The following is a 72,089-nucleotide window of genomic DNA, read 5'->3' as shown; positions in this document are numbered from 1 at the left end:
ACATTAATGACTAATGAAATTATCTCAGGGAAGCCAAATCTGCAGAATTCTTCTTTCTTTAAAATAATTTTTTTCTCTCTTTTCACAGTCCCATTCTCTTTACCTCACAAGTGTCTCGTTTTTTTTTCCATAGAATTTATTGTCAGATGTTAACCTTTTTAAATTTATTTTTGTGTTCAAAGTGTAATGTTTCTTTCAAATAGAGTATAGTATCTATTAGGCAAATATATGTATTATTCTGTCATGTTTTTTTAAGATTCTAGAAACTTCTGCTAAAGAAGTAATTATAATGTAAATGGATTGATGACATTTTAGATATCTTCATGATTTTTTGGAATATAAAAGTTTTATAATATTAATAATTGCATGACAGTAATGCCTAATATTTACTGATTATTTAACTACATGAAAACCATATATGGCAATCATATATTATGCATTGACCAATTTAATCCCCAACAAAGGTATTTGTGCACAAGTTGAAATTTAGTAAATTATGATATTTCTCAGACTCACCCAACAGGTAATAGAGCTGATGTGGGGACCCATGTATCTTAAACCCCAAGGCTCTTAATCACTTTGCTACACTTTTACAATTTATCTTTATATGTACCAAGGTGAAAAGTTTGTAACTTTTTGTATTAGTTTCCTGGGGCTATCATAACAGAATATTACAAGCTAGGTTGGCTTAAATCAAAGGAAATATATTGTTTTACAGTACTGGAGGCTAGAAGTTTGAAATCCAGTATCTGTACAGGTGATTTCCTCTGAAAACTGAGGAAGAACCCATTCTAGCATGCTAGCTTTCTGCTCCTAGTTCCTGGGGATGATCAGCAAGTCTTTCCATTCTTTTTGATACATTCACCACTCCAATATCAGTTTCTACCTTCACCTGGCATTTCCTTATGTCGCTGTGTCATCAATTGTAACACCAGTTATATTAGATTGGATCCCATCATAACTTATCTTAATCTGATTAATTCATCAAAGATACTATGTCCAAATAAGTTTGCATTCTCAGGAATTGGGATAGGTATCTTTTCATTTGCTTTTTGGGAGGGTGGTGGGGTGTGGGGGTGGGGGTGGCGGCACTGTGTCCAGGAGTGGGAAGCACAATTCAAAACACACAGCACTTTCCAAACTATAAATTGTACCCATGATATCACTTATTCTATTGTTTCAAAAGGTGAAAGAAACCAATTGTGTGAACCACATCACGTTAGTATCTCTAGCACCTTGGTTAAGGTACAGCTGGCATCTTTAAATGATGGTTCATCCAAATGCAAGGACAGTAAATGTCATCCAGGGTGGAGAAACATTAGCTTGCTGAAAGTGTATATATAGAGACAATACATCACACCAGGGGGTGTGATGGATGGTATACACTGTCTGTATTTGACTATCTTGCATGAACCTGACCTTCCAACCTTCAAGGCCAGGGTTCCTAATTGTGTATCTCAAACCCTTAGGTTTTCACCAAGTAACTGCCAGGGTAGGGCTAGCCCTGAGCCCAATGAAATCAAGTAACTCCAGTTATCTCTTATACATTAATTCCCAGGTGAATTTTGTTTTATGGAAATGTTCCAAATGCAAAATAATTTAGAAAACACTTGCTCTACGAGAATGTCATGGTAAACAGTGGTAACTGTTTTAGTCAGCTTTTTTGGCTCTGACCAAATGAACAGAGAAGAACAACATAGAGGAGGAAATGTATACTTGGTGCTCATATTTCACAAGTCTCAGTTCATAAATGGCCAAATCCATTGTGTTGGGCCCAGATGATGTAATACATAAAGGTGGAGGAGGCTCAAGACATGGTGAAAAGGAAGCAGAGAGAGAGATCTGTTCACCAGTGACTTATCTCCTTCAGCCACATTCTTCCTGCTTTAGTTACCACCCAGTTAATCCCTTTGAGAGTATCAATCCACTCTTATAATCTAATTAGTGCACCTCTGAACTTTCTTGCATTGTTTCATACATGAGCTTTTGTGGGATACCTGACTTCTAAACCACAACAGTAACTCAGTTATTTTTTTTGTGTGTGTGCCCATGTTGTAAGGACTGGATGTATAATATTAAAAAAAAATTGTATGTGAAAATTTCTTTCTTAAAAGAAAGAAAACCTCTTTCTTAAACATGTAGTGGCTCAAAACATGGCTATTGCATTGAACATGAACTCTTTACTGGAGCACATCAGTGTAACCTCTGGCACTTGGTAATTGTTCTGATAAGTACCTTCTTCTTTACTCACATAAAAAAAAGTTGCAGTTTATGTAGAAATTCATTAGTTCATTTTTTTAATTTCTTCATGGGTTTGTTGACCTTCCTTTTCTTTTTCAAAGTAAAACCCAAAGGGATATTTTTTACATCTTGAGATTTTGTTGAACATCACAGTGATCCCCTCTGCTGATAACATGAAGTTAATGGAATGTGGTGAGAAGGAACTAATGCATACTCTAAATGCCTAATAATATACACATTCCAGAACACTTGAAACAAAATACTTGAGGTTTTAGAGTGAGGTTTTATAGAATCATAATATTTCAGAATATGACAAAGCATTGTTTCTAAAAAAAAATATTATTAAGTTTTTTCTCTTTCCCTTCTACCAGTAATGAAAAGTACTAATACCTGGATTTGGGAAGGAGTAAACACCACATCTAGTGACTGTTCTCATCCCTTCTTTGTGACTTAGATGACTACCTGTTTCAAGTACAGACTGTAGTGAAAGTTCCTGTGCTGATTAGGCTGTCACATATCAGAGACAATAGATAAGTATCTCACAGAGTCTATGACAAGTCCTAATAGAAGAACTGAAATAAGGACCTTTTCAGTTCTGGAGCAAAGTTATGCTTCTACAATGTAAACTATTCACCATTTGAGCAGCAACTCCCAATATGTCACCATTCCTTAGAGAAGACTAAACACATGAAAATAAAACACCAAGTAAGTGTGAGAGCTCAAAGTCCCACTGAGTCATAGGGTACAAGAGCAATACATTGTAGTATGGATTCATGACTGGGCCTAAGAGAATCTAAAACATACAAGTAAATAACACATACAGTGGTTTAGACTGCAATGGTAGTATATGCCTCTCATTCAGCTCACATCAGTGACTTGCCAGAAGTCCCTGTGAATAAATAATGAAGAAAGAAAAACAAACATAAAACTAAGATGTAGTACATAATATCAACTTCAATTGTGATGGTCATAAATATAGTAATGCTGCCACACTATAGCCCTCTCATGGTATCCCTAAGAGGTAAGTGAAAGGAAATCCTCCCAGAATGCAGAGGGAACACTTGGCTACTGCTAGAGTTTGGATAGAAAATTTGCCTCCTGAAAAATAATATTAATTATAATGATAAATAAAACTCCATGTGTCGATGACTTGGTCAAGCGTCTATAGTCTATAGCACAATTGTCAGGTGATGCCAGCTTTAGGAAGTGGGGCGTAGGAAGTTAGGGCACTGCCTTTGAAAAGACTGTTTGAATGTTGGTCTTTTCTCTTCCTTTCTCCCTTTGCTTCCTGGCCACTCTAAGGGGAATAGGCCTCTTACGCCCCATGCCCTCATCTGATATACAGGGCCAAAGTGACAGGGCCATATCACCATGGACATAAACCTTTAAAACCATGAGGCAGAAAAAAAAACCTCTCCTTCTTTTGAGTCAGTTTTCTCAGGTACTTTGTCACATTAGTGGAAACCTGACTAACATCTTTACCTGCTTTATATGTATGGAAAAACAAACAAGAGTTCAGATATTTAAAAATTCTAGAAAATGGCAAGTGGCTTATTTGATTTGTGTTCAAGAAACTGGAAAAAGCAAGACTAGAAAATTTGAGGTAAGACAGTCTGAGGAAGAAGTAAGTGAGTAAATATGCCTGGGCATAAAGCACACAGAGATTAAAACAGCAAAAAATACTCATCAGATCTCAACTACCAAATTAAGTGGACAGAATGACCCATTCTGAGATATGGCCTAGGGAATGAAATAGGTACAATGACATGAAGAGACAGAAAAGGGCCAAGCAATATAGGATATAACTACCAAAGATAATCCAGCTATCTCACTGTAAGTCCCCAACCTCTTAGCAGAAAATAGACATTAAACACCTTGCATGGCATCACTCTGAAAGGTGACCCTGTAGCCACTTGAGGTTTACTACACTGGATCCCTTTCATGAGGTGGGATCAGTGATTCCTGTGGCATTTGCATTGGTTCCTATTCTGGATGTGGGTTTCATTTCCCTTTGTGCATGCCTTACAGCAGCAACACCATTTGAAGGTTTCTGCAATACTTTACCTATTGGAAAGTTATCCTGCACATAATTTCCTTGGTTCCTGGGGCTGTTTTATAACAAAGTTCTTCCCATATTGCCTGCCACCAAGAAGAGGATGGTCCTATCAGGCATGGTGGCACACATTTATAATCCTAGCAGTTCAGAAGGCTGAGAAAGGAAGATCACAAGTTCAAGGGAAGCCTCAGAATCTTAGCAAGGCCTTATGCAATTCAGTGAGACCCGTCTCTAAATAAATAAATAAATAAATAAATAAAACAAAGGAGCTGGGGGGTGTAGCTCAGTGGTAAAGTGTCTCTAGTTAAATCTCCAGTATCAATAAAGAAAGAGGGGGTGGGGGAGAGAAAGAAAGTGGTCCTCAGAGAAAAAGGTGGTATTTTATAGGAATAAGTCTATATTAGATGTCTCCTCAGTGACAATAAACTATGTGATTGGGCACTGTCCTTCAAAGTGTAGAGAATAAGTTTTTAAATCAACTGCCAGAGAATATACAAGATATGGGTGGAGTGCTACTCCCCTTCATTATCTTTCCTATTCACCTGTTTGTAAAATCCCAACTCTTTTTTTTTCTTTTAAAGGGAGAGAGAGAGAGAGAGAGAGAGAGAGAGAGAGAGAGAGAGAAAAGTTTTTTTATGTTTATTTTTTAGTCTTTGGTGGACACAACATCCTTGTTTGTACATGGTGCTGAGGATCGAACCCAGGCCGCACGCATGCCAGGCGAGCGCACTACTGCTTGAGCCACATCCCCAGCCCAAATCTCAACTCTTTTAGAAGTTTCACAGTTAGATTCTTTTGGAAACACTGTAAGATGCCATTAAATTTGAAATGCCTGCTAGTTATTTTGGCACTTTTGGGGGCAGCAGAACAGCAGAAAACAAAGAAAGAATACTGTATGTGTAGGGGTAATTAGCCCTTAATACCATAGAATGTTATCAGTACCTATTAGGTGCAGTGAAAAAATAATTTAAAGGATCATAACCTGACCAATTCTCCCTTGATGGACCTAGTCTACATCCTAGTGTTGAATAACCAACACTAAGCAGGTGCTGACAAGGCAAGAGGAAAATCTACACAGGAGTGGGGGACAAGAAGATGGGAATATTAACAACTGCCTCAGATTAGCTTCATTGGTGGGGACTCTAGCTTTCCCAATCATCTTTTTGTACTAATTTGCATAGATAAAAGTTCAAAAGCTCAATATCAGGGTGGGATTGTGGCTCAGTGGTAGAGTACTTGCCTCACATGTGTGGAACATTGGTTTTGATCCTCAATACCACATAAAAATAATACATTTTAAAAAATAAAGGTATTGTGTCCATCTACAACTAAACACATAAATAATTTTTTTAAATATCACTATTATGTTGAAAGAGAGGCTGTCACTCACTGGTTGGAGAATAAGTGATGCAATCACCAGACCCACAAAAGCAAAACATTATTTCTAGGTAATGTTGGGATGCCAATTGGCATACTTTCATCTTTTTCTCTTCAGTAAGCAGCAAATATTTCCACACTGGCCGCAAAGCTTTTGACAATCTGAGGCAATACTGTAATTCTTGCTCTCTTTCTGGGTGATTCTCCGAGGAGGCTTTGTTATGAGATATCAGTGGAGACATATACACAAGCTTATGAAAACTGAAATTATAGAGAAGTTAATTTGAATTGAGCCATCACTGGCCAATGGGAAATGATTGTTGGTATATGAATTTCCCCCTCTGGTTGTGCCCATATGTCAGTTCTGAGGCATGAGTCATAAGTCTTCTCAGAACATCTTTCAGGATCAAACACCAGTTGCAAACTTAATAACTCATCCTTTTATTGGATTTCCCCTGTTTCTCATTTACTTCCTCCTATCCAACTTTCCTGCTCCCAGAGGTAATTTGCCAATTAAACCACCCACTCCAAAGCATTTGTTTCAAGTTTTTGTTTCTGGGAAACATAAACCTGACATAGCTCAGTCTATTAATATATTTTCATAAGAAAAAAATTAATCCACTATTCAGGAGGGGAGAACATAGGTAATTCCCATCATGGAAGAGTTTGTTCAATTAAAAGTACATGGAAATACTGATATCCACCAATATCTTTGAATATGCCTTTTTTTGAAAATACAACCTTTACAGATATAATTAAGTTAGGGATCTCAAGGTAGTATCATTAGATTAAGTTTGGACTCTATATCCAAAGAATGGTATTATTATTAGAGAAAGGAGATATTTGAGACACAGACACAGAGAAGAGTCCTAAGGGAAACAAACATGGAAGAAGGCCATGGGTAGGCAGAGACAGAAATTACAGAAATACATTGATGAACTAAGAAGTATTAAGGATGTCCAGCAGCCACTAGAACTAGGTTCTCCCTGAGAGCATTTAAAAAAAGGAACTTTGGCAACACTTAGATTTTATATTTCTAGGCTTTAGAGTTATCAAAGCATAAATGTATATTGTTTTAAGCCACAAAGTTTATAGTATTTGCTCTGGCTGTCCTAGGAAACTAATGTACTTACCAAATCCAAACACATATTCAGTTCCCATTATTTTGAGATATCAATGTTAAACATTGATTTGGTGACATAATTGAGAGCTATGCATACAAATGATGTAAAATATTAGATATTCTGTCATGTAGTATTTAAATGGTATTATTTATGAGGCCAGAAGGTGCTAATGGCTGTGAGAAGAAGTAAGTCCAATCTCAAAAAACTTAAGCCAAAAGGGAAGCAACAAGCCAAATATTTAGGATTGATTTTTAACACTAATTTTCTTCAACCAAACCCTGGATAGGTAGAGTTTGTGATTAAAGACCCAAACAATGCCTCCTTCTCGTCTCCTGAAACTAAAAGTTATGCATTTACTAGTCCAGAAGAGGAAGACGAGGGTGAGAAGGACTGGCACTTTCTTTTTGTGGATGCTTGGGATCAAACCAAAGTCTTTGAATGGTAGAGAGAGAGAGACCAAGAACTTTGTCTGAAAATAGAAGCTCTGCCTGATGCTGTATTCCCTGTAGACACAGAAAGTAGAAATTTAGAAACAGTCTTTGAGTTTCTTAAGATTTACTAAGCGTATCGGATAGTACAAAGGGTCAATTAGTGTCTCCAGCTTTGACAACTCCTTTTCTGAGTAATGGAATATTAGAAAAAGGCCACAAAAATAAATCTTCCACTCAGGGAACAGGAGCAGTATGAAGAAAGCAGAAGAATATGTCTGCTTCCCTACATATAAATAGCATCAAGTGCCTTGACACAGCATTATTCTATATATTTGGCGAGTTTCCTCTTGATCTGTATGCATTTTGTCTATGCTCAAGTTCATCTTACCTCAAATATCTGGCAGTCTTGTAAGCTCAAAATTGTGTCTCAAATTATTTATTAAATGATCAGTAATGGAGGTAAAAGGATTTCTAGCTGAGGATAGTAAATTGGCCCACTAAATCATCTATATACATTCCTTGTTTCACAAGTATTGATAATTAAACAAGATCTTCCCAGCTTTACAAAGAAAAACACATAATCATCATTCCTGTGACCACTACCTATTGCAATGAAGAATGTATAGTTTCCATTATCTACAACAGAAATATTTAGCCTTCTTAAAAATCGTTTAAACTTAAGACAGTTTTATCTGTAGAACTCTTTAACTGGATTGTATTCAAATTTTACTTGGAACAAATATAAATCTATACAAAGTCAAATAAAGTTGAATGGGACAACTCCTAAGTGTCACAACTTAAAATCTTGTGCATATAGAACATTAGGGTGTTTTGACCCAAGTAAATAGAACCAACTAGGTCTTGGATATTTCCCATTCAGGTGGGGGTTCCACTACAGAGTTTATTTATGACAGCTGTCAGAACTGTTTGACTGCACTGCAGTGAGAGGCAATGGCGATCATATGAAAAAATCAGTCTTGTATGCTAGAGAATAATAATGGAAGAAGAATGCCTTAGATCAGAGAGTAAGACCCAGGAAGAATATATGAATCAAATTAATGAAAAAGATCAAAAATGGGTGTGTGATGCCAGAAAAGTCATCTCTGGTCATGTGAACACTTTCGTGTTCTTTATTTTTTATACATTTGTAGCCCTTGCTGCAAGGAGAATTTGAATCTTCAGATTGCATATTAGTCTGTGTTGTGCAGTTCACAAGTTATATGACTTTGGGTAATTCATGTCACCTTGATGAGCTCAGATTTCCACACTTTAAGCTGAGCATTAAAGTATGACCTATGTTAGAGTGTAGTTGTGAAGATTAAATCATGTATGCAAAATTATCCATGAGCAGAAAAGTATCAGGCTCCTCTAATTCACAATATTTTTTCTACTTCTGAGGATAGTTGGAGGTTGTCATGGCAGGAAATGCATGATGAGGATAGAAAAGGTCACCTTTTCTATGCCCTTTTGTCAACATTATTCATTTTCTTCCCAGCTGGAAGATACAATACCATTCAACGGTGCATGGTTCCATACCTCAATAAAAACCCCAAAGAAAATGAGCTTAATGTATGCTTCAGCATGTGCTGGAAAATAAATGGAATGTGACAAAGAAAATGCCAGTTCTGTCTGGCTACCAGTGCAATCAGAATAAGACACTGATGCTGGTAAATGAGGCCAACTGAAGGGTTAACATGAAGACAGCCCCGGTAATTGGGAACTTCAGTAGGACTACTTTCAGCCCATGCTCTGGAGATTCACAAAAGTACTGAAGAAGATGGGAAAGATATTCAAAAGTCAGCCCAGGGAAAACATTATTTTTTCTCTATAGCCAAGCAGCATTGGCTCTAAAGATTGTTAGTCTCTGCTGACATTTGAATTGAATATTACATGCTTTACATAAAGAATATATTACTCAAGAATCTGAACCAAGAGAACTTACAGGACACACACAGACATATACTAAAGTGGAGATTTATCATAGGAATTGACTGACATCATCATGGATGCTGATGTCTCATAATCTGCACAATAAAGACCTAAGAAAGTTGGTGACATGTTTCAGTAGGTTCCTTTGAGAACCCAGAGTGCTGATGTCCACGGATAGAAGAAGATGAATATTTCATCTCTAGGAGAAGCAGATTTGCTTTTACAGGGCTGGGGATGTGGCTCAAGTGGTAGTGCGTTCGCCTGGCATGCGTGCAGCCCGGGTTGGATCCTCAGCACCACATACAAAGATCCTGTGTCCGCCGATAACTAAAAAATAAATATTAAAATTCTCTCTCCTCTCTCTCTCTCTCCCTCCCTCACTCTCTCTAAAAAAAAAAAAAGATTTGCTTTTACAGTATTAGATTCTGCACTGCACAGCTGCAATGATGAAGGTCACCTTGGTCTACCAAATCAAATGTTGATCTCTTATACTCTTATGGAAACTTTCTTCCTTTCCTTTCCCTTCCCTATCCTTCTCTCAATATTTCTCTCTCTCTCTCTCTCTCTCTCTCTCTCTCTCCCTCCCTCCCTTTCCCCCTCTATCCCTCTCCCTCTCGTTCTCCCTATCCTTCTCTCTCTCTCTCTCTCTCTCTCTCTCTCTCTCTCTCTCTCTCTCTCACACACACACACACACACACACACACACATACACACACAAATAATGTTTTGCTCTTCAGTGGAAATATTTTTTTTATTGTTCATTCATCAATTCATTAAACATATTGAGTATTTATTCTCTGTGCCATGCACAGGAGCAGAATTTTCAGCATATGCTACTAGTTTAAATTTCACATTATGTTTAACAGGTACATTATTCCTATTTTACATTTGAGTAGCTTGATGTGGAACACTGGGATGGCAGACAGAGCTGTGATTTAAATTCATTTCTTTTTCCATTTTGGGATCAAATTGCCTTTTCCTTACTGCCTGTAATGCACCTTCTTAATTTGTTACCATGAATTGAATTGAACATTTAAAAATAAATTTTAATGATTTTAATAGCCTTCTAAAATCAGACATCTTGATGTGGTGATGACATATATCTGTTTTTCAGAGCCTGCATGAGGAAAATGGTAATGATAAATTCTGTCTTCCCACTTGTGCCCTCTAGGACTATTTCACTAGATTGTATATTTGCTATGACATTTTCTGCCATGTGGCAGATAATCACTAACTTCTCTTAACTCATATCTTCCCATTAAACCATAGCTTTTTTCCAGAAATTTCTACCAAAATTACTGTGTAATCTTGCAAAAGGTTTCCATGCTCAGTCCAGACATATAGAAAAAGAATTTCTCAGGTTAGACCAGTGAAGCTGTATTTTCAACAAGAAGTTCCATTCGATTTGCCAAATTCTTAGGTTTGAGAACCACTGTCCTAGATAATACTTGCCATGGTTTCAATGTCCCCTCCAACTCATGTTGGAAACCAGTAGCTGCTCAACTCAAGAAGCTGAAGTCTCAGAACAAGAGGGATCATGGATGCAGCCCCAGTTCAGCAGTGAAGGATTGAAAACTCCCTGGAAAGTCCCAGGGCAGAGTCCACTTTAGAAGAGTGAAGTAGAGGGAGTGTGATGTCCTCAGGTGATCATAGCAGCAATCAAGCACACACTGAAGGAGAATGGAGATTGCATTTGCCTCTGGTTCCTTGTTCTTCCATTTTTTTTCCCCCATCGGAGCCTCCAATCTATTGGACTGTGCTGCCCACACTTAGGGTGGGTCTCCACTACAGTTCACTGTCTCTAATCATTCCTGGTTAAACACCCTCACTGAGACATCCAGAACCGTCTTAGTCTTAGGTGTCTCTTAATCCAATCCAATCCAATCAAGTTGACAATTCAGATTAACCATTGCAGAAGAAAAATCCCTCTGAGAAGAAGCTATGGGGGCACCCTGCTACGGCAGTAGGACCTAGGGAACTATTTTCCCCTATTCAGCTACCCAGGCACTCAGAGATCACTGCAGATAAGGTCCAAAGAGGTCTGACTACTGTTTGTGATGGCAACAGAACTTCCCATCATCCACATGGTACAGGTTCTGCAAGAATGAAGAATGCTAGGATGAGAGAATAAGGGAACCTTCTCCAAGATTTCAAAAGATGGTATTTAAGACCAGTAGAAATGCAGCAAGGTCACAATTCCATCAGGATGCCTACCAGAGTGTGACGTGTGAAGCTGTGAAGGTGAATTCAAAGCCTGAATAGAGGTCCTAGTGATTAACACATGCCAGTAATGTGGACAGTCTGCCAAAGAAAGATACTTGCTGTTCCTTCTTTCTATGCCCCAATTTCTGCCTTTTGTAAAGGGAATATTAATTCTGTGACACTTTATGTTGGATATTTGTAACTTGCTTTTGATCTTCATAGGGGCCTACAGACAAGTTTTCCTTGAGTTTCAGATGATTCTTTGGTTTGTACCTTTGATCAGTGATCAAATTGCTAAGACCATTGAACTTTTTTTTTTTTTTAAGATGGACTAAATGCATTGTGAGATGGGCATGAACTTTTGTGGTCAATGGTGGAATATTATGGTTTGGATATAAGAACTCACTCAAAAACTCCTGTGTTAATGTGGGCATACTCAGAGGTAAAGTATTTTGATTATGAGAGCCATAACCTAATCAGCCCATCATAAATGAACAGACTGAGTGGTAACTGTAGGCAAATGGGGTGTGACTAGAGGAGCTAGTTCACGAGAAGGATTTATCATTCCAGTGATCCTTTCCCATCTCTCTCTGCTATCTGCAATGAGATGTGAAATTTTCCTCCAGTGGGGCCTTTGGTCATGATGGTCTGCTTCATCTGGGACCAAGAGAAATGGAAGTAACTTGGCAAGGACTGAATCTTGGAAACTGTAAACCCCAAACAAATTTTTCTTCTTTTAAGTTGTTCGTGTCAGGTATTTTGGTCACAGCAATGGAAGTTTACTAACACACCATTATAATTGGGGCAGATGGGCTGGGGATGTGGCTCAAGTGGTAATGCGCTTGCCTGGCATGCACAGGGCGCTGGGTTCGATCCTCTGCACCACATACAAATAAGATAAAGATGTTGTGTCCACTGAAAACTGAAAAATAAATATTAAAAATTCTCTCTCTCTCTCTTACCTCTCTCTCTCTTTAAAAAAAAATTAATTGGAGCAGACTCTAACAAAAGCATGTTTTACCTCATTCTTTCCCTAGCAAGAGTGATCAGATGCTTTTCTGCCTTCTGCCATTAGACAAAACAGCATAAAGTCCCTTGACAGATGCATGAGCCATGGTGTTAAATTTCCCAGGTCCAGAACCATGAGTCAAATACTTTCCGTTGTTCAGAAACCTTGTCTGAAGTATTCTATTACAGCATCAGAAAATGGACTAAGATAACCCTTTCCACACAGCTCACCCACTCTGGTTGGTGAGAGTATGGCCCTCTCTTATAAAGTGTGATTCAGCTAATAACACCTGACATTCCTGTCTGGGTACAGCACTGTGCCAAGAAGCCTTCCACCTTTAGCACCTCACATGAGGTCATGTTGTACGGAAGCCATCGAACCAGTTCATTTTCAGTGCAAGCTACTATTTCACCCAGATCTCTACTCTTAGGCTGAGGTCAGCTTCCACTGACATTGGGAGTTCTGATATTTTTCCTATCAGAATCTCAGTCAGTGTTGTGATCTCCACTTCTCCCCAAAATACTCACTCTGGTGCTATGATCCCAGTGCCAGCCCCTACTTGTCTCTGGTTGACCTCACACTTTCAGTTATACTTAAGAATTCTATCTCTTTATCTTGACTCAGGGGCTGAAACTATAGCTATAAAATAGTTCTTTACTTAGTTAATGATGACTTCACGCTTTGCAAGAGTCAGGGCTAATAATGCACCACTGGATGTGGTTCCCCTAATGACCCAGCTAATAGGAGAAAATGTGAACTGAAATCAGTGATTGAGTTGAACTGCGCTTATTATGGTTTCTGAATTTTATATTTCAATGGCATACTGATACTCCATAGGGAGGGGAAATGTGCTTGGTTATCCTTTTGAAACACGGGGTGTAAGTCCCAAAAAGTTTATTTTCACTGACTAAAGAAGGTATAATCACATACTATTAAAATATTTAGTATTGCTAGAATTTTAAAAATTGATGTGAAGTTTAACCCAAATTTCTTTATTATTATATTTTTTAAAGGTATGACTTTAATTCTCTCTTTGCATACTTGAAATTGTAGAACAGTATTCTAAGCAATGGGATAATTGAGAGTAAGTCAGTGTGTCAGAAGCAACCTATACTGCCAAGTCCTTGTCAGAGATTCAGGGTGACAAAACATGCCCCTCCAACTCCCAAGGTTGGAGGGCTAGTTTTGCTCATCTAGTTTTGTTTTGATTTCTACTTTGTCCTCAACAGAAACAGCAAGACTAGTAAAATGTGTCTTGCAGAAATGAAGTGGTCAGTGTTGACTCTTTGCTACTTTTAAAAGACAGGAAAACATCTTTTGTATGTCTTTCTCTCGTGTTAATAGAATGTGTCAATACAACATAATAGAATGGAACATTATGAGGAAAGTTGTTTGAATCTTGAATAAAAGGATTAAACTCTGTGTTCCTCTCTCATTTCACACAATGATTTCTCAATTTTAACTGCTCTTACTTCTCTATGTTTCCCCACCTCATTGAGTAGTTATGAGTTCTAAAACTTCTTGAGTCAACACAGCCCTTCTCTTCTCCTGGGTGTCTATTTTCCAACTACAATTAGATGAGGTTAATACTTTTTAAAATATTGTTGGGAAGAGCCTGTTTTTTTCTTTGTTTAAACCCCCATCTATCATGGATGAAAACTTTCACAAAACAGAATTAGAATGGACAATCAGAAGTACCAGAAATATATTAGGTTTTTGGTTATCATTGCAATAGGAAATTGTTATAAAATTTTCAAAATGTTTGATCTCAATGTCTGCATTAGTCTGTGAATGGAATCAAGGTTTTCAAGTCATATTATCTGAGGTATGTAATGGATTAGGAAATCTCCCTTTCCATTGTGACATGCCAAGCGTTATTTTTTTAGATACCTCTTTCCCGTTTTCTATAAACATCTTTTTTTTTCTGTAGCTCACATAGTAACTCACATAGAATGAATCATATATTAAATGTTTATAGAAATATAGTTCTGAAGAAGTAACTATGTGAAATATTTCCAGAAATATCTAATCAAAATATCTGGTTCTAAGGAATGAAGGGGGATATTTGTAAAGTTCCAGCACACAGTGTGGGCTCAATAAATGCTAGCTTCCTTCTCTCCTACATCCTTGTCATAGACAAAGGCCAATGACCTCTTTCTTATCCTCTGCCTTTTCCACCAGTTTTATGAACAAATTCTACTTGGTATTTCTCTGAGCTCCACAACAATTTTAGGAATGTGATCAGGTACAACAATACCAGTTGAGGGTGTATGGCCTGTTTAGAAGATTATCCTTCCCAGGATGATACATATTTATTGCATTCTCAACTACAGATGCCTTGTGAGGTACAGTATGGCTTTTTCACTGATATGGGTGAATACTTGAGCGAGTGTCTTTCCTAGGAAACCTAATCTGCCTGTCACTCAGGATCTAAAACTGGTGGTGTTCGTCCCCTTGGGGTGTGCTTTTCCTCCCCACTGGCTCGTGTCCTATGAGGCAGCATATGTATGGAACCAAATTGACACTTCCAATCTGAATATTTGCTATGTAAAGAGGAACACATGTGTAGACATACTTGTAAAAACATGAGTCACAACTGATCTTAATTTTGACTGACAAAGAGTGACAAATGTTAGAATACACAGTGCATTCTGTACACAAAAGGTAACTGTAGGCAGAAAAAATCAATGTTATTAAAAGCTTGCCTGAAGATTGCAAATTAGTAAAGATATTTTAATATGAGAAGGAATATATGTGGGACATATCTCTCTAAATCTACAAAATATGTAATAAAAATAAAAATGATATGGTTAAACTTTGGACTTTTTTTATATTCAGGTCTGAATTCTTGATCAGGGCTGACTGGTAGGGTGTTCTGAAAGGTTACTTTGTTCAATGAAGGACTCAATTTCTTGATCCTTTGTTAATAATAATGTGAACATAAGTAGTACATGATATATTTGGAATGTAAACTTTATAACCTGCTTAGTAGAAAATTTCAGCATGTTTTAAACAGTAATTATTATAGAGCAGGATTAATTAATCAAGGGATGAAGTAAAAATGACAGAGTGCAGAAGTTAAATTGAATGGTTATTTTTCAAGATTTAGACAATATACAAAGACTTTTCTATTACCACTGCTCTTTAGTCCATACTGAGAGAGCCTGTTAAAACAAAGAAGAATGAAGAAGTGTGTGACCCTACTTCAGGTCTGATTTCTCCAGGTCTGCTGTTACTATGGAATGGATAAAAGCCTTTATGAAAATCCAGTATAACATGACCTTACCAGGTGTGTTTTGTTTCCAAAAATAAAATAAGGAGTATAAGCCATTAAAGAAGGCCAGCTTTGGTTTAATTTCATAACATCCCCCCATGAGATATAGTGTCTGAAAGTGAAATGCCTGCCATGGATTTACCATCTGGCCTGCATCTGTGATGTAAGAAGTGGAAGCCAACTGTATTCACACTGTCTGCTTGAGAGAATGACTCAGGTTGATTGTCAGTCCCTAATGAGCTAAGACTGAGAGTCAGAGATCAATCCTTGAGTTGGTCTTTAGAAATGACTTGGCCAAGATTATTTGTTTTATTTTTCTTCAATTTATGTCTAAGTAGGAGATTTGTGGCAGCAATTACATAAGGCTTAGTCATTATTATGCTTTGGATGTGTGGTGTTCTCCAAAAGCTCACACATAAGACAATGCAAAAAAGTTCAGAGAATTAATGATTGAGTTGTGAGAGCCTTAATCCAATCAGTGAATAAATCCCCTGGTGGGATTAACTGAGTGGTAACTGGAGGAGGTGGAACATTGCTGGTGTGGTTTGGGGGTACATATTTGTATCTGGTGAGTGAAATACATCTCTGCTTTTTGATCATCATGCGAGCTGCTTCCCTCTGCAATACTCTTCCACCATGATGTTCTGACTCACCAAAGACCTTGAGGAATAGAGCTGGCCTTCTATTGACTAAGACCTCTGCAACAGGGAGCCCTCAAATAAAGTTATCCTGCTCTATAATTGTTCTGGTCTGGTCTTTCAGTTACAGAGACATAAAAGCTGACTAAAGCAGAAATTTGTATCAAGAAGTGGGTCCTTGCTGTGGCTAACCTGAACATGGGGTTCAGAATCTTTTAGAGTATTTTGGAATTGGTTGGAGGAATTTTGAGAGTTTAGCAGAACAAGCTGTACATGTTTTAGATTGTTGTAAGCAGAACTTAATGACCAATTCTTGTCAGAGCTCAGAAGATCAGAATGGCAATAGGACCATGGACAAAGGAGACAGGGCTCAAGAGGGTTCAGTTTGGAGTAGAAGTCATTCGTGTTATGTTCTAGCTGAGAAGCTGTCTGCATTTTGCCCATATCCTGAGACTTTCTCTGAGGCTGATTTTAAAAGTGAGGGACTTCTTAATCTGGTGCAAGAAACTTCTAGACAGCACAGCATTCATGTAGTGGTATGGATATTGCTGAAGACTTTTAGCCAAATGTATTGTGATAATCAGAAACGGAAAGCAGAGCAGAAAGATTTGAAAAACTTCAACTTAAAAAGGCAGGAGTAAAACTGGGCTTAAGGAAGTTTTAGTTGTTAAAGACATTAGGGCCACTAAATAAATCCTGAAGACTTTGCCTAGAGAAGGTAAGAAAGATGGCTTGAGGGCATCTCCTGAGCTGGCAAAACCACACCCATCCCAGCCTCAATGGAGTAAAAGTAAAAATTCTCTTGAGAACAGACCAGTGGGGAATCCTTGCACAAGGGGCCAGGAAAGTTTTTCCAACATGCTCAGCCACCTAGACACTCAGTGTCTTCATGTTTGTCCAGCTGTATTTTAATCTTGATTTGGTGAAGCAGACCAGCTACTCCCACAAAAGAGATCCTCTACCATATTTATAATATATAAGCTTTTCCAGACGCTCCCACTATAATTAGCTTCTCTTCAGATTTTTACACAAGATATCAGCCATGCATTCTGCAGAGGGAGTGTGGTGTTTAGCTTCCTTTTTTTTTTTTTTTTTTGTAAATGCTATGAAAAAAAGATTTTTTAAACCTCTGTCTAGTCTAAAAAAATAAAAATAAATAAATAAAAAAGAACAAAAAGCACCTCTAATGTAAACCTTCAAACCCTTCCTTCCACTGGGTATAGAGTTCAAAGAATTTCCAGACTCATGGTCCAAAGAATCTTAGGTGATAGCCTCTTTAGACACTGCAGTCAATAAAATTGCTTCCAGAAAATTCCTTGGGTATCCGGCCTCTTTGTCCTACATCATTGGTCCCATTCCTTCTTTCTATGCCTCTATTTTTATAAACAAAAATGTTTACTCAGGACCTCTATGCATTGAATATTTGTAAATTGCTTTTCATTTTATAGGAGCTCACAATGAGAGATTGCCTTTAGTCTCAGAGAAGACTTTGGATTTGGACATTGAGCCATCTCAAAACTGTTGAGACTGTGGGGACTTTTGGGAATAGACTACATGTATTTTGCATTGTGAGATGAGTGTTCGATTTGTAGGGGGGAGGTGAAATGTTATGATTTGGATGTGAAGTATCCCCCAAAATCTCACATGTGAGATAATGCAAGAAATTTCAGAGAAGAAATAATTGGGTTGTGAGAGTCTTAACCCAATTAGTGAATTAATCCCCTGATGGGATTAACTGAGTGGTAACTAGAGAAAGTGGGACAAATGAGGGTGTGGTTTTGGAGTATACCTTTTTATTTGGTGAGAGGAATCTCTCTGCTTCTGATCATCATATGAACTGCTTCCCTCTGCCACACTCTTCCACTATGATGTTCAGTCTCACCTTGACCCTTGAAGAATGGAGTCTGCTGTCTATGGATTGAGACTTCTGAAATTGTGAGCCCCCAAATAAACTTTCCCTCCTCTATAATTGTTCTAGTTGGGTCTTTTAGTCACAGCAGTTAAAAAAAAACCTGACTAAAACAGAAATGAGCATTCACTTATTTAAGAGTAGTATAAGGATTTTAAAAATATAATAAGGAAATATTTCTATCATTTTTAGACTATGTCAGATTATTGCTTATATTTTAAGTAGAGATAAAAACCAAGAGCAGTATGAAAAGGACTTTCCTATATTTATCACAATAGAGAAGATACTTACTACTTTTGTTTATAAATTCTCAGCTAAAATTAAGTTTTTGAAAAGAAAAACTTAAAAGCTGACCAATTAAAAGAAATGTAGCAAAGTTTAATTTTCATTTATAAGTGAACATTGCTTAAATTCTTTTTCTTTCTTTCTTTCTTCCTTTCTTTTTTGTTTGTTTGTTTGTTTGTTACAGGGGATTGAACCCAGGGGCACTGAACCACTGAGCCAATTCCCAGTTTCCCTTTTAAAATATTTAGATACAAGGGCTCCATGAGTTGCTTAGTTCCTCACTAGTTTGCTGAATCTGGCTTTGAAATTGTGATCCTCCTGCCTGAGCCCACCAAGCCTCTGGATTACAGGGGTGTGCCTCTGTACCTGGTACTTGTTTAAATTCTGATGTAAGAGTTTATTTGTTTGTTTTTTTGAAAGTTTCTGATCTTATAAATTGTTACTGTTTTAAAAACAGTTTCTGTTATTGTATAATCAAATGAATACGTTACATATAAATTCAGATTCTCTTAATTTTTTATTATTATTAGTACACTATATAGTTTTACATGATAGTGAGATTCATTTTGAGAGTTTCATAAATGTATATAAAATGGTAAAGTACCTTTATTTTTACTTTATTAACATTTAAACTCATTAATTTTTCCCTTTTTGTGGGAAATATCATCAGAACTCATATACATAAAAATCATATAATTTGAGGATTATACACATACATGTATAAAAAATGTTTATTACTTCCCTACATTGTAATTTTAATAAAATATTATATATATATTTATATTTATGCATGTATATTTATATACATGTATAATATGTGTGTGTTTAAACATTAGGTATGCCCCAAAAGTTCATGTATGAGAAAGTATAATAGGATTTCAAAGTAAAATTATTGGATTATGAGAGTCTTAACTTAATCTGTCCATTAACCTTCTCATAGGAATTGACGGGATGGTAACTGTAGGAAGATAGGGTATGGCTAGAAGAGGTAGGTCTCTACAGGCATGTCTTTGGAGATTATATTTTGTTGTGTTGAGAAGAGCTCTCTATATATACCCCATTTTTTGTTTGTTTGTTTTTAAGCTAAACACATTGCTGATCTTTTAAAGTAAAATGTCCCTTAACCCCTCATTTTCCAACTTATCACTTTATCTCCCTTATTCACTTGGTGGCCAAAGGTCTTTAAAAATTTGTTTTCTTCCTCTATGTCTGTGTCTAAACTAAGCCTTATTCCCCAACTGCTTCTGTTTGACTTACTTCTTATGACCTAAAAAAAATATTTTTTTTCTAAGGAAGGCCACCAAATTTCATTTTGATAAATCTATGAATCATTCAGTAATATATAGTACTATAGGTTTCTTTATCTGTGAGAATTGTTTTCTCTTTCTGGATTTCTCTGGAAGTCTACTGACTTAGGTTTTATTTTGTCTCTCAAAATCATTTACTTTATCCAGATTATTAATTATTGGATTTTTCCTTACCATTTCATAGGCTATTTTTGTCATACACCCTTTTCTAAATCACCTTAGCAAGCACATTCATGTTTATAGTTAAAATTTCTTACAAATGACAATGGATTCCAAATTTACTTTATATTTTATGAACTTTAAGATGAATTCTTCATATTTTAACATCTGGTAAGATAATGCATCTTTGATGAAATTTCATAGTTTGATAAAATTTATTTTTATTTCTCACTGTTACATGAATAACATTTTTAAATTTTTTTTCAGATTTACTACAACACAATTACGCCTAATTTTGGTCCCTTTTCTGAAATTCACACCCTAAGAATTATTCATCTTTTGCACTTAAATGTCTTCAACACTCTTGTTCAGAACTCTTATTGAAACTTACCATAATTTATATAAATGGTGAATTCTGGAGTTTCACAATGTTGTAACCCTGGAAAATCAATCAAACTTAACATGTCCAAAATAAACATATGATCTTCTGTCCCAGTGACGTCCCAAAATATGCACCTTATCCAATGTGCCCTTTAGCTCGGCATTTACAAAAACCAGAAACTTTAATGCCAAACTTTATGTTTCTGTCTCCTGAAGTCAGATATCACATTCTTTAGATTTTATTAGCTAAATATTTCTGTAATCACTGTACTTTTCACCACTTCCAACAATATTTTTTCTTGTTCCAGTAACAATCGTCTTACCAGGGACTCATTAATAGCCTTCTGACCACTTTGGCCACATCCATTCTGCTCCCTTTTCCACTTTTTATCCATACTGTGGTTAGGGTGGTATGATTACATCATCATGTTTAAGATCATTTGATGTTTCTGGAGTGTTGCTGTCCTCCTAGATGGCTGTGCATTTTCTCTATTTAATTGACCCCATATACTATGTCATTTTTCCTTTTCGGAGTAATAGCTTACCTTTAACTCTAGGATTGCTCAGGTGAATGACTAGATAAAGAATATTGTTTTCACAGTACAAGCAACTGTTGCTCGGCTATTTATATATTCTGAGATATATCATAGTTCATCTGATAGTTTCATTAAATTAAGACATGGGTGAAGTTCCATCCCGATATTTGGCAGAAACAAAATGCCTCAAAGGGTCAATTTGTATCCTTTTTTATTAAATTAATAGTGTACCTTTTTATAACAAAATGGGAAAAATAATATTATTAATAGAGATATGACATAAAATAATGTTTGTTTCTTTTCTCACTGACCATATTTTTAATTGACAACTCTTCATTGAAAACTAAATTCAGATTTCAAAATATTTCATATACTTGATTCATATATCAATAAAGACAATTGCTAATTGCCACAGAAATAAAAAAGAGTATCTGTTTATCTGACTTGATATTTAACAAGACCTAAGAACAAGAACATTGTAGCTTGATTATTGTTATGTGATATAGTGTGTTTTAGGGTCATCACATGTCAAATCAATAACTCTATGAAAGATTTTTTTTTCAAAAATATATCTGTAAAGATAGTACCAGTCTTGATACCTGAATTAGAATCAGATAAGAAATTTCAAATATGCAGGAGATATTTAGAGTAATAAACCAAATCATTTTCTGAGCCTTTCCTTTTACAATGTGTATGATTATATTATTTTTCATGAGGTGAATTCATATAGATACTGAAGTTTGCTATGTCCCTTTTGTATAGAATAATGGAAAATAATTCTTTATTTGTAAAATTTATTATATCACTAAAAACATTCACATTTAATCTTATAATATTTTCAATGTTAAAACATTACACTCAAACAATTTTTTCCTCATAACAGTAAGTTATATAAAATTATAGATTTCAGAATACATATATTTTTGGTACTATAGATTGATCCTATGTTCACACTAAGAATCTACTCTACCACTGACCAGCACCCCAGCATGAGCATATTGTAACATAATTACATTACCTCAAAAAGCATATTTAGCATAATACATTAAAAAGCATATAACACATTAAAAAGTGTTACTACTCCACACCTCTAAATGTTCCTTTAGGAAAAACACAGGTTCTCATTATATACATAAAACTTTACAATGTTATTAAGAACCTGTGCTAGTCATCTCTTTATCTCTATGACCAGAATATCTGACAAAAACACATTATTTGGGGCTGAGGATGTGGCTCAAGTGGTAGGGTGCTCGCCTGGCATGCGTGTGGCCCGGGTTCGATCTGATCCTCAGCACCACACACAAAGATGTTGTGTCCACCAAAAACTAAAAAAAGTAAATAAATATTAAAAAATTCTCTCTCACACACACTCTCTTAAAAAAAAAAAAAAAGAACAAATTAGTTTTCTTGGGTCTCACAGTTTCAGCGACTCACTCCATGATCAACCAACTCCTCTGAGCCCAAGGTGAGGCACAACTTCATGGTAGAAAGATGGTGGTAGAGAAACGCTGCTCATCACATGGCAGCCAGGAGGCAGAGAGTCAGAGGAAGGGTTGCAGGAAAGATGAAGACTTTCAAGTTATGTCCCAAGTGACCCACCTCCACCACCCATACTCTGCCAGCCTACAGTCACCCCTGAGTTCATTCAAACCAAGATGGACTGATTAGGTTACAGCTCTCATAGTCTGATTATTTTACCTCAGAATATTCCATAATAATTTAGGACCTTCTAAGAGACACCTTATATCAAGCTGTCTTTGACAATGGAAGAGATATCTTCCAAATTTCTTTGGAAGCATTGGGACCACAGTGTGCCATATATGGAATGGAAAGATACAAAGTGAAGAAAGGTGAACATGTTACCCTTTAAACAAAAACTGGTATTGGTTTGCAAATAGTTTACCAATCTTTAGCAAGGAAAATATAGAAAATAAGAGTACAATTTTACAAAATGATATTGTAATCAAAAATTAGTTTATCTGTTGAAACTAATTCTCACAAATGAATGTCTTGTCTTTTGCATGTCTTTGGGAATTTTTGAATTTCATTGCTTAATAATTCATTTATTTTTATTTTATTAAAGTACTGGTTCAAAGATAATGAAAAAAGTTTGCCATATTCATAATTATCAACAACAATACAGCAACGGCTTCTATTCTAGCTTATTTGAAAAGCATGGTCCACTATGCATTTTCAGAAATGCTACTGAAATTATCAACCACAGGATTGAAGTTAAATGATGATGGAGTAAGGAAGGAACAAATTGAGGTGTTTATCATGCTAAGTGGTCAGAGGTCCTTATGAGAACAATGAGACTTTAACCAAGACTTAGACAGAGAGATGGATGCTTGAGAGAGAGAGAGAGAGAGAGAGAGAGAGAGAATTTGGAGGAGGAATTATGAGCTTGGGTGTGGTTGACTCAAGAAAAATGGTTAAAAGTCCTTAGAAGTGATGAGAGGAAAGATCTTAAGATGCTGTTCCCTGGAATAAAATATCCATGGAAATGGTGAAGTCTCCAAACGTAAAGAATTACAGTCTTTGATCTGGGTGCCAGTTATAGTGGAAATGGGAATTCTGTAGGGAGATTAGAAAGTGAGAGATAAAAAGAACAGATTTTGTTAGTAACAATTCCCTCAGATCTATGATTTGACTAGTTACATGAAGAATACATGTATAAAATAAATGTTGTAGGGAAGTGAATTTTTTAAAAAGTCATAAAATAGTAAAAGGAGAAAATATAACATATTCCCCATCAAAAACGACATCATCTGCTTTCCTTCTTTCTATGGCATAAAGAATGGTTCAAGTTTCCACAAAATATCTTTACTTTGATCTGTTTTTTTTTTCAGTTTTTAAAACTGAAAACTAGCAGTAGAATTATTTGATTGTAAAGACAATATTTTGTACTGCACATTCTTAATGGATCAGTGGTGAATCATCCATAGAGATAACTAGGATGTGGAGAGGCACTCACTGAGCTTCATGATGCCTTTCTTCTCACTCCCTAAAGATGTTGGAAACATTTTCTTCCCTTCAACTTTCCCTAGTCCTGCACATTTCATAGCAACATTGAGAGAAAGAAATAAGCCCACAGGGAAAGTGAACTTTTGACTTCCAATTACTCTTCCCTGTAAAAGTGTTATATCCTGCTATGGTGGTCTTATTATGAACTCTTGAGAACTCTTTTAGTGTTGATTCAGTTGAGTTATATTTTTTTCCCTTTAAACGAAGAGAAAGGAAGTAACTGCTGTGTCTGAGAAGTAATTGAGTGTCAAAATCTTGAACTTTCCTGACAAGGAAGCAGTTCGCCAAAAGGGGTGCAAAATCAGTTAGTCAAACAGATTAACATTGAGTTTTAAGGGAAAATTCGAATATTGAAGCACATTTATTACTCTTTAACTTGTGCTTAAAGAAGCATGCAAAACGATGTTGATTCAATTTACCTTGGGTGAATTATGAGTAATATTTATTTCATTTAGGCCTGAGCAGCATGACACCTGGGAAGTTGCCTATCATCAGTTTTCCACATACACTTCAAGGCTATATTTTATCATTAAATACTTACTGCAGCAAATTCAGTGCAGTAGTAATATATTTATTCAGGAGATAATATTTGAGCTTTATTTTTGCTATCATCTCCTCTTCTAATGAAGTTTCTGTTCACCCTCCCAGAAACAATTTTATCTTGATTATGGTTTCATAATGTAGTGATTATTGTTTCATGATGTAAATTTTCCAGATATTTTTAAATTTTTCTTTTATCATGATATACCCTATTATGGTATTTCTTGATTATAGTTCTTTTTGATCATTGTATATGTCCTATGGGTATACTCTCATATGTTGTATAGGTACATCATGGAAGAAAGAAAAGTACAAAATGAACCAGGTGCAGTGGCTCACACCTGAAATTCCAGTGGCTAGGGAGTTTGAGACAGAAGAATCATGGGTTCAAAGCCAGCCTCAGCAACAGCGAGGCACTAAGCAACTCTGTGAGACCCTGTCTCTAAAAAGAAAAAAAAAAAATACAAAATATGTCTGGGAATGTGGCTCAGTAGTTGTGTGTCCCTGAGTTCAATCCCCAGTACCCCTCTCCCCACCAAAGAAAAAGGTAAAAAGTGAGCATGCATTTTTGTTTGTTAGTATTGTGTTAGGTGAGGTATACCATTGCTATCAAGTGAAAAACAGCTGGATATGCTGCTAAATCTCCTACTATGCAGAGGACAGACACAACAACAGACCCAAAATATCAATAGCTCTGAGTTTGAGAAACTATCACTGAGTTCAACAATCAGCTTAATGTTTTTGCATAAAGAGAAAATAAGTCCACTCTTTCTTTATCACTTCAGTGAGCAACAGGTTTTTGCTAACATATTTTCAAACTTTCAATTCTTTGTCAGCAATTCCAGAGTCCTTGATATTTTCATAATGACTAAATCCTTGTGTACACAATGTTCTTTTAGGTAAAATGGAACTGATACTAACTTCATTACATGATTTCTAAAAAGATTAAGTGAGATGCTATTTTAGGTCTGTTTATTTTTTCATTTTTTTGTGACGAAACACTGACAAGAACAACTTTAGAGAAGAAAAAGCTTATTTGGGGCTAACAGTTTCAGAGGTCTCAGTCCATAGATGACTGACTGTATTTCTGGGACCAAGGTAAAGCAGAACATATGGCAGAAAGGTATGGAGGACAAAGCAACTCAGGACATATGACAATGAGGAAGCAGAGAGAGTTCTCCTCTCACCAGGTACAAAATATAAATCCCCAAGTCTTGCCCCCAGTTCCTCACCTTCTCCATACCCTACTTGTCTTCAATTACCACCCACTTAAGCCATATCAATGGATTATCACACTGATTATCACATTCACCTCTAAACCTTCTTGCATTGTCTCACACATGAAATTTGGTACCTCACATCTAAATCTTAATTAATACAATTAAAATTAGATAGCAAGATATCTAAACAAATGCTCAAGAGTGCTTTTTCCATTTCCATGATATGATAAATTTTCAATTTTAAAAAATATTTTAAAAATATTTTTAGTAACAGAGGAAATTCCCTTGTTTTCAAAAACCAATGTAATAAAAAGAGGAATTATCTGCATTAAGCTTAATAATTTTATTTTCTTTGTGTTTTAAAATTTTCATGCCTTGCTCCAACAGGAATTATTTTAGGGTCCTGCTCCTTAAGTACCAATAGGAAATTTTGAGGACTATTTTACTGGTTCAGGAAGTAAAAATATGCTTTTAATTACCTTGAAGAGAAATATTTTCTAAAATATTTTTGTATTTTTAAGTAATTATTTTAAGAAAAATGGACATATCTATCTATCTAGACTAGTTACTTGTCTAAACTGTCTATCCAGATAAGTATGTTTCATACAACTGAAAAGATCTCCCAATATATGTGAAAGAATTTTCTTTAAAAATGACATCCATATTTAGAACTTTTACAAAAATTTCCTATCTATTTTTTTTTCTCCGAAAGAGTAAAAATTAGGCTGGGGTTGTAGTTCAATGGTAGAGTTTTTGCCTAGCTGTGTCATGCACTTGGCTCAATTCTCAGCACCACAGACAAATAAATAAAATAAAGGTTTATTAACAACTTATTTTTTTTAAAGTAATATATCACAGCAAAAGTTTTCTACAAATTTGAAATGGAAAATTTGTATCATTCACAAATTTGTGATTTCAGATTTACAAAAATGAAGGTTTATATTCAGGTCTTTATACATTTTCATACATAGTGTAATTTTTGAAACCTTTTTTTTCAAGGATGATATTAAAAGTTTCCATGTAATTGATAAATTTCAATATTCATGTACTTTCCTTCTGTCTTTTTGCTTTCTCCATGTAGAATTTTTATAATGGCATTGTGTCTTTAGTATTTTTAATTTTTTTCTAGAATTCTTCAGAAATTGGTGATGGTTTCTCTGACAAAGTTAGCTATTTTCTGCATACACTGTAAATCCAGAATTTAAATAAATATTTACTTTGATGATGCATAAAAAAAATGGACTTAGCTTGATTTCATGGATTTTCCATTCCATGCAACACTTGAAATTTAATAGTTTCTTTGTTATATCGTGTGATCCATATTTATACTAGATAAGATGTGTGAAGTTCTTTTGAGGAAGTTGAAATTATTGGTGACTAATGGAAATGTGACATAGGTTTATGTCAGATAATCATAGTGGTTAGAAAGGAAAATGTGCTTTTCTAAACTTAGTTTTAAATAATTATTTTATTTTAAAATTGATTAAACTCACTGGACATGGTGTTACATACCTCTAATTCCAGCAGCTCAGGAGGTTGAGGCAGAATAATCAGAAGTAATCAATGCCACCTTTTACAACTTAGTGAGGCCCTAAGCAACTCAAAATAAATTTTTTTTTAAAGGGGCTAGGTGGCTTGGTGGTTAAGCACCTCTGGGTTCAATCCCTAGTTTGAATATATATATATATATATATATATATATCTCCAATTGTTATGTTTTTGAATATAAAATAGAATATGCCACCATGATGAGATGTTGATTGGGATACTCAAAATGTTCTGATAACTTAAGCACCTCTGGGTTAAGCACCTCTGGGTTCAATCCCTAGTTTGAATATATATATATATATATATATATATATATATATATATATATCTCCAATTGTTATGTTTTTGAATATAAAATAGAATACGCCACCATGATGAGATGTTGATTGGGATACTCAAAATGTTCTGATAACTTCCCAATATTTCCTCCAAATTAGCAGTCCACAGAGATGATTCCATTTTAAAATTTACTTTCACTATAGTGCCACAGCTAGTTTATAACTTAAAGTGAAATACCTACTTTTAGCATGTCTGTTTTACCCCCAAATGAATAACAATCTTAAGATGAGCAGAACCTAATTCTCACTATTACCAAAATATTAATAGCAATCCTCATGTTACATAAGACATAAAGGGTTACAACATTCTAATGAGAACAAAAAGTTCTCCATTCTTAATAAATAAAATAAATCGATTACAAAAATTTCTTTGATCTTGTTTAAAGTTTTAATTTCTTTTATATATAATATATTATAATATGTAATAACATTACATAGATATATAAATTTACACATATACATACATACTTCTGACTCTCTTCATGCACATAGGCATACTGACACCTCACATACTATAAACTTAGAATATTTTTATTGGTAGAGATGCACTAACATAAAATGCTTAGAAAATATTTCTGTAATGTCAGTAAAAATTTAGTAAATTCCTTTTCTTCTAAAAATCTAAAACAATAAAATAATAAGGTAAGTAAATAAAACTCTCTTGCTTTTCCATTAATAATTCTTACAACAAAGGAGAAAAGGAGACTGGATATTAAGCAAATATCTGTTAAAATTATATTAAAAAAATTTAAATATTTAAACAATAGATAATCTATGAAATGTAACTATTTTTTGGGACTTTTAGTAGCTGGCAAATGAAGTGTCATAATTTTATAAAATATCTCATATGAGTATTTGTCACCTGTGTTATATTACACTTCATACACTTTACATTGTTTTAATTTTGACAAGTGAAATGATGTGGGAACCACTTAGATTGAGTGTGTTTGTCCCATTTTTCATACGGGAAATCTGATATTGGGAAAGTATGTTATTGACTGAAACACACAGTGAAAGTAAAAGATTTTTCTCTCCTATTTCTCTATTAAGTCCTTAAACTCTTGTAATTTACACTAATACTGTATTGCTAAATATGTTCCAGGTTTACAAATTGGTATGTTAATAGTTACTGCTGGTACTTTTCTCATTCTAATGGTTCTATAATGGCATAACCAAATGACTGAAAATAATCATTTTCACACACTTTTAGAATTTAGGGTAAAGAAGGAAATGTTATTAATCGATTTTGTCACTCCAAAATTCATAAATTCAAGCCTCCACACCTAATATCTTAAACTGAAGCTGCATTTTGAGATATAGCCTTCAAAGAAATAAATAAGCTAAAAATGGAGCCATTAGAATAATATCATAAGAAGAGGATACGTGTGCGTAGTGAAGAATTATCTGAAGAGGCATGGGAGGCCAGCCTGCAAATCCAAGAGAAAGTCCTGAGGAGAAACCAGTCTGACCACCCTAAGGCACGTGGTCTGTGATATTTTATTTTGGCAGCCATAGCAATCTAATAAAGAGATCTAATTATTTGAGTTCTCTTTTAATGGAGTATTTCTTTTTTTCTGAAACATACTTTTTCATGATAGCATTAATATCACCCTATGGATGTATGTGCCATCAGTGACTACCAAAGAAAACTATTTTTCTGAATCTACAAGATTGTTTTTTCCAGTCTTCCTTGCAGTCAGTGTGTTCTTTTGACTAATTTCTTTTTAATGGAGTAAGAATGGAAAGTGTGCTGCTTCCTTGCTGAGTCTGGGAGCATGTGGGTGTGCATCCTCCTTGGCTCTCCCCAGGCTGGATCAACAAAGCTGATGCAGTTCCTTGATGTCTGCAGACAATGTTAACCTTGAAGGTTGTTATAACTTCTCCAAGAGGGAGAGTCTTTTTATTCTCTGATCAAATGACAAATAAAGTCAAAGAAAGTTCATGGATTTTCAGTTTATTACAAAGCATACAAAAGCAGAAAAAAAACAAAAATAAGCAAATGAAACGCATGAAAATACAGGCAAAAACTGTAAGTATAAGAAAATTACTGAAAGCATAGAATGCTGAAGATGAAGCCCATACCTACCATGTGTCCAGGGAAATTGTCCCAATACTCTGGAGGTATAGACCCTTCCAGGTAACACTCCAATGGATCTGGAGCACCATTAGCTCTTCAACAGTGAAGCACAGGACCTTTCACTGGTGCAGAGGATCCTGCAGTCAATGCCACTACAGAGTGAATACTCCTGAGTAGAGTCACAAGCAGCAGGGAGCAGGTTGTGGTATTTATACTCCCAGAAGGTGCATTATCTTCTCTTGCAATAACAGCCTTAAGGGGAAAAGTTCTTGATGCCCACCAAGTTATTCACTTATGGGCCCACAATTGACAAGGTGGCTAATCAATCAACCACTTGGCTCAGTTACAGCTTGTGTTACAAGAAAAAAATCAAAATGGGGTTAGTGCAGTCAAAGCATATTCACAGTATGTAATAAAAAGCACAGATTTACATATATATTTAAAAATATTCTTGGGGGGGTGGGGGGGGTGCCAGGGATTGAACTCAGGAACACTTGGTCACTGAGTCACATCCCCAGACCTATTTTATTTAGTAGAGACAGGGTCTCAATGAGTTGTTTAGCACCTAGCCATTGTTGAGGTGGTTTTAACTCATGATCTTCCTGTCTCAGTCTTTAAGCTGCTGTGATTACAGGCATGTACCACTATGCATGGCAATTCTTAAGAATCTTGACACAGAGAAACACATATTCCAACAGCTTGTCTCCCTTCTGTCACCAAGTCATGTGTATGATAGATCAACTAATAAGATGTGAATAGTGACAAGGCCCTATAACACCCAGCAGTGTATGGAAATTCCTTAGAAAACTTGAGATGGAACCCAATTGAACAGAGTTATGCCACTCCTAGGTTTATACCCAAAGGACTGAAAATCAGCAAACTACAGTGACGTAGCCACATCAGTGTGTATAGCAGTTCAATTCACAATAGCCAAGCTGTGGAACCAACCAAGGTGCCCTCCAACAGATGAATGGATAAAGAAATATTGGTATTTATATACAATGGACAAAATACTCAGCTATAAAAAAGAATGAAATTATGGCATTTTCCAGTAAATGTATGTAACTAGAGAATATTATAAGTGAAATAAGCGCATACCAAAATAACTAACTAAATAAATAAATAACCAAATGTCCTCTCTGATATGTGGATGCTAACCCATAACAAGGAAGAACAAAGAGGTAAGTATATAAATTCACTGGATTAGACAAAGGAGAATATAGGGAAGGGAGGGAGATGGAAACAGAAAAGGTAGTAGAATGGATTGGATAGAACTTTCCTATACTCATATATGAATACACTACCAATATTAACTGCATATCAAGTTCAACCAAAAAAACTGAATCAAAATTGTAATAGGTTGAACCCCATGTATGTATAATATGTTAAAATACACCCTATGTCATATATATCTAAAAACAACAAACATATAATAAAAATGAATTAAAATTAAACAACAACAACAACAAAACCTTAGTGTATGAAATTTGCCTGAAGCTTTGCATTCCTGTGATGTGAGTAGCTACTTATGGTCCAGAACACATGCTTGGACTATTAAAGGACAAACAAGCATAAACCCTTTATATAACTTTTAGTTACAATGATTTATCCTGTACTTAATGGTAGGTTATTAAACAAGTTCTTTGGGTTTTTACAATCTATTTTGTATATGCATGACCTTTTCAGAATTTTTTTTCTGTGCATCTTAACTTTTGACTCTAACTTTTATGTTAAATAAATATTTAAATCTTATTTCCATTACATTTGAGAACAAAGGTTTCTTCAGGCTTTTTGTTTACCTCTAAAGCTTTTCTGCTAGGCTGGCTTAATATGCTGATTTGTATGATGAAATGAACTTTAGCTCATATCTTAATTCTGAAAATTTGTATTCAATACAGAGCAAACATAGTGGAAAAAGCATTACAATGAATACAATGTGTTAATTTTCCACACCCCTGCATTGTAAAAGCTCTTGATAAGATCTCAAAATGGCAGACTGCAGCTGGCATTCATGAGAAGTTCTCTACTAGGTACCACCTGTGGTACATTAAATGCCTTCTTTTAAAGAAATTGCATGTTACACAGAAATTATTTTAGAAAATAGTTATGTATACTTGACTACATTCATAACCATTTTATACTGTGCTGTAGAGTTTCTGGTTATTAAGAAGACTTATGAGTGACTGTAATAGTTGGAAACTAATGAAGAATGGTTTATTCCAGGACACCCACTGTATTGCCAACTTCCTTGCTCTAAGGCATGTAATCCAGCGCTCATTTCCAAGGATTAGAAACTTTTACCCCTTAAAACATAGTGATTAGACTGGAATTTTCTTGAATGACTCTCTCATACTAATTCCTACTTTTATATAAACCAGAGATACTAAAGTCCACCCAGTAAAGTTCTTGTAATTCCATGGTAAATAAACCTTCATTAAGCACAATAAATAACACTCAAATATATGCTACAAATGTAACTTACTTTGTGTCAACAAAGTAAGTTACATTTCTAAAAATACAATGCTCACCTAAAGTTACCTGAACCTCAGAATAAATTGCCATGTAGTTTAAAACAATTCTATGGACAAAGGAAACTTAAATTTTAAAGATGTTCTAAGTAATTGAAAGGCAAAAAACAAATCGGTATGTATTAAAATAGCCACAAAATCAGTCATATATAATAGAGAAGCATGATTTTAAATACCAAGAAAATGCAAGTTTTTTTCCAAGATAAATTCAAAGCTGTGCATGCTTAACATTATTCTGTCCATATTTCCCTCCTTACCTGCTTCATTCATTATTCCAAAAACTTCAACATCTAAAAAAATTAATTTCTACATTTATGCTAATTATTTTCATAATGGAATTTATGATAATATTATGAAAATGCAAAAGGAAGTGGTACGGATGGTTTGAGGCATGTAGAAGTTTATGACACAGTTACACTGTTAACAGCAAATACACATATAATACTACTCTGAGTAATTTTAGTTCATTGGAGCCAGTGCCTGTGCCTGGTTAATTAAATAAGCACACAATATGTGTGTGTGTGTGTGTGTGTGTGTGTGTGTGTGTGTGTGTGTGTAGAATATGCTCATGGTTTTCACTTTTAAATAAAATGGAGAGCTTAAACTATTTCTCTTGGAATATGCATATGTTATCAGTTTTGATGTTTTGTGTTTTCTGTCAAAACATGCTGATGGATTGATGGATTGTAGCTGATGGAAATTTAAGAATCTTTTTCAGAAAAGGTCAGATGTTTCGTGTTCTTTTCCTTTTGAGACTATTAAAAACATTTTGTATTTTGTTGTATGTGATTCTTACAAAAATTCTATAAAAGAGGGCCAGATGATGTCTAGAAAAGTTCTATAATTTTCTCAGGAGTCCAAAAAAGAAAGGGAACTAGGCTAAATTTGGGATTTCTTGTTCTTGGCCCTTTTTTTCTATGATCTATAGCATTTGGACATTTTTTTTCTTCCTTCTGAGCATTATTTTACATTTCCTGCCCTCTTCTGACCAGCTACTTTTCCATAGTAACACAAGATGGTGAGGGCAGTTTCCATCACAGACATTTTTATAATGGAGCAGTGTAGAGCTTTTGCGAGAAGAGCTCTGTTTTCTATTTAAGGTTGTTGGAAGGTTTTCATTCACCCTGAATACTGCATAATGATCCAGAGTCTTGATATGTGGACCTCTGCATTTAGGTGGGCATATTTATGAGGGATATCTGTTAAGTTTGATTTTGTGAAAGTAATTTTGTGAAAGAAAAAAACAAAAATCTTTTTTTATCTTCTCAATATCTTCTGTTAGTTGAGAATCTTGACAGAGTGATAACCAAAGCAACAGTATCATACTTAAAATAATAATAACATACATTTAAAAATTTTGAGAATAGATTATAAATAACTTTAATGTATTCATCTTTTAGTGCAAGCTAATATTAACAATAGGCTTTTCCTTAAGAATGATGGCTTTTAAAATAAACTTTAGTTGTACCTATTTCTTCTCTTGTTGTACCTGTTAATTCTCTCTCTTTTTTTTTTTTTTTGTTTAAATTTAGACTGTTTCTAACCTTTTCATCCCTGTGACCAAAATACCACACAAGAAAAAGTTAGAAGAAGAAAAGTTTTTCAGGCTCATGATCTCAGATTTCTAAGTCCATGGTTGGCTGATTCCATTGCTCTGAGCCTGAGTTGGGGCAGAACACCATGGTGGAAGTATGTGGCAGATGAAAGCTGCTCAGCTCATGGCAACTGGAAGTGGAGAGAGGGAGGGAGAGAGAGAAAGAGAAAAGAAGTATAAAAAGGAGAAGGAGAAGAAGTGAGAGATAAAGTCCAAGGCCAGACCTACTTCCTCTCGCCATTCCCCACATGCATACAGTTACTACCCAGGAATCCATTCAAATTATTAATCCAACAAATGGATTAATTCATTGATAAGACTTCAGGTCTCATAGTCTGATCTTTTCACCTATGACCATTGCTGCATTGCCTAACACTTGAGCTAATGAGCTATTTGGGATACATTTTTTTTTTATTATTATTATTGGAACTGAACTTCATGCAGTGCTTCTGGAGGATTAGGCTCAGCTTGCTACACCATGACTGCCCTACATTCTATTGCCCAAATCCCCTCACAAGGTAAGTTTTGATTCAAAAACTAGAGAGCATAAATTCAGATCTAAAAGGGGGTAAAACTACAATGTCACAAACAAAGGATTGCATGTAGGGAGGAATGGTTAGTAGGAGGCGACTTGTAATCCATACCTGAAACATTCAAGCAGAAAATAAATAGAAAAGAATTAGTGTATTCTCCAGGCTCAAAAGCTCAACACTATGAATTTATTAGTAGCTACTATTATTTTTTCCCCTTTCAGCAATTCAAAGTGACAGAAAACATAAATCCACAATTGGGGTCTGCAAAATGAGTTTCATTCAAATGACTAGGCTATTTGTCAAAAAAGAGTAGTCATTCAAACAACCAAACAGTGAATTTGTCAAAGTCCTAATTTTCATGAACTAGGATTGCTACTAACAGTACAATACTTCTACTGGAACACACCTCCTCCTTCTCTGCTTTATTAAAGCTTATGATAAATTCTGGAGCAGTATTAGCACTTAAAATTGAGTACATTAAATTTTTCAGCCTTTAAAAACTTTGAATAAAAGCATCAAGACTGGCCAAGTGGCACATTACAATAAACCCAGTGACTTGGGAGACTGAGGCAGGAGGATGGCAAAAACACCAGACCAAGCAATTTAGCATGACTGTCCCAAAATCTTATTTATTTGTTTGTTTGTTTGTTTGTTTTAATTGATTTTATTTTTTTAAATACACAGCAGCGGAATGCATTACAATTCTTATTACACATATAGAGCACAATTTTTCATATCTTTGTATATAAATGTTCACACCAACTAATGCCTTTATACATCTTGGTTTTAATTCTTTAATACTTTGTTTTATTTGCATTATAATTATTATTATACATACATACCACAATTTTTCATATCTCTCTTTGTTTATAAAATATGTTGACACCCAATTTGAGTCTTCATACACGTACTTGGGATAATGATGTCCATCATATTCTACCATCCTTGGTAATCCCCTGCCCCATCCCCTTCCTTCCCACCCATCTTCCCTATCTAGAATTCATCTAATCCTCCCATGCTTCCCCTCCCTACCCCATTATGACTCAGCCTCCTTATATCAAAGAAAACATTTGGCATTTGTTTTTTTTTTGGGGGGGGGATTGGCTAACTTCACTTAGCATTATCTTCTCCAAGGCCATCCATTTACCTGCAAATTCCATGATTTTATTCTCTTTTATTGCTGGGTAAAATTCCATTATGTATATATGTCACATTTTTTTTATCCATTCATCCACTAAAGGGCATCTAGTTTATCTCCACAGTTTAGCAATTGTGAATTGTACTAATAAACATTGATGTGGCTGTATCCCTGTATTATGCTGATTTTAAGTCCTTGGTTATAGTCCAAGGAGAGAGATAGCTGGGTCAAATGGTGGTTCCATTCCCAGGTTTCCAAGGAATCTCCATACTGCTTTCCATATTGCCTGTACCAATTTGCAGTCCCACCAGCAATGTATGAGTGTACCTTTTTCCCCACATCCTCGCCAACACTTATTGTTGTTATATAGCTGCCATTCTGACTGGAGTGAGATGATATCTTAGAGTAGTTTTGATTTGCATTTCTCTGATTGCTAGAAATGATGAGCATTTTTTCATATATTTGTTGATTTGTTGTATATCCTCTTCTGAGAAGTGTGTGTTCAGGTTCTTGGCCAATTTGTTGATTGGGTTATTTGTTTTTTTTGGTGTTGAGTTCTTTATATATACTAGAGATTAGTGCTCTATCTGATGTGTGAGGGGTAAAGATTTTCTCCCAAGATGTAGGCTCTCTGTTCACCTCACAGATTGTTTCTTTTGCTGAGAAGAAACTTTTTAGTTTGATTCTATCCCATTTATTAATTCTTGGTTTTAATTCTTGTGCTATAGGAGTCTTATTAAGGAAGACTGTCTCAAAATTTGAAAAATAAAATAGAAAGGACTGGATTGTAGCTCCAGCACACCTGGGTTCAACTCTCAGTACTGGGGGAAAGAAAAAAAAGTATGCATTTTTTGCATTAGCTACTTAGTGGAAAATCTTTCCTTTTTTGCCAGAGTTAAAAAGATTCATACAACAAATAGGAATCAAAATGGAAACACTTTGAGATACATGAGGCAGCAATCATAGATGAGAAACTGAAAGTGCACCTAAATCTGAAGTGAAAACAATTCTTATGAGAGAGTGGGGTAGTGACTGTGTCCTTCAAGCCCTGATGCAGTCCTGGGTTGAACTAGGGAGAAGAGTTAGTGGTTTCTTTCATTGTCTCTGGGATCCTGTCCCCTGCTTTGTTACTGGGGTGGAGTGTGCAAATCTCTCTGGAGGAACTCATACTTGAATCCACAGTGGCCTGGAATTTTTGTTAGTTAAAATCAATGCTAAGGACACCTCTCTTCCTTCTTCTTCTTTTGACTATTAACTACTTAATTTACTATCTTAGGGATGGAACTGTTGGCCTAAACTCATTTAATTTTATCAAAGGCAATAGAGAAAGATAAAAGAGAATTAGTATCTAAGCAGATTATAGTAGAGTTAATCTACACCAACTCAAATGTATACCAAGTCAAGATCGATGGCATTACACACACCTTGGAGCTAAAAAGGACCTATAATTTTGAAGCACTGTTTTGTGTTTATATTTTAAGGACTTGTTATGGGGTTATTTTAATATTCTTTTGAGAAAATGGGTCATTACAGATGGTCAATTACCTAAAAGTTAATAATAAGTGCTAGTAGTATCTTGAGGGAAAATGAAGTAAATATTTACAAATTAAAGCACACCATGTAATCTAGAAAATGTGTAGAGTAGCTAAGAAAAAAAAATAAAATAAAAAATGTATCAAGTTTAGTTCATTTTAGAGGAGACTTGACAGGTGCCTACCTGCTATAAGCAAAATATGTCATCTGCCTGATGCCCTTGATCAGAAAAATGCCTTCCCCAGATTCTTTTTGTCAAAGTGAGAACCCTTTCCCTGCAGTGCTGCAACTGACCTAAACCTTCCAGGCAAGACAAAATGTCCAATTGGTCAAGCCTCATAACAACATGGCATTCTCCATCCTTCATGTTTATACTGGTGCTTTTTAAATCCATAGTGTAAAACAAAAACATGTTTGTAGATAGTAATAAAACACTAGGTTACTAAAAGGGCTCCAATTAAGTGATTCGTTTCATTTTAATTTCTAATCAAGAATAATTAAATATCCAGACGCAAGTGTAAAATATCGGTTAATCTTCATTTTGCTTTTTTTTTTTTTTAATTTTAACATTTTATTTCTTAGTTTTCGGCAGACACAACATCTTTGTTTGTATGTGGTGCTGAGGATCGAACTCGGACCGCTCGCATGCTAGACGGGCGCACTACCGCTTGAGCCACATCCCCAGCCCTTCATTTTGCTTCTTATCATGACAGCACTAGTTCATAATCAAAGACTGGCAGCTCTCTTCATAGTGGGATCATGTCTCTGCTATAGTGTACCTTCATTACTTGGTATCGTCCTGGCATTTAGTAGGCATGCCAAAAATGTATTTGCTGAATAAACCAGTGCTCTATATATGAATAAGAATGAAAAAAGGTTGAACTTGAGAATGGTTATATGACTTGTTAGCCCAAAGAGAATTCTGGTATAGTCAGAGTTGGTTAAAAACATGAGGAAGTACTCTGTTATGGTTGTTTTTTGATGCAGATTTTTTTATTTTTTTCCTCCATGAATTCAGTCAACATTTGGTGCAGTGCAATATAAACAAATATATAAAACAAATATGTAAGAATATTTGGACCTAGAGGCACTTGGTCCTCTAAACAGACAAAAGAGCTTAAAGCCTTCTCATTTTCCCTCCTGCTACTTAAACTAGCAACACCTACCATCCTCAAAAGTAAAGGTCTTACCTATCATTAGCTCAGCATGTGGCCTCTTATTTTAAGAAGAGAAATAGTATTATCTTAAAATAAGTTAGAAAAATAACAGAACTTGGGCATTTGGATTTGGTGAAAATACTATATAGTGTAATTTACTTATATATTTGTCAGCTTTCTCCTATGCAGCAGGTAGATTTTACTTACATGTTTATGGTTAGGGCTGAATGCTCCAGTCTCATAAATAGCAAATTATCTGTCCTTACATATACTTTCTATACAAATAAATTTGAAAGAAAAATATTATTAAAATTATCTTTCTTCATACCCTGTGTCTTTAATCATAAGCAAAATGGCAAAAAAATTAATAAATTACTCATGAATCTGATGTGAAAGAAAGAGGACTTTTAAATCTCAGTTATTCAAATTATCACTTCCTGAGTCTTTACACTGATCAAAATCACCAGATTCTTGCTGAAACCTCTTCTTCTGTTTTCCTGTGTAAATACAGAAAATGTTATCTTGGATGCAGTTTTATGAGGAGGAATTTCCAGAGCTTTAGAGAAAAGCTCAAGCATTTTATCTGTGTTTGCACAAAACCTAAATTTAAATTGAGTGTCTTTCTATTTATACATTTTGCTAAAGAAACTTCTAGGTTTGAGATGTCCAGGGAGAAACTGTGTTTTCCTGAAATGAACAGCATATACTAAGATCTGATTTTTTATTTTATGACATTTTGTATTTCCATTCTTTGAAATAAATGAAGACTTAACTGTGCTGTAGAACAAGGCAATAATTTAGGAATGGCATTCTAGAAGTTCATTCTGTAAATGCTTTCCATTTTCACAATAATTGATGTTTCTTTTTTTTTATTGATAGAATTTTTAAAGGAGATACTACGAGAACAAAAGCAATTCTATGACTTTTTTTCTCATTATTATCTTACATTCTTAGGTATGGTAGTTGTAATTCTTTCTGAAAGATCTGTAACTGTGGTACTCCTGACATGTCATTCTGTCTTTTTATGTCAGGAGTTTGAAAGACTACTGACTCAGGAGATTTATTTGAAAATATTCAAGTATGCACTGTTCTAGGTCACAAATAAAACTTTCTGAATGTCACGTCTGTTGGCTACTGGTCAAGAGAGCAAGAAAAAGAATGATCAACATAACACCATTTTTGTGGGATAACATGGATGGATATTTTCTTTTTTTTTTTTTAAAGAGAGAGTGAGAGAGGAGAGAGAGAGAGAGAGAGAGAGAGAGAGAGAGAGAGAGAGAGAGAGAATTTTTAATATTTATTATTTTTTAGTTCTCGGTGGACACAACATCTTTGTTGGTATGTGGTGCTGAGGATCGAAGCCGGGCCGCACGCATGCCAGGCGAGCGCTCTACTGCTGAGCCACATCCCCAGCCCTGGATGGATATTTTCTAATAGTGAATAAGGACATAAGGTATGCTGCCTGTCTTATATATCCTATAGTTAAAACCAAATTCTTACTATTATGTTTATCAGATAGGTTTCTAGCAGGAAATAGCCCATTTAAACATGCAAAATTAACTTAACTGAATAACAGGATTATTATTAGAGGTGCAGTCAAAGTGTAGGTATCTTTAGAACTGGCAGTGCAGGTAGAATTCACTGACCTTTGATATGCAGATGGGGCCTTATGGGAATCCACAGTGTAGCTGAATGAGAAGTCCACCTCTTAGGGATGGACATTACAGCATGTAACTTCTCTGGGGTGATTCAATAGATGTCTTAGTGCATTTAGACTGCTTCACCAAAACACCAGAAACTGGGTGGGTGGCTTAAAAATAGCAGAAATTTATTTCTTAGAGTTTCCCAAAAGGGAAGTTCAAGATTAAGGAACGGGCAGAGTCATTATCTCGTGAAGTTCACCTTTCTGGTTTACATACAGTATTTTCTTGCTGTGTCTTCATATGGCAGAAGGGAGGAGAGATATTCTTGGGTGCTTTGAGGGTTCTACTGTCATGACCTAAGCACTTTCCAAAGTCCTCACTTCCTAATACCATTTCTCTGGGATTTCAGCATACAAAACTTAGGGGGAACACAGGCATTAAGTCTATAACAGTTGGGAATTAGTACCAACACCTCTTCTTGTTCTTTGGATATTTTTCTAAAGCTGCCAAATGGCCAAGCTCAACTGGAAAACAAAATAAATCAATCTGCTACAGTAAATTATGCAGTTCATCTTCCTGGATACACAGAGTTTATAGGAGAGGGTGGAGAAAGAACACAAAGAGGTGAACAGAAAGCATCCACAGGGCTCTAGGAGATTATAGGTAAGGTGGCCCATGCCTTGTTTCTACCATTTCTATATATATCATCTTCTACCTCTTTCTGCATGACATATTTTCCTCTGACCACCGAAGCCTTCTTTCTTTTTATACCAGTGAAACAACTGCACACCACAGGTTCTCTGTTTATTATGTTCCATCTGCCAGGAATGTTCTCCAGATACCATACACCTAAATATTTAGAGATCTATAATTGAACCTCTTCACTAAAGCTTTGAGCAACCACCCAACACAGAGTCACTCTCAACAAATTATCTTTTTTATTTCCTTCACAACAGATACCACAATATTTAAATCATCTTGGTCATGTATTTGCTGATTTATGCATTTGTGAGAATTTAGGATTCTAGTAGGGATGTTGTTTATATTATTTTTCATAGTATTTTACTTTTTGGAACAGTTTCTAGCTCATTTATCATTTCATTCACATATCCAGATGATTCTCCCCTCCTCCTCCACCCCCCTTCTTCTTCTCCTCCTCTTCCACCTTCTCCTCCCCCACCTTCTCCTCCTCCTCCTCCACCTTCTCCTCCCCCACCTCCTCCTCCTCCTCTTTCTCTTCCTCCTCCTCCCCCACCTTCTTCTTCTTCTCCATCTCCCCGGTCTTTCCCACTCCTTCTTCTCCTTCTTCTTCGTCCCCTTCTTTTTCTTGTTTATACACAGGAAATCTGTGGCACAGATGTATCCAAGCTAGTATGTGACCTGCAACAAAATTACAAGTTCAGCTATGTCATTCCACTATGGATCATGATAAAGTAGCATGGCCGTAAAAGTATAGTTTTAAATAATCATTTTGCTTCTGACTTGTCAAAGTGAATAAAGCGTGAAACTGGACTCATTTGATAATAAGTATGAAGTTTACATGTTTAGAAAATTCTTAGTGTTAGTTATAAAGTGGATAAGGGTAAAGGGATTTGAGATATTAATTCCACACCAGTAAGTCTCTATAATGGTTGCTTTGGAATACCTCTATGCCTTTACACTTTCAATATTTTCCTTTCTGTCACATTATATATGAAGAGCAACCTCTGCCTTCCATTGTTCTGCATGGCATTTTGGCATAAACAGAAATGGCTTCTTTGAAAAAAAAAAGGTTTTTGGAGTCTTTTCCCCATGGACCTCAATCATCACTGAACAGAATGTATATGATTTACATCATCTTTTCATTGTGGATTTCGATGAAGTCTCATTTCCCTGCCTTCTTCTGCTGCCTTCAGAGGAATTAAATCCCCTTGGGATCTGGAAAATGATGTCACCCTTGGCCAAATGATAGACCCCATTTTTCATTCACGCAGTCATTTCCACTTTTCTTCCCTAGCTTTTGTTGCACACAAGGAAAACAAAAGCTGATAAAGACATTTCTGTAATAGGTGTGGGTGCAGGCAGTGGAGACAGGAAAAGGAGAATGCGAAAGCAAAACTGCAAAATACTTTCCAGCATTTACAATGACTCTGTTTCCACAATTTCTTTGCTGATGTCACTCCCCTGGGGCCACCCTTCTCCTGGCTGTCCTTTTCTCCTTTGCTGTATACAATTCTCTCTCACATCTACTGCTCCTCATTTTACAAATCCTATGTGCAGGGGAGAAGATAAGCCCTGCTTTATTTATTATTCTGTCAAAATTTCTTACATTTTATTCAGTGTTTCATTTTCTGTCTTCTTTGGCATTGGAAATGAAGCATTGTTTTCTCTGTAATTATTTCATTCCACGTGTTTTTGTTTCCCAAGTGTATGAGGTTTGTCAGTCTCACATTCCTTTACCTTGCTAAACCCTGTGCCAGAAAGCCAGATATTTCCAGACTCGTGGATGATGATGAAGACGGCAAGTGCTCCACAATGCTGTCCTGATGACTCACTTAGCTGAATGCTCCAAAGCCCTTCTTAGAGAGCTCTCTTCTCATATCCAGAAACTGCTCATGTTTTTGCAATTAACCTAGGCTCTCAGGGGAAACTTCAGCAACCCTCAAATTCATCTTTAGTTATAATAAAATGAAATATGGTTGAAATAGTGTATTTCTAGTCAGCCAATAATGCAACAATGTTAAACAGAGTAGAGATGTGTTTGTGATTTAAAATACAAATTTTAGCCAGGTGCAGTGGCACACACCTGTAATCCCAAGTGGCTCAGGAAGCTATGACAGCAGGATCCTGAGTTCAAAGCCAGCCTCAGCCAAAGCAAGGCACTAAGCAACTCACTGAGACCCTGTCTGTAAATAAAATACTAAATAACTAAATAAATAAATAAGACTGGGCGTGTGGCTCAGTGGTTAAGTGACCCTGAGTTCAGTCCCTGGTACCCCCTGACAAAAAATTAAAAAAAAAAAAAGTCACAAAATTGTAAACAAGTTTCTTTCTTTCTTTTTTTTCTTTTTCTTTCTTTCTTTTCTTTTCTTTTCTTTTTTTTTTTTTTTTTTTAAGAATGAGACTCTTGCTTTAATGTAGTATCCACTAGCTTGCTCCACTGTGACATCTGGATTTAAAATCTCCCAAAAGTTGAATTATCCTATGCATTTTGGTAATACACAAGATGGGTCAACTTAATAGGGTATGATTCGGTATTCTTTTTTAAATTTTTTAAATTTGTTTTAATTTGTTACACATGACAGTAGAATGCATTTATGCACTTTGACATATCATACATAGATGGGGTATAATTTCTCCTTTTTACTGATAGTACATGTTGTAGAAGAGTAGAGTTACCTTAATATTCTTGTTTTAATAAAGATATATGGAGCACAAAGTAAAATAGTACCACAGTCACCTTCAAGCTTTGTTAATGCCCAGTGACTTAATTATTCTCATAATAATAAGGGTTTTTTTTTCTTTGTTTGGTTTCGATATCTTTCTTCATTTTACTGTTTGCATTATTTGCCAGCCTAAGGAGAGATTAATTAAGAAAAATATTAATTTGAAAAACTTCAGAAAAGTTAATACATTAACATGTAATTCCAAATTAGCTATAAAATATGAAATTCTTCACAAAGTTAAGTCATCATTATTATAATGGGCAAATCCTTGTTTTTGCAATATGTGATACAAAAGTTAGAGATACTGGAGCAGCCTTTTTAAAGTGAGAAATATATTGATATTGGAATATGGATTACACACATTGGTTTGTTGATACTCTCATGGTTAGATATATTTTTCTGTTAGTGCTTGAAATACTTCTTCTATTTAGTATAATGGTGACTTTTATACTTCATTTCCACTATTATAATAGAGTTCTTTCCTTGACAAATCCATGCTTGTCTTGGAAGTACCTTTCATAAGGCTTATTCTCTAGTATCAAACGGTAATGTGGATGTGGCTTAGAAGGGATTTGGGAAATGCAATTAAAGTTTCAAGTTAGTTGACCTTATGCTACATTTACTTATATATGCGTATTATTTTTTAAATAAACTTTACAGTTATAGTGAAGTAAAGTGTTGGGTCCTAACTGTACAATTTTATTCCTGCTTATAAATGCAAACTGAATTCATATAGATTATTTGCACAAATTTATTATTTATATTTCATTTATTTTTGGAGGTATATTTATATATCATACTCTATAGAATCACCACCAGATTCACAACAGTACATTTCATTTTCCTGCCTGCTCCTGCCACCTTTAAGTTACTTGCAACTACTTATGGACAACCATTTTTCTGACTTCTTTTTCTTACATTAGTTTTGCTTGTCTTGTCAGTCAAATTGGTACAAGCATGAAGTATATTCACCTCATGTCTGTGTTCTTTCATGTAACAACATGTTCTTCTTTTAATGTATCTGCCACATATTTGCATGTATCAGTATTTTGGATTTCATTTTAATTTTTATTGAACTGTATTATTTCACTGTAAAGATAAACTATTGTTTGTTTGTCTAATCTTTTGCTGATGAACATTTGGGTTTCCAGTTCAGAGATCTTATGAATAAAATGGAATAAACATTCTTGTGTGAATCATTCTGTGCAAACATATTTTTTGGAGGAGGAGGGTGTATATGCCTAAAAGTGAGATTGCTGAGTCATAGTGGAGAGATACATTGAATTTTCAAATAAATGTGTCAATTTTTTTTACAAATGATTATTAACATTTATAGTTTCCGCTCCTTCCAGAAATTTCTGAATGTTGCATTTGTTTTTCATTCTCATTATAAGCATTGTTACATCTCTTTTTAATTACACAAGTGGGTGTGAAATGATACATCATTATGATTTTAATTTGTACTTTTTGTTCTCTGCTTGAAGCATAATATTATGTGTTAATTGGCTATCCTTATAAATATGTGTGTAACATCCACTCAATTACTTTGTCAAGTGTTTTAGATTGTTTTTCAAATTTATTTTGTATACAAATTGTACATTATAAGCAAGACTGCAAATAGTATTACTATACAGTAGTTTCTTTTATTTTTGCAATGGTCTTTTCCAATAAATAGAAATTCTTAATTTAAAGACTAATATTTTCAAAGTTTTCTTATTACTTAGTGTTTTGGCGATCCACTAAAATAAAATTTTCCCTTGATGATGATATTATTCATTTTTTTTCTTTCAGAATCTTTGTAGATTTAAAATTTAAGCATGGGATTATGTTCCATGTACAAGTAATTAAGTGCATATGGAGAGAGTATTAGATTGTTTAAGTTGCTAAAACAAAATATAAAAGACTAATTTGTAAATAAGAGAACATGGTTTGAAATAGTTTTTCACAGTTATGAATGCAGAGAGGTCTAAAACTAGTCTTGGTGTTTGGATTAGGCTATTGTCTTTGCTTCCAAGATGGTGCTTTATTGCTGCATTCTCTTGAGGGGACAGCACTCCATCTTTACATGGCAGAAAGCTGAAGTGCTGAAGGGCCTCAGTTAATTCCCTCCAGAATTTTATATGGTACTAATGCATTCAATATGAGGGCAGAACTCTTAGGACTTAATCACTTCCCAAAATGTTTTACCTTTTAATAGCACCATAAAGAGGACCAACTGTGAACTTGAATTTTGCAGGGAGAGGTCAGTATTCAAACTTTAGCCATGAGATAAATGTTGAGTCATATTTTTTCTGTTTACTTATCCAATTGGCTCAAAATCATTTGTAGAAAAAGGATTCTCTCTTCCAAAGTAATTGCTTTGATGTCTTTACTGAAATAATTTTATGTGTGGATATATTTCTAGATTCTCTATTTTTTCCATTATATATATTTGTCCTTTGACAGATTCTATATTCCCATATGGTCTTAATTACTGTATATAAAGTTTTCAAACAAGGTAGTTTAAATCATCCAAATTTATAATCTATTTAAAGATTATTTTGACTGTTTTTGATCCTTTCATTTCCAATTTTAGGATACATTATCCATTCTCAATATAAAGTGTATGGAATAATAATTGGGATCATATTTTATTTATCCATGAACTTTAGGAGATGGACATTTAAATATAGTATTTTATTGTTTATATGAATTTTTTCTATTTAATCTTCTAAAACAATGATGTGCACTGTTTGATTTTCAAATATTGAGCCAAAACAATGTTACTGAGATGAATATTACTTCATCATTGAATTATTATAGACTTTCTTTATATATTGATGTGTTCAAGTTGCTCACATATTAAGAATATTTCTTTTTATGACAATGGGTGATATTAGCCTATGATTCTCTATTCTTATAATGTATTTGCAATTGATGTATCAGTTAGGAATGTCTATCTTCTCCATTTCCATATGAAGTAGTTTATTTAAAGGTTATAATACTTCTTCCTAAATGATCTACAGAATTTACATCTGATATCATCTGGCCAAAGGGATTATCTTTGTGGAAGTAATTTTAAAATAATTTTAATTTATTTAACAAATACCTACCTAATTCAATTATTTATTTATTTTTTGACTTGACAAGTTATGTCTAGAAATTTCCCATATTAAGACTATCATGCTAAGTGAAATAAATCAACTCACAAAACCAAAGGCCAGAATGTTCTCTCCATTATGCAGATGTTAACACACAATGGAGGGGGGGGGGAGGAATAGAAATACATTGTATTAGACAAAGACGAATGAAAGCACACATGCAAGAGGAGGGAATATGAAAGACAGAGAGTGAATCAGATATAATTTTCCTATGTTCGTATATGAATACATGACCAGTGTAACTCCACATTAGATTTGCACATGATTATTGCCCAAGTATTTAACTCATTAGCTAATTCATCAATTTGATCCATAGTATATGGAGTAATAATTTTATTGGGAGAAATTCCAAACACTCCCTTTGCTGCTTTTATTCCTTTGAGTATTAATTGTCCTACAGCCTCAGGATACCTAGTAAGAATAGTGTTAGGAGAATAAGATAAATGTATCCATAATAATGGACCTTCTTGCCAAAATACTCCTGTAGGAATATTTTTTGTTGGTAGTACAATAAATAATAAAGGCAAACTTATATCAATTCTATCCAAATGCATATTTTCCATATATGTTTCAATGATTTTTAATGCCTTTCTTGCTTCAGGCATTAACATTCGGGATGAATTTGGATCTGATGGACCTTTTAGGATATCAAATAAAGGTCCCAACTCTCCTGTTGGTATACCTAGATAAGGCCTTATCCAATTTATGTCTCCTAATAACTTTTGAAAGTCGTTAAGTGATTTGAGTTGATCTACTCATATTTGAATTTTTGGTGGACGGACCATGGTTGAGGATAATAGAACTCCTAAATAATTAATTGGAAAATTTAATTGTACTTTATCTATTGCTATCTCTAGATTATAATTTTTTAATAAGTTTGTAAGTGTGGCATAACATTCTAGCAATGTGTTTTTATCTTTGTGTGCTAATAATACATCATCCATATAGTGAAATATTTGTAGTTCAGGATTTTGATTTCTAAGTGGCTGGATTACTTTGTTAACACCCTGGTTATTTTGCTGCAGCCGGACTGTGGCAAAACACTGAAATTTGCCTTTATCATCCTTGTTGCATAATTGGTGTTAACTTTCTCATAATATTGTGTTATATTTATTTTTATAATCCTTCTATGTATTATGATCTTACCTTTATCACCTTTTCATACCTATTATTCATTATTTTTCTCTCTTGTTTACTTTGTCACTCTTCCTTAAGTTTCTCAAAGAAAATAAATTGTATTTGTGAACAATTTTTAATAGTTTTCTTTCTATTTTATTTCAATTGACATGACCTTATGCATAGAAAACTCTACCAAAAAAAAAAACATTAGAAATTGCAAATGAATTCAGCAAAGTATTGGATACCAGATAAACACACAGAAATTAGTAACATCACTACATGCCAATAGCAAATGATCTTCAATGGAAATCAAGAAAGCAATCCCATTTACAACAGCCATAAAAATTAATAATACCGAGAATAAATATAACCAAAAATGTAAAAGATTTCCACAATGAAAATTATAAAATATTCAAGAATGATATTTAAGAGGACACATCAAAAAACTGGAAACACACCTCACATTCATGGATTGAAGAATCAATATTGCTTAAATATTCATACTACTCAGAGTAATTTCTAAATTTGATGTAGTCCCTATCATAGTGACAAAGATACTCTTTACAAAATTAGGGGAGAAATGTTACAATTCATATGGAACTAAAAAATCCTGAATAGAAAATGCCATCATGATAAAAAAGAACAAAGCAGGAAGTGTTATCCTACCTGGCTTCAAAACATACTACAATACTGTAGAAACTAAAACAGCATTGTCATTAACATGAAAAAGACATATCCACCGATGAAAGAGAACACAGAACCTAGAATTCAACCCACACATCTATAGCCAAAAGATTTTCAAAAAAGGTAGAAGAATTTACATTGGAGAAAAGGTGGCTTTTTCAATAAATGATGCTAGGAAAATCCATATGTAGACGAATGAAACCAGACTACTAGCTATCCTTCATTGTAAAAATTCACTCAAAATAGATTAAAGACTTTCATGCAGTGGCACACACATATAATTCTAGAGGCTTGGGAAGCCGAGGCAGGTGCATTGAGAGTTCAAAGCCAGCCTCAACAAAACTGAGGTGCGAAGCAACTCAGTGAGAGCATGTCTCTAAATAAAATACAAAATAAGGCTGGGGATGTGCCTCAGTGGTGGAGTGCCATTGAGTTCAATAATCAGTACCTCCCCAACACACAAAATAATTAAAGACTTAATCATAAAACCTGGAAATCTAAAACAACTACAAGAAAATAGGAGAAATACTTAAGGTCATTGTCATGACAAGGGTTTATTTATTTACTTACTTTTTTGAGATGACCTTAAAAAATAGAAAACAAAATAAGAAATGGACAAATGAGGTTAAATCAAATTAAAAGGTGATACATTCAACAGAGTGCAGAGACAATGTACAGATTTGAAAATATTTTTTACAAAATATATTTGACAAAATATTGATATCATAATTATATAAGGAACTAAAAAATTCAATAGTGAATATACAAAACAACCCAATTAAAACCCAACCCAATTAAAAATGTGAGATAAACTAAGCACAACAGTGTATGCCTGTAATACCAACTGTGCAGGAGGCTGAGGCAGGAGTATCACAAGTTCAAAGCCAGCTTCAGCAACTTGGTGAGGCCCTAAGCAACAAACTGCATCACCATTTCAAAATAATATATATGTTTAGTGTGTGTGTGTGTGTGTGTGTGTGTGCAGTAGATTTTAATAGATATTCCTGAAAGGAAGATATAGAAATAGCCCATAGGTAAATAAAAAAAATTCTTAACATCATCAATCATGAGGGAATGAAATCAAAACTACAATGAGATATTGGCTTACCCAATGTAAGGATGGTGATTATCAAAGAAATGGAAGACAACAGGTCCTGAGGAGGATACAGAACAGTAATACCTGTGCATTGTTGATAGTAATATAAATTAGTACAGACAGTTTGGAAAAAGCATGAAAATTCCTTAATAAAATTTAGAAAGAGCCCTCATATAGTCTAATTATGCCGCTATTTGGTATGTTCAAGGGGAATGAAATCAGAGTGTTGAGGAGACATCTGAACTCCTTTGAAGCACTATTAACAGTAGCTAAGAAATGAAAATGATCTGAGCATTCAACAACTGACGAATTCACAAAGAAAATGTGACATATATAAATATACAATATAATATTATTCATAAATGAAGCAAAATTAAATTCTACAACTTGTGACAGCATGAAGGACACTCCAGATCATTATGCTAAATTGAAATAAGCCCAACAAATAAAGACAACTGCTTCGTGATCTTACTTATAAGCAGAATCTAAAATTCTGTGTCATAAAAGTTGATAGTGGAATGGTGATTTACAGAGGCTGGGGAAAGTTGGAGGGAGAGAGAGAGAGATGGGAAAGGTTGATCAGCAGGTACCTGTTACAGTTAGATAGGAACAGGAGGTTATGATGTATTACTGCACAGTGACTGTAGATAGTAGCAATGTCTGTACATTTCAAAAATCTAGAAAAAAGAAATGTACAAGACTGAGATATTGATGGCTTGTTGACCATTAGGGTTCTTTCTGTAAAAGTCGTATGGACGAATTATTAGGTTTACCAGTTTTCAGAACATATATGTGCACTCTTTCATTGAACTCTTTACATGACAGTTTAACTTGTCTCAAAAGTACCAAACAGTATCAGGGCACAGATGTTCTAACTTATTTATTATATTGCATTATAATTATATTATTTATGATATAATTATTTATTATATAATTATATAATTTATTATAATTATGATATTTATTATAGTTATATTATTTATTATAAAATCTATTATAAAATTATACTATATTATTTATTATTTTGTAACCTATGTTCTGATGTCAAAATTATTTATTATTTTATAATCTATGTTGTGATATTGAAACTTTTATTCCTGACTATCCAGTTGCTGTGGGTTTTTTTATACCTTTTACTTTTCCTCTGCTATTTGTCTCAAATATTGTTTACATCACTGTCTCTCAATCAACTTCTTGCCACAATGATTCTGGTTTCAAGATATTAAGTTATATTGAAAACTGACCCTGTGCTGTTGTATTTGTGGTTGAGTTTTAATGTTGGTAGAGTAGCAGAAGTATAAATGTTTCTTGTAGTGCAGAAGCTTAAATTAGTTTTTATTACACATGACACAGGATATTCAGAATTCCCTATATATTCTTGTTCATGCATATGCTTTAACAGTCCTATGGATGCTGTTTTCTCCTCATTTTTTACAAGAGGAACATGAATAATGTAACAACCTTGTTCTTGTTATTTGTCTGACTGACACAATTCCTTCTTAATCAAGGCATTTTATTTTCTGTATTATACTTATAAACAGTACACTGGACATAGTCCCAAGGTTGGTGGAAATCAGAAATGATGGAGAAATTCTTTCAATTTTCATTTGGTAACATTCAAGAGCATTTCTAGAAGAAGTTAGTTTTAATGAATGGAAATAATGAATCTCACGTGCTGATGTTAACCTCCCTAAGGGTAATAGTAGGAAGACACTGGTATGTCCCCAGAGAAACCAAGTGTCTAGCATCATGCCTGCCTGGGTAGGTTGGGTTTGTATTTAGAAATGACAATATGGCTTGCTTACTTCCTTATTCATTTTTTTGGAGAAGAAAATGGAACCAAATTGACTCTTATCTGAACTCTCATATTTTTAACTTACTGAGGAAAATGATTAGGAATGGGATTATTTTTGGTAATACCTGGTGTGAAAATTACCTGTTGAGGAGAATATTGATTTACTGACAAGATCTTAAAATATCCTCAATCTTCCATGAACTATTAATATGTTACTACTGTTATGAAAAAGATAATTTTTCCAATGACAAGGAAACATGATATTATAGTTATGAGTAAAATGAGTTATTTGATAAAATGGACACATTAACCATACATACACCATTTATCTTTCAACTGCATATTAAATTAATTTTAATTAACAATTTTCAGGTAAATGCTGAGATTTTTTTTTAAGTTCTTTGAGTTGATAAGCAGTAGCTCTGGTGCATATTTACAACAATCTTACTAAAGCACTCTTTTATTCCCAGTTAAGTAGAATAAAACTAGTGGAAACTCTTATTTTTAGATATTGGGTACAATATCTCTCTAGTTGAACTGAGGGAAAAATCAATATTCATTCTTCATTTTATGAGCTCTATGATGCTAAGTCCCAATGTATGATTCACTGTTCTTCAGGGAATTTTTCTGGTCACATTCTGTTTTCTCCCTTCTAGCTCTTTTATCTCAATCTTGATTTTTGGCAGCTTTGCAAGTCATTTTAGCATCTGTCAGCAAGACAAAATACTCTATTGGCATAGCGACATGAAAATCTTACTTTTACTTAATGTCAACATGATTCACTATTTAACATTCTTTACACTTAATTCAATAAGATTCTTATTAAAGATATCTTCTCCTTGCTTAACAACATTCATATTCAGATGTTTCACAGTTTACAAGTGTTTTCTTACTTGAGATTTGTCATGTAATCGTTTTCTTTTAGATTTTTGTTAAGATACAAGAACAACTAACCAGAAACATTTTATCTTTAGTGTTGTACCAGTCTTGATGGCGACAGACATTTCATTACAGCATATAATAATAGCACCCCACCAAGTGACAGCAAACAGTATATCAGTTTCACAAATCTTCTAATTTTCAAGTCCTTTTCAAAATGCAATCCCATTAGAAAGCATAAAACATCTTCTTATGTGAATTTTTGAATATTCTTATTGGGTATTTAGAAATGTCTTAATTTCTCCTCCAGAAAAGCCTACATCCTCAAAGATATTTTAATGCTGGCAATGTTTAAAAAGAAAAGTTAAACATTCTCAAGAAAAAAAAAATCTAAGGATCAAAATCAATAATCTCTATCAATTGGGAAAAAACATACAAACTATTTAGGAGTTTTGAGGAAAAAAACATAAACTTCTTTTTTAAATCAAGCTAAAATTCTTTAAAAGCAAATATATTCCAAGCCCATGAACCCGTGACTTGCCACACTCAATTCACAGAATTTTCCAGGCTGAAAAGGCTAAACAGGCTAAACTTCATCCAAAGTTTCTTAAAATCAACACAAGTTGGGCTAATCTGCACTTGTACTTACTTCCAACTAACAATTAATTCATGTTAAATTGATCTTCAATTAAAATAATGATGCAACCATGCTTGTAATTAATTGGTGTTAACCTTTCTGAAAACTCTGTTAGCTTTATCTTCTTCTTCAGTGGAATGAGAAAGATCATGCACTGAGGAGGACCTGTTCTGAAATTTCACCCAAATCCTTCCAAAAAAAGAATGCAATCTAAACCACTGTCTACAGTCAGTTGAACAGTCAGTAGTTTTATTGTAATGAGTATTTTGCATGCATGTTTTTGATCTATTAAAAAAGAAAGATGTATTTCATTGACACAAATCAAAGATACAATAAAGTTAGGTACAATTCTCTGAAAAAAAATTTTTGACAATAGAAAAAATTAAATATTTGTTCTATAATGTTTTTATGATAAAGGTTTTGAAAATTCAATTTAAAAAAGTTCCCCAATAATAATGAAATCCTCTGCATTATATGGATAATATTTAATATTGGTCAAAAGGATTACTTAATTTTGCTTTGAAATTAAAAACTAAAGGAATATGTATGGGTGATTTTATAATTGAATTTTGCTTAACCTGAAAATTTAATCTTATTATCTCAGACATTTTCTTGTGGGATACTTTGCATAATATATCAGCAACCCTCTCTTTAAGTTTATTAATCTGAACATGTACCATTACATAGTGATGTTTAATAATCTGATTTTCTTTGTCTAGTTATTCAACTAAACTTTAATAATCCTTGACATTGAAGTTCTTGAAGGTGTTTGAAGGAATATATAAAACACTGCAGCAAAAGGAATGGGAGCTTGTTGTATTTATATGTATTGGCAATTCATTTCTCCCTGGAACCATCCAGAATGCAGTATAAATTTCTCAGAACTTGACCTTTTCACCAATATGTTCTTTTCCTGGGTACAAAGAAGATACTTTTTGGTACCAAGAAAAACATTCAGATGTCAAATATGTCTAACTTATAGCTTTTGGTAAGTGTTGTTCATACTATGTTACAAGTTTAGATCTGAAACATATTTTTGTGGTGCTAGAGATTGAACCTAGTGACTCTGTCATGGAGCATTTTTGTCACTTTGAGATAGGGTCTCCCTAAAATGCTGAGGCTGACCCCGAACTTCCTTTTCTCTTGCCTCAACTCATGCCTGTAATCCCAAGTGGCTAGGATTACAGGCATGAGATACCACAGGTGGATTCCTAAGATATATTCTTGCCTTAATTTCTCCAGTTCATATTTTAAATATGAGTGAATATACAAACCACACCTGGATAAAACATCACCTAATGATTTCTAAATCTCCCACATGCTGAATATTTTTTGTAGACATTTAAAAACAAGCTTCTGCTGTAGTGTACAGAAGATTACTTGAAAAGTCTCCATAGTTCAATCTGCCTCTCATGAGTATTGAAATTCAATATATTAGAAATATTTTATACGATTAGGGAATTGGACATTGGGAAATAAAGCTTAAGAAGGTAAAATCCAAGCATGAGGCACCAAGAAACATTTTATCTTTAGTGTTGTACCAGTCTTGATGGCAAAAGACATTTCCTTACAGCATATAATAATAACACCCCACCAAGTGACAGCAAACAGTATATCAGTTTCACAAATCTTCTAATTTTCAAGTCCTTTTTGAAATGCAGTTCCAATAGAAAGCATAAGACATCTTCTTAAGTGAATTTTTGAATATTCTTATTGGGTGTTTAGAAATGTCTTTGAAAACTCATATTTAGGATGAGCTTGTTCACTACTGAGCTTGTAAACAGCTCAGGGTGGATTAGTGTGAGTCTCCCTCCCTCATTTCAATATCTTCAGGACTTCCACAGTGTCCAGGAACTCAGTATCAGTTTGTTGTATGAATTAATTAGTAGAGGAATAAATTGATTTCTCCTTCACGAGAAGTCACTCTTTAAAGAAATAACTACTACCATTTGCTATTACTTTTTCCAGAGAAGGACTCACATCTGGTTGATTTAATCAGGACCACTTTTTGAAGGTCAGCCTGTCCATTAAATTTGGTATGAAGAGAAGCGTTTGGGGTGTCAGATGGGCGTTTGTTCAAGCCTGCAGTCAGCATTGAAAAGGAGGTGTGGGAGGGTTTGTAAGAAGATGAGTACTTCTCCCTGATACCTCGCAAGGAGAGTTCAAAAGGAAATTGACTTTGATTTTCTTGATTTCTTTAGGAAATAGTGTAAGCATTTTTTCCCCTTCTGGTATAGTGAAATGAGGTTGCAGAGGTCAAAGACAATGATTTATGGACATGGTATTAGAACTGGGTCTGTTGAATTGAAAGAAAAAAAAAAAAAAGCACTCTATTTCTCGGTCTTTCCTGATAAACCAGAGAAAGAAGTGTTACTGATGCAATAGAGTGCTTTCTGAGGGCGTGCTGCCGGGCAAATCATTCACAGTACACTGTATTCCAGCAGGCAGAACTGTGCTCCCCAAATTACCAGCATTCTTTTTCTATTTGTTTGAGCCATTTCCTTGGAGTGAGGTAGTTTATACGAGAATGTTTCTTAGATATTCCTACCAAGGAGAGTAAGCTATATAGTTAGGATTTGTGACTAAGGTAAATGTAAGCATGTATCTCTAATTTACATATATTTCTAATTGGACTTGAAGAGGAACTAGAATATTATCTTTTAATAAAATAAATTAATAACTTTAATTAGATATGTATAGCAAGTTGTTTGGATGCAATTTGTTAGGCATGAATTCAAAACTTCAGAAATTTCATGCTAATTGATGCAAAAAGGAATGTTCTCCAAAAGCTAGGAAGTGCTAATAAGTATATGTCATGATTTGCTTAAATATGGCAACTAAATAATTACACACTTACTCAAATGTTTCTATCTCTATTTTTTCTTTTCTTTTTTTTTTTTTGACTGAATCTAGGGGTGCTCAACCACTAAGCCATATGCCCAGCCCTTCTGTATATTTTATATAGAGACAGGGTCTCACTAAGTTATTTACAGTCTTTCTAAGTTGCTGAGGCTGGCTTTGAACGCATGATCCTTCTGCCACAGCTTCCCAAGACTCTGGGATTACAGGTGTGTGTCACTGTATCAGGCTATTTCTAACTTTTTTGATAATTTGGAGTCCAATGAGGAGCTTATGAATAGAATGGTCCCTAATGATTTTAAAGATACAAGTAAAGGAATTTATAGTTTTACTTTTTGATTATACATAATAAAAGTAATTCTATAGGAATGCTATTAATGATTTTTCTTTAAACTGAAAATTCTGGAAAACTCCAGCAGTGCATCAAAAAATGTGGTGGCCAGCATACAAGAAGCAGTTTTGCAGATTTATTCTCCAAATGGTTCCAGGTGAAATTAAGCTGTTGGCTCTTGCCATCCTAAGTGAGGTCTGTGAATTTTCTTAAAAAAATTGTAATTGAAAGTACTCTTGCAGACTTTTAGATTGTAAAATAATATCCACTATATAAAAGGAGTTCAAATCACAGAAAATGCCATATCTTCATTAATGCAGGATTAGACATTAAGAAGCAATATCAGTGTCATAGAATTTCTCTAATAAAAATTTTATTTTTGTTATGTGAATATAAGATACTGTAATTAAATTTAATATAATCTGGTATTATGTAAATTTTTTTATATTAGAATTGGTTCAGAAAGATTTAGAAAGTGTAGGTCAATGTCTTCAATCACACATGAAGAAATGGAGTCCTTTAAAAATAAAATGACATAACCATTCCATTGATAGTAAATGGTCTGACAAATAACTGGAATATCTCTGTAATCTAGTCTAGAGCTTCCTTCTTCCTGTATATTCTCTGTATGTTTACCTACCCTTTGATTTTGACATTAAAAAAAGAATGCTTATTATTCATATGAAAAGTTCTATGCAAAAATATGTATAAATAAAATGCAATATACCAGCAATCAATGACCTCTATTTACAAGGAATTGTTTAAGGATTTTTTTTCCAATTAGCAAGAGAAACAAATATATATCAGACATTACCTGTGATTATTGTTTGATGGGGTTTTGTCAACTATAGTATTATTATGTGTGTGTATTTTGAGAGATGTGACAGTGTGTAGGTGTGTATTGACTCTGAGTGTGTGTGTGAGTGTGTTAAAGAGCTAAATTCTCTCTCCTCTTCCATGTTAGAGATCAAAGAGAAAATGACTAATTTTAATGAAAGAAAGAGAGAGAGTAAAATGGAGAAAAAAAGAGAAGGGGTTGGGGGGGGCGGTGGGCATGTTATTTGGAAGTAAAGAAGTAAATTTCCAAGGATGCAGATAGAGGATTTGAACTCTCCAGACTCTGGGAAGCAGAAATCACAGATGAAGAAGGAGTTAATGAAATTCTGTTGTTTATTAAAAACTTTATTTTTTCTATAAAATACCAAAAGCCTATGATGACTTTTAACTATATTTTTATAGTAATTTGATAAAATTTAAACTCACAGAAGGAGACAAAAAATAAAATACCTGAATTCACCTTACAGCTCAGAAACAATTCAACCAAAAGTGTGAAGATCATTTGACTCTGAAAATAATTATTTGTGCTTAACTTCTACTTCAGTGAAGTTCCAGTAATCTGTCTAAAAGTAAAGCTTCAACTCACTTCCTTTCAAAATCTTCACAAAGCTCAGGAGAATAAAACAATTTTTTGAAGAATTTCCATGAATGCCATAATAGAATATACTTCTCTCAAAGAAAACAAAATATTGTTAATATAAAACATGTTTAGCTTATCAGTAGGGGGCACTAAGATTCTACTGGAATGAAAATAATAACTGTAGCAGTCAAAAATTATTTGTTCTCTTACTTTAAAGGAAAAACATGATAAACTATCGTTTTTTAATGTTAGTATTGCTAGTAGAAATGTTTTTCCTTTTACCTCTCAGAACAGATGAATTTAACTCTTTTCATTAATTGAGGATTTTTTTCCTCATATTTCCACATCTGCAGTCTAGTTTGCCTTTTACTTAGCATTCAACTGACTGCAATGTTAGTTTCCTCACTTTGTCAAAAATAGAGTAATTAGGAATTTTTACAGATAAATGATCACCTAATAAATGACCTTCTGAAAGAAGTTCTTTTAAAATGAAGCCAAAATACTCTTACTATGAGCAAGAGCAAGGCAGAAAGTTGCTGGGACAATGGGTGGGCTTTGCTTGCCAGCCTTCCTCTCCAGCTGCTAAAATACAAGAAATGCTACGAGACAACTAGAATTGTACTAGAAATCATTCTAATTCTGAAAGTAAACCAAAACTATAAACATATTTTTATAGGCAAGTAAACATTTTATTAATCAGAGTTAAAAGTATGGTATTCATAAGTACTTTAGCAAGTAAAAAAAAATGTAACATGTAAACTATAAAGTAACAAAGGAATGTTGATGACTGTTCATGTTTTTCTTTATTTTGATTACTTTAAATGATAAGAAAATTTATAAACTTCAAATAGAATTTTTCTATAAGATACTGCTAAATAATAATTAACATAAGATATCAGCACTGATAATATTTTGGGGTCTATAAACTTATTTGTATTCATATTCTCTCTCTGCATATAAATACACACATATATACATACCCTTATCAATATATAATAATTTGTGCATACGTATGGGTATAAGTATATATCAATATTATTTTAAGTACAGGACATGGTATTTTTCCACACTGATAATCACTTGAGGCGATCTGAGGATTCCTAATGAATGACATTTAGGAATGACTTCCTAATGGGTTTGCACTGATGATATTTATTTATAAGTCTAATAAATCTAGCTAAGAGAACAGAAGTATAGGGCTATGAAGAATTCTAGCACTTCCTTCAACAACTCTTGTATTTTAAACATGAGAAATTTGTAAATTCAGAAAGGTCACTTAGAAAACTATTAAAAACAGTTCACTATAGTAGCAGAACCGGTATCAAATTCCAGATGTCCCAGTGCCTACCTTGAATTCTTTTCCTAGGCCATGCCACCTTATATTTCTTTGGTAAGAATTCAGAGAATACCCTATACTGTAAGGGCGCAAAAGTGTTGATGCTATCTGCATTTGGATAAATAGCATTGTGCCAAGAGGTGGGAGACACGATAGATTGATAGAAACGGATTTCTTCAGCCATTAAGGGATGACCTAAAGTAATGAACATGCCAATTATTGAATTATTTTATTGGTTTTCCATGCAAGTTACAGTCAAGTAAGCATTCTAAGAAAGTCATATCAGAAATGAACCAAGGCATCCAACAAAGGATGGATACTTTAAAATAAGGCTGGTATGTGTACCATTCAGCCCACCTGAGAAAAATAAAAAGATGAACATTTCCTCTCTGTGTTGAAGGCATATTACCTTTCCACTAGTAACATAATTTGAATTGCATCCTTGTTAGAATTTGGCTGATGGTGCTCTTTCCGTTCATTTTTTGCCCTCCTTCGCTGCAAAATAATTAAATCAATTTTATATGCTGAGTCTGTGATGACTCAGGGTGACTGTGTTAGCTGCCAGTGGAAAGGTTTTGCTCTCCACATTTCATGCTGGTTCTTTCTATTAACAAAAATGGAATTTCCAGGCTTCATTATAAGATTAATTCCTGATAAAGTTAAAAGAGTGTTGATTCATTCTTATCACTTTCAAAGCAATTTTCCTCTTGAAAACTACCATCTTCAAAGCTAGAACCCCAACAACAATTTCCTCACTTAAAATTTTCTTTTTGTTTTCTGTTTGTTCTTTTGCCTGTTGGGAGAAAGTACATCTCCAAGATTGATAAAGGAGTTAAACAATGTAAAATTAAATGATTGGAATCAATGTAAGGATCTTAAATGATGGTATATGTAACCATTTTAAAATGCACAAGAGATATGTGGCACTAATTATCTGTAATTCAAATCACATAATTGTTTAAGGTTTTTAATATGTCCTAGGATATTGTCCAGCTTTATAAAATAATTATTGTTTATTATTTTTTTTGACATTGAAAATGCACAAAAAATTTTTAAGAGTCCAAGAGATAGATTTCTTTCTCCCTTATAATAAATACATTAAGAAAGTGTTAATTTTCTTATTTACTCATGAGTTGAGTTTCATGTCAGATGGGACATTGGAGTAATTCTACTGCTTATTCAACTTTTCTCATTTTGTTCCTTGTTTTGAGACAACACTGATACTTGCTTTTCTTGTTATGTATATGAAAAGGTAGTTGGATTTTTTTTTAAATAAAAGGTCATGGTTAATGCTATCTTTGGAGAAAATATTCTCCTTGAACAAGGAGAATTGACTAATCTAAATAATGTTTATTTCTTATTCTGTTATTTCAAATGTCGAGTTTTTCTCAAAGAAATTAGGAGCCTGATTTTTATGAGATCAAGTAACTCTATGCAGGTAACTTAAGAAGTTTATCTACAAATGTTTCAGTCAGCTTGAGGTACTGTAACAAATACCATAGACTGGGGGACTTAAATAGCATATGATTATTTCTTATAGTTCTGAAGTTTAGACAGTCCTAAGGGCTTCTTTCTGGACTGCAAATGGTTGTCTTCTTTCCATATCCTCAAATGATGGAGGGGATATTCTTCACTATCTTTTGAGGGCAACAGTGCTAACACCTGTCATGGAGATTTTACTCCCATGGGCTCAATTTAACTCTATTACTTTTTAAAAGCCCATTTCTAAATTCTATCACATTAGGGATTAGGATTTCAACATAGAGATTTAAGGGAGATGTAGCAACAGCCATCTTCACTTTGGCTCACCATATCAAAATAAAAAGTAGATTATAAGTAAAAGAAAAGAACCAATGTAGATAGTTATCTGTTAGATGTATTCACTATGTCCAAACACACAGTTTGCTTACCAGATAATAATAACTAAAATTGCAAATTAACAAAAAATTGATCTAGGGCCACAGTTAATTAAAGAACTGAGCTTTAAATTCAAAAGTTTAACATGAAATTTCGTTAAACATCTGCTCTCCATTGGCCTATCTCATAATTCTTATATTAATTTCATTGACCCAATGAGTATTTTGAAATACCTAGGAGGATTTCATTAAATAAGTATTTTTCCCATTTAAATGTTTGTATTCAGTACTGTTGTTATAGACAATATTGTCATTCACCATGATGATCTGTTTCCAAAATAATTTTTTTAAATCTCAAGTTTAAGGTCTCAGTGAATGGAAAGGACCATCTTCTGGCCTTTGAGACCACCAAGATATACAACAATGCATATACAACACTACAGTCCTATGGGACTGTTGGAATAGGCTGTACCCTGCATTTCATCCATCAGATTTGGCAGCCTATCTTTTTTAGAATGCTGGAGAAGTGCTCTTTCCTTTCCCTTCTCCTTGGATTCTGGCACTATTTGTTTACTTATTTATTTATTGACATGCATTAACAATACTATTTGTTGAAATGGTGGTAAAGAATAGAGAACTAAGTTGGAAGGGTATTTATCCAGTGATTTTGTTAAGTCTTTCATGACCTAATCATTTCACCTCTAAACCTTCTTTCATTGTCTCACATATGAGATTTTGGTGGACACTTCACATCCAAAGCATAAAAAGAAAGAGCAATAGGCAGCAAACTCTGGTAGCAGGAAACTAGAAACAAAGTCCACTGCTCACTCTGTGTGCCTCTTTGGTTCTGAAGATTACAAAGATGAAAATAAATTTCATTAAATGTTATCATTGAATATCATCATCCAACAAAATGGTGACTTCTCTCCCTTAACAAGGATATTTGTCATTGCCTGTCATTGCCTGTCTTTGGAATTAAAAGATCTGGCCTCTATATCTTCCAAACCATCATTTGTTTGAAATAGCTTACTACAGAAAACAATTTTGTTTTAGAATATTAGCTTTATGCATTTGCTCTCATTTTAGCTAAAATGAGCAGTGGAAGTTGAATGCTAAAAATATGCACTTCTGTTCCACACAGCAAGTTAATTTTCAAGTTCATCAGATGTGTATTTATATGGTGATTGTATCTGTCACATAAACATTTTGTCAATCACTGAATTCCTTCTGTTCTGATATGCTATGAGTACTATCTAAAACGTAATGGATATCTTGTTTGTCCTAGTAAAAATTAATTACAATGATGACACATGTTTTACCCAACTAGATATACTCTATTTTAACATTTCATTAACCAACATAAGCTTTGATGTTTTCAAGTAAAATATAAAATCTTAGTTCAGTGTTGAATTATAATTTTGCTAATTCTTTTAAAATTATTTCTATTTCAATTAAAATATTAAAATTGCCTGAATCTAATATGAAGACATCAACTAGTTCAAGAATATAAATTTTAAAACTCATATAAATATGTGTAATAGAAAAAGGAATTTTATTTGGTTATACTGAAAAGTAAAGAGACATATTATTTTTTAGGAAAATGGCATACAATTTGGCAGTCACCACCATAATATTTCTTTGCTGAAAATTCACCAATTAATAATAAATTTTCTAATCACAGCTTGAAGGAAAATTAGGATATTTATATATTCTCATAGTCTCTTCACTCTAGGTAGTGGTTAGTTACGAAGGTCAAATATTAATTTAGAGTGCAGAAACATGGCAAGCGTTGCCTTAACTCCATGATCAATCAGAGTTGACACCATGGGTAATGGGACAAACTGCCCCTCTGTGCCTTGTGATATGACACGCTGAGAACACAATTTATTTGCCATTACTGTCAACAATATAACCTGGATCCAATTAAAAGAAACATCAGAAAAACCCAAAGTGGGTGCCATTCTTCAAGCCATTCTAGCTTATATTCTTTTAAATGAAAGAAAAAACAAGACTGAGGAACAGTTCCACATTTAGAAGACATAACTGTTATAGGCAATGTCTGAGACTACATTAGGCCATGAACAGTAAAAGACATAAGTATGCAGTTTTCTCGTTTTGTCCTTTATTTTCATTTTGTAGAGATGATTCTTTCTAATGTGGCATCATGTCTTAATTTAATACTTAGTATTTCCAGTGAAGAAAAAATATATTAAGAGATATAGGAAAAGAGAATAAAGCAGGTGTGTGAAATGTCAATATGTGAGAATTTTGTGAATCATATTTATCATTTTAATAACTTTTTAAGTCAAAATAACAGATGATGTTTAAAAACAGAATAATGGTACAAAGATAGGAATTTTGAGATGATGTCAGAGAGAAAAGAGCTAGTTCTACAGATTAGATCTATATGAATTTGAACACCACAAATGTTACAACAGGTTTATAGGATGCTGATTTGAATGTCTGCACCAGAAATCCTGTTGGAATTTAATTCCCATTGTGTGGCATTAAGGGGTGAAAGCAGGTGTGAGCTTTAAGGGATGATTAGTTCATACTAGAAACTCCTGTGAATGGGTTAATCCATGCATAGATTAAAAGATTAATGGGTCATATTGAGAACTGGTCTATTATAAAAGCCATTTGAATATTCCCACATTGTGTGAAGCCTTGGAACTCTGCAAAACCTTTACTAACAGGAAGCCCTTCTATAGATATGGCCCATTAACCTTGGACTACCCATCTTCAAGAACTGTGGAAAACAAATTTCTATTCTTAGCAAGTTACCCAGACTCAGTCTGTTAGAAAATCAAATAGACTAATACAGAAGATATTCTCAAAATATAATGATTTACAAAAGTTAGTCTAGCTAGTTATCCGGAATTATAGTCCAGAGTGCTTATGTCTCCTCCAGAGGATATTAATATAAAGAGAGCTGCTCTTGTCATCTTAGTATTACTGGTTAATATTAATATTACTGATTCTAAATATATTATGATAATTAGCTTGAAAAATATTAAACAAGTATCCAGACCTAACCTTGAAAATAAGCTTGCATGGGTGATGGGAAAAATACTTTCTGTTTTTGCTGTTCATTTTCTGTGTTTGTCTAAGATTTTTGTTGTTGTTGTTATTGTTGTTGTTCGTCTTGCGGCTAGATTACAAGAACATGCATCAAACATACAACAAAGAATGCCACATTTTATATCAGCAATGAATTTAATCTGCAGCTGGTCTGTTAGGTATTATCAAAAAAACAAAGAAGATCTTTTGAAGGGTATTTCAAACTCATCTGAGAAAAAGCAGTACAATATATTATATACATATAATGGAATTTTCATAATGTATCCTGGAATTTCATAATCTCATATGAATTATGTATTTACATTTTCACAATTAGAGAATTGCTTATTCTTATTTTTGTATATGCCTGGTTTATAATTAGATTTAGTACATATTGTCAGAAACACAAGATCCAAAAGGCTTAACATAAAATGGAGTTTGACATGAGTGAATTCTGAGATAAGGTCTGGAAAAATAATCTCCTCTCTAAAAAGCAACTATAAAGCTGGCAAAAATTCTCAGAATCAAATTTTGGAGCTCTGGAAATTAAAAAACAGTTTGGAGCAATTCAGGAAGTGTTTATTCAACACTATAGCTTAATCTCAGTAAGAACAGAGATTTGTGTTGTTTTCTCTATCTTCAGTTCCCAAATTGGCCTCCTAGCTCTGTGGTCACTTTAAAAAACAATGATTCACATTCATAGTGCAAACTGGTAGTCTGGCAGCCACTGGAGATAGCAGACTAAGTTAGAGTTCCATTCTGAGCACCATTCCAGTACCTGTCATTGTTTGATTTGAACAGACAATCCTTGGAAGACCACACTCATAAAGCTGTTTTCATTTGATCTGATCCAAATCTTAACCAGTGTGAAAATATTCTTTCCCAGGGGAAAAAAAATTAAATTCAGGGACAAATATTTAACATCATAGCTGTTTATTGTAATAGAAAATGGCTAAAACAAAATATACCAAAAGATTCATAAGTAGCTGAGATGTCCATAAGAATGAAAAATTGTAATATATCCTGAGAATTAGGAAGGCTATCTGGATGCATGCAACGTGCACATTCCCTGGGTTTTACTCATGTTCTGGAAAAAAAATCCTTAAGAGGGCCTCTTGCCTTTGGTTCATCTCAAGAATCTGTAAAATCAGGAAATACGAAGAAAACACTCTTTTTCATTGGAGATACTGAAACATCTGAATATCCTCAGGCAAAGAATCAAGGTAGACCTCTGAATTCTCCAGAGAAGTAAAACCAAAGGAATATATATATATATATATATATATATATATATATATATATATATGGAAACACGAGAGGAATTATTATGGGAATTAGTTCATGTGATTATGGAAGCCACAGGATTTTCCCAAATACATCATCTTTTAGCAGGACAACCAGGAAAGCCAGCAGGGAAACTCAGTCTATCTGAGAGGCCTGAGAATGAGAATCTGATGTTGAAGGCAAGAGAATATAGTTGTACCAGCTGAAGAAGAGAAAGGGAAATAGGCCTTTATCTACCTTTTTTCTTTTTCATCTGGGCCTCACAGGCTTGATTATGCCCACCCACATTGGTGAGGGTAGATCTTTTTAACTCAGTCTCTTTAATCAAATTGTAGTATCTTTCAGAAGCATCCTGACAAAAAAATTTTTAAAAAATGTTAATAAAAACATTATTCATAACAGTAAAAAAGTGAAAATAAGATAGTTATCCACTGATGAATACATGAACAAAATATACTTTAGGCATGCAACAAATGTTATTTCAGCCACAATGAAAGGATGGATCACTGATATATGCCACAACATGGAGGAACATAGCAAACATTAGGAGGGAAAGAAGTGAAACCAAAATAGCCACTTATTATGTGGGCCCCATTTATATGAAGCATCCAGAGAAAAATCTATGCAGATAGAAAGGAAGCAAGTGACTGTCAGAGACTAGAAGAAGGGCAAATGGGAAACACTAGTTAATGGGGATGAGTTTCATTTTGGAAATGACAAAAATAGTCTGAAATTAGTAGTGCTGATGGGCACATTTTGAACATAAAAAAATCAACTTGTATCTTTAAAATGAGTGAATTACATGATATGAAAAGTATATTACAATTAAAAATTAATGACAATATAAGAAAAATCAATTCAGTCTCTAACAGCAAAGAGCACTTCGGAGTTAATTCTGACGCAGAATGCCTTGAGAAGCAGAGCTTGAGGAAACTGCAGAGCGAGTTTGCTGGATCTTCTTGTCAGAGGGTAGGGGAGATGGACATGGCTCCCTCTTGAAAGGATCTGGAATCTTGCTGCATAGACCAAGTCCACCTCAGCTCCTTCACCTCGGTCCTGTGAACTAATGAGGCTGCTGTGCCCGGGGCCTCCTGGAACCCAGAACCCTTCTCACCAACTTGGGCCTCCACATGCCTCTTGCTCTGCCACCTCTGAGGCAGAAGAATGGCAATTGTTCCTGCAAAGATGAAGTCCAGGGTTTCTCCAGGAACCATGAAGGAGAGTCTACAGACTTACAGCAAGCCAAGAAGTGACACAAATATGGGAGACAGGGTCACTGCTGTGTCCTAATTGAGCAAGACACCATATGTCCAGGGAAGACTCCACAGATTCTTGAAGGTGGGGATGGGTAGAGATTTCAGTGGCCTGTGGATGTGTGACTTTCCTCCTACCTGACCTTAATACTGGAAGAGAGAAAAATCTAGAATAATGTTTCACATTTGTCAAAAAAGAAGTAACTGTCACCTTTGGGAAGTCTTTCTTTTTATTAAAAAAAGAAAAGGCTTGTGGGTATGTAAGAAAGTTCCTTTTCAACTTCCCTGGAAAAGAAAATTACTTTGCTACACCTAATCCTTCTAGATGGAAGCAAGTTATCAGTGCCAAAGGCAAATAAAGCCCAGAGATGGACACTAGATAAAATGGTAAGGGAAGATTTCAATCAGTAATATATCACTACCATAGGGAAGATTCCGGAGCAAGTGGAACTCAACTTCAATATGTGCAGAAGTAACTGGAGATTTTTAAAGAAAGAAGACTGGGTAGGGAGGGCAAATATTGGCTCAAAAGAAATAGGGAATTGAGAAATTATAAATGTGTTATTCACTCTAAATATGTCGGGCCATCTGTGTTTTCTATCTTCAATTATTGAACTGAGGATTCTATCCTTTCCCAGACACTAAAAGTCCCTATTCTTAGGTGTTGGCTGGAAAAATGGTAGATCTTGGAGGCGCTCTTGTGTTGTCACATGCAGGAACTTTAAAGTAACCATGGGGTCATGTTTGGAATTTGAATTGTTATAAATTGTGTTTTAATTTGTTTAAGTTTTTATTTAAATCTTGTTTTTTTATTTTTTATTTTTTTAAGGATGGTTCAAGAAGTGGAATCACAGAAGCCTGCCTGGTATTTTGTCAAGAAGAAAATCTTTGTTATCAACATATGATAAAGTTGAGATGTAAAATCAAGCCTTTTGTAACTGCTCTTCAAAAAATCTTAAAAGATATTTCAAAGATAGATAAATATGCTAATTATTCTGATTTGATCAGCAATGTACTATGTACATATGTCACAATGTTATACCCCATAAGTATGGACTTTTATGCATCAATTAACAGTAAATATGTGTGTGTGTGTGGGGGGGGTAAATCATAGTAAAGAGAGATCTTCTGGACATAGCTTTTGTAAATGAAGTTTTGTGGGTCCCTACCTCAGGAAACAATAGAAAGAACATTACCCGTGTATTTGTTCAGTGGGATAGGGTGTGAAATAAAGGTCACACTAGAAATAGGAATGTTCTAACAGTCTGCTCTCTCATATTTAAAACACATTTCTTGTATCATAACCATTGTTCTGAATGTTCATTTTAAATCATCATTACTGTATACATAGCTGACAATGCTAAGCACATTTTGAAATATCTTGTCATTCCAGATGTCCTGAAATTTCTAACATGTTAAAAGTAGAGGTAGTAAAATAAAATGCTTTAAAAACATATTTTTTTGCTAAAATTCATATGAAATACTATGTTTTTAATTATAGTGAGAGGAGATTAATCACTGTCCCATATGTTCAGTGTATTGTGTTTTACATTTCATAAATATAGCGATATAAGATGGACAAATAAAATATCAACAACATCCAGTTTTCTTTGATGTTAATAAGGTTGCCAGGCTTTGGCCAAAGTGGAGTTAAACTAATTTATTTTGCTTTTAAATTCATAGAAAAGATTATCTTCTGAAAATGGAGTGTGCGAATGAAATTACTAAAATCACTACAAGTCTCACAGTTGCTTACACTCCTTCCCTGAGTTGAAACAAGTAAAAAGCAGAAGCATTCTAGGCTAGAATGTTTCTGTTTAGAACATGTTTTCTGATGAGAGCATTTACAGTATGTTGTCAATGTATTCAATGTTCTTTGTAATAGTGGACAAACTTGAGCCCTTATTTAAAATATCTATCTAGTCTTTCTAGATGTTTAGAAAATTACCACATAAAATAATTAATGAAGGAGGAATTAACATAATTTATCTAACTGTGAATTCATAGTAATGACTTTTTTCCAGAAATGGAATGCTAAAAATTGATCTCTTCAAATGGAAGTTTTCAAGTCAAAATGAAAGGTCTATTGAATAGTAAGTGACAGAAAATTTTGAAAAAGAAATTTAAAAGTTTTGATTGTTCATAGTGAGCTCTGTCTGAAGGACAATTTTTATACAAATCTTAAAAATGGAATCCAACGATGTACAATTTGTCAGTGGATCACTATCAAGTCTAGGAGAAGTAGTACGTTAATTTAAGAACTGAAGAATCTCTCATAAATGATGCATGAGGCTCTTTCAGTAATAATATTGGCATGAAGAACATGCACCTAATATTCACTCTTCAGTTTCCTTGTTCTTCGAGTAATCACCTCATTTTAATTAGACTTTTAATGAAGATAATGCTGCAAATAGAGAATATCTTAATTGTTAGATAAAAGGAAGTCTCTTGTTTCTGATTTCCTCAATATAAATGAACAAACTGGCATTTCGTCTCATGCACAACTTTTCTACAGATTTGGCTTATGTCAATTAGTTCCCATGATCTGTGAGATCAACCTATAGATAACAGTAGAGTAATGTCACTTGTAAAGATAGAAAAGGCACATGTGTGTATAAAGTGACTTTGCATTTCTTCCCACTTTACTTGGAACAGGATACATTTGAAGACCTAGCAAAGTCTGTGCACAATCTCACAAGCAAATAAAATGTTCCGGAGATAATAATCACATCTTTAAAGCCAACAGAATACTCTTCTGTATATTTCATTTGATCAGTGGAAAATTATTCAAAAGAATCATGAAAATAGTATGTCAATAGAATAGTTTAGACTCGGTATGAAACTTATAGGCCATATACTGTATTTTTACCATCTAAAATTAATCATATTATTATTTAGCCCTGATGCACTTGTTTTGTGGATTTTTTTTTTTTCTTTGCTGGGGATCGAACCCAGGGATGCTTAAAACCACTGAGCCACATCCCCAGTTCCCTTTTTTAAATGTTTTATTTAGAGGTGGGGTCCCACTGAGTTGCTTAGGGCCTTATTAAGTTGCTGAGTTTAAGTTTGAACTCATTTGATCCTCCTGCCTCAGCCTCCCTAGCCACTGAAATTACAGGCATGTGCCACCGTGCCCAGCTGAATTTGTGGATTGTGATGTCAAAACGTTCATGGTAGACTGAATGATCCATTGGATAAGATTTGGGAAAAACTCTATCCCCTCTGTAATATCTTATAGTTCAATAGGGTGAATTACAAAATATCTGTAAGACCTAAAAATGTGAATAATATGTATATATGTATAGTACTCTCTTCAACTATTAGTCAGATTCATGTGACTGACCAGGAAATATCCCCTGCATTAGAAAAAGCTAATAACCAAAGTTATTTTGTACAAATTTACACAGAACAAGGCAGGAGTACATATGAAGAGCACCTTATAGAAGATCAAGAAGAATCTAGTGACTGCTGCAGCACTGTAGAAGAAGGATAAATATGCACCTCATCTTTTAGATACCATCTTGAAATACTAGAGAAAAATAAATTTTATTCTAATGTGGAAGGTTAGAGCATCCATCTCTTTTAGACATTCAGAAAAGACTTTTTCTGACTGAATTTCTAAGATTTCCTTAGAATGTTCCAGTGGCACATATTTTGATTACTTGCATTTGGTAAAAATAAAAATTCAATGAATTTTCAAAGTCAAGAGAGTTATTATGACAACATATCTTTTAGTAAGAATTAAGGAGTGTCATGTTCTTATAAAAGCTTTTTAAAAAGTATTTTTCTTAGCCAATAAATATGTTTGATGATCAGTGTCTCAATTTTATTTTTTATATTTGTTTAAATTTGAAAAGAAAAAGTATAATAAGGAAATAGTGTACGTCAGTAATATAAAGACTACAGTGGAAAATAATGGAGCTCCATCTCAACTGTGGCATCAAATGGAAATGTAGCTTATTTACTGTTTCCCATGTTTTTAATATAGTCTAGTTATATTTACAGGGTGTCAACTGATGATAGTAACCATTAAATATAAAGACATATATAACATCAAATATTCTTACTAGTGACAATTTGATATGATTATGTATAAAATAAATCACAAGATATCAATACTATATAATTAATTATTGTCTAATGATATTGTCTGTTTTAAAAGTTTAAAATTTATGCTTACATTCCTAAAACTTTTGTTTGGCACTACTGGTGTATTGGCTATTTGGAAAGAATTTTTTTTTTTTACCTGTATGAATTCTTTAAAAGAAAATAAAATGTTTCTCTGAAGTGTGGGATGGAAAAGAGATGTGTGTAAAGATGAAAGTAAATCAACTATTATTCTCTGTGTGTAGCAAAGGGAAACAACCTCTGCCTTGCTTAGGTAGTCATAAAGCAACTCTCTGTAGTGAGTGGCCCATTATAAAAGAGGGTTAGGAAAATAAACATTGGCTGTGCCCATATTCTGGCCACTTCTTAGCTACCTCTGTAACTCAAAAATTGAATTTTATCTTCTGTTTTAGATTCATGATACTAATACCCACTGTAGTATTGAGGGAATAAATTTATTCTGGAAAAATGAAGACTGCAATATGGTAGGGAAGATATAGCCTGACATGGACATACACATCCGATCATTTTGTTGGATCATTTCCAGTGCACTTGCACTGGCCATTAACTCCGTTACTCAACAAGTTCCAAGGAGATCTGGCAATGTGCAGGGCTTGCAGATTCTGGGTCATCAACTTTATGATGAAAGTTGAATGAATTCCCATTTCCTGATGTCTGGTTTGTCATCATGTGATGCTTTGATGACTAGGATGAAGAAATAGTGATAAACATTGCAGACATAAAAACAATAATGATTATTTTTAAAACATCAGGTAAAATAAAACAGAAATGGAAGCCAAAAATCAATTTTATATATTTTTCAAGAATATATATAGAGAGATATGTATGCAATATATGTGTCATATATATGACATATATATTAAATAAACTGAAGTCTAGCCTATTTTGGAGCCATTCTAACATGAAGTAAAGTGAGAGGCAGAATCTTATCTCAAGTAAGGAGGGGCTTTTGACCTATAACCCAATACAAAATTATCACTGAAACATGAATCAAACAAAATCTAAGAATGCTTTTAACTTTCTTTTTGTGGAAAAAGTAGCAAAATGCTTCCTTGTTTTACAATGTCACCTTTAAACAGATCAGGCTGGCCTTATTACCTTCCAAACATACATTTAAATTTCAATCCGTCATAAAGAGTAACACAAAGGTTTTTTTTTTTTTTGTGTGTGTGTGTGTGTGTATTAACAACAGTTTTTATCCAGATAAGACATAAATAAATACAAAGCAAATTTGTTATGTCTATACATATCCAAGGCTATTGCTATAGATAATTTTACTTTGGAGAACACCAACTTGGTAAAGTGCTCTCCCCTAAGCTTTACATTTAAATAAGTTCAACATTTAAAGTATAATTTAGAACCTACAGTTTATGGTAAAAATAATCACAGGTTAGTATGAGTTAACAGTTCTAGCAAAAATCAAAGGATAGCCTTAAATCTCATGTACATTTAGAAAACAGTGTTAATGATTAGAAATAAACTTAGTCAAAACACACAGATACAAGATAGGTCTTCAAATGGCAATGTGGCCCTTCTATATCAGATACAAGGTGTAAAGGAGAGCAATTATTGTTGACCTTGCCAGGAAACTTAGATTAACATTTATTTTATAAACTTTTATATATAACACTCAGACAAGGAACAGACAGATACAGTTTTCAGATATATACATATATATAGTCATATATTTAGGGTGTCAACTCTATTACTGTAACCTAAAATAAAAGTTGTTTATTTAACCAGATATAAACTAATTATTTGAAAGACTTCAAAGCAGGTACCAATCCCAATTCCTATAAGAATTAGTTCCCCTAAGTAATAAAACCCAACAGATATGAAAAAATTATCTTGACAGATAAAATTAGACCAATACTTCAGATTTTGCTTCATATCAGCACATTAAAATTTGAATATATAACTGTGCTAATTATAGCCACTTTATTCACACATCCAAACTTTTTGAGATTTATCTTTCACAAACCTTCTGCAATTTACTTAGACATTCTACAACTTGTTTAACTCCTTAGCTTGCCCTGTGTTTCACCTTGGACTTTGGACA

This window comes from Urocitellus parryii, chromosome 2 (genome assembly GCF_045843805.1).
Source record: "Urocitellus parryii isolate mUroPar1 chromosome 2, mUroPar1.hap1, whole genome shotgun sequence".
NCBI classification, from domain to species: Eukaryota; Metazoa; Chordata; class Mammalia; order Rodentia; family Sciuridae; genus Urocitellus; species Urocitellus parryii.
Note: the sequence above shows the minus strand (reverse complement) of the source record.